Source organism: Pelmatolapia mariae, linkage group LG15 (assembly GCF_036321145.2).
Source record: "Pelmatolapia mariae isolate MD_Pm_ZW linkage group LG15, Pm_UMD_F_2, whole genome shotgun sequence".
In the NCBI taxonomy this organism is placed as follows: domain Eukaryota; kingdom Metazoa; phylum Chordata; class Actinopteri; order Cichliformes; family Cichlidae; genus Pelmatolapia; species Pelmatolapia mariae.
The window spans coordinates 28599990-28661935 of NC_086240.1; the positions used below are offsets into that span (position 1 = coordinate 28599990).

Below are 61946 nucleotides of genomic sequence, written 5' to 3' on the forward strand. Positions count from 1 at the left end.
CAGTAGTGTACGTACATGCAGGATTTTCTATAGATTTATACTCTTCATATGAAACTCTCAAATCTAAATGCCTAATCCTCTGCAGAGATCTACGACGATCCGTTACTGTATAGTTTCTAAAAATATGCATTGGCAGTTATGAAACAAAGAAACTTCTCACAAATTGAGCATTGTGTTTTCAATTGTTTTGCTGTAGTGTGTAATGATGTGTATAGTGTTTACATTTTTGAAAGCTTCGAGCTGCTCTTTTGGTGTGAAAGTTTGAGTTTTGCAGTGGGAAGGTGTGGTTGTGTTTATGTAGCTTTAGAAAAGGGTGTTGTGTTTAGACATTGGGGAACATGGTGGAAACATTTGTGAAATGTGTTTTAGCATTTGAGAAAAACTGTAATATTGCTCACTCAGAAACATCGAGTTATTCGTAGTACTGTGTACTTGTAATACTTGTGAATAAGCTGTCCTAACGTGGTTATCTTAAGTTGGCTTGACTTAGTTTCTTTTGAGGCAACGAGTTTGCATAACTTTTCTAATTTATGGGAACTAATTAGATTTTACAGATGATGCTAGTTTCAGATTCCTTCAGACTTTGAAAGCAAAATTCTTCCTTTTAATCAAAAATCTCGTAGAAGCCAGGAGATCAATCTGTTTTTAGTTTTTCTGTTCGCTATTAATGCCTGTATGGTACCAGCCTCTTTCAGCTCCTCTCAACCATGACGTGACGTCATGTATCTGGAGCGTTTCCGGTGCAGGAAGGCGGGGCCTCGGTGTTCCTCAGGGAGCGAAGAGCAGGTGAGTCGCGCCTGCATACAGCAGCACGTTCTAACTTCCGAGAGCAGGACTCCGTCCTTCAGAATAAAATCCCAGCTAACAGCCGCTTTAAAGTTTTACAGTTTTCATATTTGTGATTTTTTTTTCCTGTTTTAATTATTTACATTTTTTAAATGTTTTATTAAAAAAAGAAGAAGACGGAAAGCGCGTCCAGCTGCCGGGGGTTGATTTCTGCTGTCAGAGGGCCAGCAGAGACTTTTTACTAGACATAAAAGAAACTAAATCCTGTTTAATTTATTTATTTTAACCAGTGGAGCTTATCTTTAGTTATAAATATCTTTATTTAACATTTAAGTGTTTTCCAATATTTTTCTGATTTTTGCTTTTTTCATATTTTAGAGAAATTACATCTTTTATTGAAAAACACATTTAAATAATTCTGAAGAATTATAACAAAAATCATTTTTGATAATGATAATTAAACAATCAACTGATTATTGATTGATTGTTTGGGATTTCAGAAGATTTAAATGATCATCATATCTCTCAGATCAGCTATAAAATAAAACTATTTTTCATTGTTTTTGTGAACATTCATAAAATAATATATACAAAAATATAAACTGACATGATGATATTTAATCGAGTGATCAATTTATTCAACCTTAAATTAGATGAAATTCTCCAAACTGAAGACGCAAAGGTAGTGAAGATGTATGAGTTTAAATACGTGGTGTCAACCATCCAGAGGAAAGTGAAGAGAGTGCAGGCAGGGTGGAGTGGGTGGAAACGAGTGTGACGGAAAAAGACAGGGGTCAAAGGGAAGGTTAAAAGATGGAGGGGAGACCTGCTGTGATGGAGACGGTGGAGCTGCAGATGTTCATATGTTCAGTAAGCAGGAAGGAGATGAGTCTGTCGGGGAGGCTTGGGTTTTCTGAGCATGTGCAGAGGGCTGGAGGGACAGGAAACCCCAAATTGCTCTCCGATGCATCCATCGGAGTATGAATGTGTGTGAATGTTAGTTAGAAAGAACTTAGAAAATATGCTTGTGTGAATGGGTGAATGCACAAGTTGTGTAAAGCGCTTCTGTTCTTGCGGTTTGTTGATGCTCGTCACTGACTCTTGGTTTTCTGGGCTCGGATATTTTATTGTGAAGCTCCCCGGCACCGGAAGCGGGACACAACTCCTCCGCTTGCTCGGGATCTTCCGTCCTGGATTCAGCCATATTCCCAGCGCTCCGCCACACCGGCAGCCGCCTCGAACTCTCCTCAAACCGGCCGTTATCCCGTGACGCTCTCCCCCACTCCCACGGAGAACTCGGACATTCTGACCCCCGCGCAGTCGCCCCCGGAGCTCCCGGAGCCAGCCCCGGTCCGACAAACCGAGCGGCGGACATGGAGCAGCGGCGGCCGACCTGAGAGTCGACGGTCCGCCCGACGTCCTGATCCTGAGAGGAAAGAGCAGATTTACCGGATTAGAGCCGGAAGAGGGCGGACAGAGGCAGGCCCGCAGGCTGCTGACCGGCGGTGACCCACGGTGACCGGAGGACTCTCGGCGACGCTCCGAACCCCGCGGCTCAAAATGTCGGGAAGCTTCTCCTGGAGCTAACGGCTAACGGCTAGCAGCTAGGCAGGAAGCGGAGCCTCGGCGGCGGATACACCCGGACTGAGCGACGCGGGCCCGGCGGAGCATCCTGGAGAGTCCGGCGGGGACCGACAGCAGGATGTCGGCGCAGGAGCGGTTGAAGCGACTGGAGGAGTTGCTGCTGGAGCAGCGGGCGGCCGGTTGCCTGAGCGTGGAGGCGCTGCTAGACCTGCTGCTCTGCTTCTACACCGAGTGCTCCCAGTCCCCGCTCAAGAGGGAGAAGCACGTCACCGACTTCCTGGAGTGGGGTAAGACCCGGGGGGGGGGGGGGGGGTGGAGGTCAGGTTCAGCAGTCTGGAGCTGTCCTACTGAAGGTCAAAGGTCAACCAAGGAGATCCAGGTGTAGCATGCTTCAGGGAGTTTCAGGTGTACGTGAGGTAGATCCAGGGTGCTTGAGGGGTCAGAGGCAGATTCACCTCACAGGTGTCTGAAGGCTCTCTCCCCTGAGCTCAGCTCCAGGTTTGTGGAGCTCCTTGAAAGAGGATTCTGAAGGCTTAAACGGCGTCTCCGGGTCTCTCGTGGTCTGACGTGGTCACATGACATACAATCAATAATCGAGGTGATCAGGTTTAAAGTTCAGTCAGGATGAACACTAGGATAATCCTCGCTTTTTCAGGCTCCGCCTTCCTGCCCTGGTTGTGGGTCCCATGTAGACTGTTAGTGTTTCCATGGTGACTGCATGTCGCTAATATCATTCAGTGATAGTGTAATCGATCAGCTGGTCTTGAATCAGCTTCCAGCTTCTGTGCAGCTGAAACACTCTGGCCCAGTTTGGCCTGGTTCAGCCTGTTCCTGTCCTGGTTTCTGTGACCTGGTTTCAATTTGCGATTCTGCTCTGAGTTGGAGCCGCTGTGAAGGCCAACTGCATGCACCGATGATGTCAGTGATCAGTAAGACCGATCAGGTCATGGGTGATCAATGACAGACGGTGTTTGGAGCTCAGGTGATGTTTAACAAGAAGGTTTGATACAAATATGCAGGAAGCTGATCAGGACAGTCGGTGATGAAGATGATGAAGGCATTGATCACCTAAACATGATGTCATAACCTAGACTGAGGTGTGTTATTGATCTGATACCGTCTCCTTTAGATCAGGGGTGGGGAACTCTAGGCCTCGAGGGCCAGTGTGCTGCAGGTTTTAGATGTGTCCTTGATCCAACACAGCTGTTTTAAATGGTTAAATTACCTCCTCAACATGTCTTGAAGTTCTTCAGAGGCCTGGTAATAAACTAATCATGTGATTCAGGTGTGTTGACCCAGGGTGATATCTAAAACCTGCAGGACACCGGCCCTCAAGGCCTGGAGTTCCCCACCCATGCTTTAAAGTAATCCATAATTGCTTCAGACAGCATCGCTCACACCTGTCAGTGTCTCTGAGCAATCACAAGGTCTTAGACTCAGGCCCTCACCTAAGAGGGCGGGGAGAGGATGCACTCACTTTATTTGTCTTCCATTAATAATGTATGACAAACCACTTTATCGCTAATCAATAACTGGCCTCCATCCGTTATTGATCAGTGATAAAGTTCTCCACCTGCTGCAGAACTAAAACAGGACCAGCAGTCGCGGTCACTCTGCAGACATGTCTCCATCAGTCGGACGGCAGCAGACTCGTAGACATGGAAACCGTAATGCCGCCATGACGTGGTGAATGTTTCTGTGCTCTGTTTCTCAGCCCTCAGCCTGTGATGTCACAGCAGTGACATCAGTCAGGCCGAAAGTGTTTGCAAGCGTTAAGTCAGGGCTCTGAGGAAGAATTGAAACCAGCTCAGCTCCTCTGCTGTGTTTCTATTCTGGTTTCTATGAGAGTAAATGTGAGTGACCCAGATAAATCTGATCTCAGATCAGATGAATAAATGATGAGGAGCTGACAGCATGCAGGATACTAATGCCTCTAACTCACTGCCAGACTCGGGTCGTTCTGTTATCCGGATACGTTTAACCAATGTTCCCTCTAAGCTGCGCGCATGCGCAATTGCGCACTGCTGGCACGGTCTCCGCGCACAGAAAATCTGTGTTGCGCACAAAAAAAAATCTAACCTGAATTGAAATTAAAATAAATACTTTAACAATTCTGTTTTGCAGTGTTAGTCAGTAAGTGACTGGCTGCTCCGGTATGAGATTAGAGCGATGCCACCTTATCCCATAGTCCAGCCAATGATGCGATTCACATTCGTATATACGCAGCTAATCAACGTCGTTGGCAGGCTATGACAGCGTCCTTATGTGCCGACACCGGTGTTTTAGCTAGCAAAGCGGCGTGGCTGATGTGGAGTGAAGCCACGTTAATGACAACGTGTACAACCATTGGCGATGTGAGCAGGACAGACAAAACAATTGACGGAAAAAATGTGGACTTTATACCAGTTTTTAAATTGTGTTGATAGGCCTCGTAAAACCAGAGTTATGATAAAAATATATGCAATGTTTGTTTTTTTCCTGAATACTATCGTTGTTTATATTTACTGCGGGAAGAAACGGTAAAAACGGCGTTTTATAGGGAAAACGCTCGAAAGTACTCTCTGCCTGTGAGCAAATATACTATGTGGACCAATCAAAAAATGATATGGCAACATGGCATTTAGTTGTTTAGGAAGAGGGAAGTTTTAGGAGTTGCGGCAGTGTTTTGAGATGTGAGAGATTTGCGACGTTTAGCGCAAATCTTGTGTAGTTAGTGTGTAGTATAGTCAATAGTTTTGTTGTGTGTGTCAGAACAATGAGGCGACTGCTGAATGTTACAGGTGTTACAGGAGTGATACATCCAGTAGCGGTTTTAGATACGGGCGACCCGGGCGGTTGCCCGGGGCGGCATCGTGGTGGGGGGCGGCATCACGGGCATCGGCAAAAAAAAAATTGCTCTTACTCATGCTGCCCCGACATCAGCCAGCGCATATTGGGAATTGCGTAGGCACCGGTTGGTTTTCTATCGCCCATTTGCTGGGAGTAAGGGCACCCTCCGTTTGCGAGGTGCGCCTGCTGCTTGCGGCACAGGGAGGAGAGGGCGGGGCGGCGGGGATTCTCTGGCTGGCTGGAGCAGCATCTAATAACCAACTCGCAAAATAAAACAAAATAAAAACAAACCAACAACACGAAAACAGCAGACATTATGATACAGACTTATAATTTGCACTGATGTTTTTTTCGAAATTCTATACGCGTAAAGTGAGCGCGAGAGCCCTCGGTGCGCCTGCTCGCTGCTGAAGTCAAAGTAAACTTTATTGTCATCTCCGCTACATACAGTCCAGTATACAGAGAGACGAGACGACGAGGCTGCAGTTACAGCAGTGCAAGTAAACAAACAATAAATATAAGAAGAGTAAGAAAATAAATATACACTTTAGGACCAGGGGTAAAGGGATCAATAACAATTTAAAATGTATATTTTATATTTTGTTTATTTAAAGTCTCACACACAACCCGTTTTTAAAGTTTAAAAAAAAGAGAAAAGAAGAGGAGGAGTGTAGCGACTTCCACAGTCGCTAGATGCTGGGGATGGAGCCTGCCTATTTGCCTGACGCGCTGTCAACTTCACGCAATAATGCGAGAGGTGGAATTGCTTGCTTGTTTATTAAAGTGCTTGAAAAGTTTACAGAGCAATGTGATCGGCTCGCGATTCAAACTCTTAAAACATCACAGCTCTAATGCAACAAGGGGAAACTCGTTGTGCTGCGGTCAACAAAAACTACGGCTACCCAGCCCTCCTCTCTGTCAAAATCAAACCAGTGAAAGACAGACTGACAACGCCCTCTTAATGTCACCGCTAGCACCCACGTGACTCCCGTTACACATCACCATAGCAACCAAACAAATGAAAACCCAGTGATCATTAAAATTCAATACATTTAATTATGGCTCCTACAAGGAGAAACGAGCAAAAGATACAGGTAAGCAGATGTGTCATTGGATAATGGCAGGTCATGTATCCTAAAACATTAAGAATCAGAATACTTTCTTAATCCCTAAGGAAATTATGTGGGTTACAGTTGCTCCAAGAAGAAATGGTAAAAATAGTAACAGTAACAGACTAAACTCCAAACAATATATACAATAATATAATATTAATTAGTCAGTGTCAATTGTTGATTTGTCCTGTTCCCATTGTATGACGAATTATGATGTCTGTTTGGTAGCTGTTTGCATACTATGCATACTCTCTCTCTCTTCATATATAGGGTCATATATATGTGTGTGTGTGTGTGTGTGTGTGTGTGTGTGTGTGTGTGTGGTGGGGGGGGCGCCAGAGGGCGTGTTCACCCGGGGCGCCAAACAGGCTAGGACCGCCACTGGATACATCTCCTGTTGTCAGGCCTGCAGGTATCAGGCTGTTGTTCTTCTTTATCTCATAGTGGACAGAAATTATTTTTTGGAGCGGCACAAATAATTTTTGTGTCATCAAATTTGATGCAGAACACTTGATTGTTCTGTAAATAGTTTGAAATGTTTATTTAAAACATCGCCTTGGCTGCATTTTTAGGTAAACAGCTGCAAAAACTTTGTTTGCAAAACTCAGTTACTTTTTTGAAGAAGTAACTATATAATTAATTGCCCAACATTGGTCATTATATACTGTATTTTGCAGACAGAGAGTTACAGGACTCTCTCCCAGACCACAGACTCATAATACAAGTCAGAGCAAAAAAAAAAAAAAGTTGTGTTTTCAAAATTGGAGTTCAAGTTATTTTTACTTCCAACAGTGTTAACATACTACACAGGTCATGAACAAGATTTTTTTTACATTTTCATTGTAAGTGGGCTAAAGCAGTTAATTAAAAGTAGTCTAACATAAATGTAAATGCTGTAATTTGATTCTTTTAATAAACCATGTAACTTGGATGGATTCGATGCTGGCGTGACCACAGTGCACACGTCTGATGTTGCTCACAGTGGTCCAAGGGACCGCTCAGGGAGTTTGTGTGTTCGCTCAGACACATGAAAAATTAGAGGGAACATTGCGTTTAACCTAACGTCAGCGATCAGGGTCAGAGGTCACACAAAGCTGGTTATCATCTCGCTGAGTTAACTCAGGGTTTAACCTGCAAGTTCACGTGAAAGGGGCAGAGCTGATAGCAGCTGACCAATTTAAAGGGACATTTCACCTTTCATGTGACTCCTCTTTTACAGAGATGCTGTCAAGTAAAAATCTGTAAAGAACCTAAAAATCTAAGTGAATAATGTGAGAGGTGAAACTGGTTAATCTGGTAATTTGTGGCACAGAGCGGGAAAACACAAGTTGAATTGCAGTTAATGATTTTGTCTTTGTTTTTAAAGCAACGACTGCACATTCGTGTCTGAAACACAGAAACGGTAACATTTCCTGTGACACAGACTGATGACGGAGATCAGAGTGGATGAATGTGATTGGTTGAACATTCCTGGTGTCCTGTGTTTGTAGCAGATCAGAGTCAAGTAGAACAAGATTTAGACATTTGCTGCATCAGCACATGAACGTTCAGTCTGAGCTGCTCTAGGTTCATGCACTGCTCTCAGGAACAAGCTGCACACTGATGCACATAAAAGAATCAGAGGACCGCTTCTGCTTTAAACTCCGAATATAACCTTCTCTTGACCAGGTCAGGGCTTCAGCCTCTGTTACCATTGTGATTTGATCTGGTAAGAAGTCAACAACAGAAGATTACCTGTATGAGATTGGGTTAGTGTAGACCTCTGCGTGCGTGTGAGATGACATTACCCCAGCTCTTCTGTGTGTTGCAGTGAAGCCATTCACAACCACGGTGAAGGACATGCGGCTGCACAAAGACGACTTCGAGATCCTGAAGGTGATTGGACGAGGAGCTTTTGGAGAGGTAAGACTTCCTGATGACCTGTGACTTGTCAGGCAACTAAAGGTGACGAAAAGGAGACGCGGCGTATTCATGTGTAGACAGAATAAATACAGACTCTTACTTTGTAAAGCACCTGAGCCCTGGGATTTCCTGTCCTGATTGTGTGTTTGAGACGCCACACTGTGTCGCAGTGGCTCGGAGGAGGCTCCGCCCATCCTCCTCTGCAGTCTGAGGGAAAACGGGAAGGGCTCAGATTCCAGGCAAACACAGGAAGTGAACGGGAAGCTGTTAGGAACACAAACTTGGAGGAGGAGGCGGCGCGATGACCAATCCCTGAAACAAAGCTTAATTTCAGTTAATGTCGCAGGCATTAACTCCACCACCTGTGACATCATCAGAGGCAGGGTAACCGAACAAATCCAAGTCATGTCATGTGTTTGTTGTTGGTGGCAAAAAAATCTATCAATAAACAAGTCAGCAGAGAGAAACTGTGACCCTGTTTCTGTAACCTGATTGGTCGGAAGGCTCCTCGCACTGTAGGCTTGGGGGTCGTCTCCGTCCTAAAACTGGATACAGCCCCGCCCTCCTCGCCTCACCTGAGCCTGTGGCCCAGAAATAATCCAGGGTGGAGATGGTAATCCAGGATAATATGAAGATCACTGTGGACGCTGATGGAGATCTCATATTAAACGTGCTGCAGCACACCACGATGTGATTGGCTGAAATATTGAAGTTCTGTTTAATGTGAACAGAGACGGGTTGGTGGGGTCTTATTTGTTATGAAGACAAGAAGTTTGACGTGATCGTGGTACGAGGGGACAGAGCAATTCAGTTCTTTACAGCATGGACGCAGCTTCCTGTGAGACATGGAGTGAAGACGTGCACACACATCAGAACCCACACGGTACTGTGGTATTTGTAGTCCTTTGGTGTTTGAGATCTGCACTAAGCGTCCTCTGTAGCATCTCTTGGGCTTTTGGGTAATGTGTAAAGCAGAGCGAGTGTCCTCGGCAGCCGCTGTCAGTGTGTGTCTGTTTCTGTGTGTGCGTTCTTCTCATACCAGAGGACAGGTGTGACACTACCACACCTGCCTGCTGCCTCGGGACATAAACACACACCTGTCCTCAGGTATGTCCCGAAGCACCGGGCAGGCATGGTTGTGACACACCTGTCCTCAGGTAAGTCCAGGTGAGCTGTGTGGGTGGGGTTCTGTCATGTGCTCAAACCAGCTCAGCAAGTGATGTTAAAGATGCACACCCGGTCACCATGGAGACCATAGCAGCAGCACTGCACAGGTGATACACCTGTGGGAGGCACACAAATTTGAAACACACACTGACATGGCATCATTCTGGACCCTTGGCACATAGTGCTGCAGGTGTTTGTGTTTACCTGTGTGTTCATGTTTCTTGCCCCCCTCTCTCTCTGTCAGGTTGCCGTGGTGAAGATGAAGCACACCGAGCAAGTTTATGCTATGAAGATCCTCAATAAGTGGGAAATGCTAAAGCGAGCAGAGGTGGGCTCCTCTTCATGATCATGTAATGTGCTGTTGTGACCTTAGCGTGCTGTGGGCATGTTATTGACGTGTCGGTATGCTGTGAGTGCAGACGGCATGTTTCCGTGAAGAGCGTGACGTCCTGGTGAAAGGAGACAGTCAGTGGATCACCAACCTGCACTACGCCTTCCAGGACGACAACTATTTGGTGAGTACTAGCTGCTGTCCCCTGTGGGACTGGGACTGGTACTGGTACTGGTACTATCTTTAACTTCTCTGTGTGTACCTGTACTGCAGTACTTGGTGATGGATTACTACGTGGGTGGCGACCTGCTGACGCTGCTCAGTAAGTTTGAGGATCGACTTCCTGAGGATATGGCCAAGTTCTACGTGGCTGAGATGGTACTCGCCATCCACTCCATCCATCAGCAGCACTACATCCACAGGTACTCGGAGTACTTCCAACTGTACTGCCTGTACTTCACACTGTACTCTAAGTTGTACTGGCCCCACCAAAGGTATGTGCCTCTGTGTGTCCAGGAAGTGTGCTTTTCCTGCTGCAGTGTCCTCTGGGAAATGTAGTTCCTTCCTGCTCAGCTGGCCTTTTCCTTCCTGAGATGGCTGAACTTTAACCTGCTGCTGTTCAGTCTCACACATCTTTATTCACACACAGTTTACACACAGTGAAACGATGGCGCTTTAAGGTGCATCACGTGACCGGAGTCAGATAAAACAGGGACGCACATCCCGCTTGGTACGCCTGGTCATATGTTTTAGAAATGACCATGTGGAGGTTGTCACAGTGAGTGTGTGATTTCAGAGACAGCCCCTCGTCACCGCCAGCTTCAAAACTCAAAACGGTGACAGCAAAAACACTCATCTGAAAAGGACCAATGGGTTCACAGCACAGTAGCGCCACCCATCTTTATACTGTGTGTGGTTAATCAGATCCTGCTGCGGCATCAGCTGACCATGTGACCTGTCTGCGATGAAGGTGACAATGACTAGCTGAATATGTTTTTCGTCTTTCAGAGACATCAAACCCGACAACGTCCTGCTCGACGTCAACGGCCATATTCGCCTCGCAGACTTCGGATCCTGTCTCCGCATGATGGAGGACGGCACGGTAACTGTCACGCTCCCATCGCCTCTTTGAAGCTAACAGTGCTCTCGTTAGTCTAGTTTAAGGTTAACCCTGGTAATCTTAGTGCTGGTCTTAATTCAGGAACTTCAATAGCTTAATTAAGTTAAGCTTGTTTAGTTCTGTTACTTGAGCTTAAGTTCACCTTTGACCTTTTCTGGATGACCTTTTGTAACCTCGGCCCATCCCAATGTGTCACTACAGGTTCAGTCCTCGGTGGCAGTTGGCACGCCAGACTACATCTCCCCAGAGATCCTGCAGGCGATGGAGGACGGGATGGGCCGCTACGGCCCAGAGTGTGACTGGTGGTCGCTGGGTGTGTGCATGTATGAGATGCTGTACGGCGAGACACCGTTCTACGCTGAGTCGCTGGTTGAAACCTATGGCAAGATCATGAATCATGAGGTCAGAACCATGGACTGTTCTGTCTGCCAGAGTAATTGGACTGTCTTTCAGAATAAATAAAGACACTAGCTGTTACAGTAATCAGATTACACTCTGTCAGGGTAATGATACTGTGCTCTGTAATTGGATTACTCTTGTCCTCCTGCCCGTGCTGTGCTGCTGTTTCCAGGTTACAAGTCTGTCTCCAGGCTCTTGTCCCACTTCCTGTTTTGAATCAGAGCTCGTCCCTCAGCGCACGCTCGCCTTTTTGTACAGTTTCCCGACTCTTCCTCTGAACGTATCCTTGTCTTTTCTTTTGCTGTTTCCAGGAGCGTTTCCAGTTCCCTTCCCATGTGACCGATGTGTCTGAAGATGCCAAGGATCTGATCCAGGGCTTGCTCTGTTCCAGGGATCGTCGCCTCGGACTTAATGGGATCTCTGATTTTAAAAGCCACCCTTTCTTCAACGGCATCGACTGGGACAACATCCGGTCCACCGGGGCCCCCTACATCCCCGAGGTGTCCTCACCCACCGACACCTCAAACTTTGACGTAGATGATGATGTCCTGAAGAACCCGGTGAGGACCGTCTTTATATCCTCAAGACCGTTTTACATAGGAAGCAGCATGCAGTGGGATCACCACTAGCTGGAGCAAGTCACGTAAATTTTATTCAACCCAGTTGAACTTTGACCGTGGCATGTGGGATTTCTCCCCGCCAGAGTGCTTTCACTGTGCTTTGCAGAGGGCAGTACAGTATGTGCTGCTCCCTGTGTGAAATGGCCTTCCATCAGTCTGACTGCTCTGAGACTCCATCAGTCTCAGAGTCACCTGGAGTCACAGGGCAGTCAGACTGAGTCTGGGGCCTAGGAGTCTCTGAGAGTCCCCGAGACTCCAGGTGACTCTGAGACCACAGGTTTTCCAGTGGCCCTTCTTGTCCGCACAGTCCTTCATGCTGACAGGTCTTCTCTCTACAGGACATTGGACCTCCAGTGTCTCACACTGGTTTTACAGGGCAGCACCTCCCCTTCGTTGGCTTCACCTACACCACCGACAGCTGCTTCTCCGACCGCAGCTCTGTCAGCAGGGCGGGGTTGCGTGTCCAGATCGAAACAGACGGTGGAACAGGAGGGGAGGAGGTGGAGGTTTTTGAGAAGAGGATTCGTCGACTGGAGCAGGAGAAACAGGAACTGAACCGCAAACTGCAGGGTAAGGAGGAGGCGGACTCCAGCAGTATTCCCACAGTACGCTGTAGGACTCCAGCAGTACTCTGTAGGACTCGATCAGTATTCCTGCAGTACTCTGCAGTACTCGCTGTGACCTCACTGTGTCTGTCCTCCCACAGAGTCGACTCAGGCCCTGCAGGCTCCAGCTCGAGGAGGAACTCTGAGTCGAGACAAAGAGATCAAGAAGCTCAACGAGGAGATTGAACGACTCAAGAAGAAGCTGGCAGGTCAGAGGATGTTTCCGTGGTAACAGACACAGTTGGTGTGGTAGCACCTGATATGGTCAGAGCAAACAGCAGCTCCAGCTTCCCTGTATGTTAGTGATACTGATCAGTAACCTGTGGTCACATCATCAGCCTTCAGCTCTGTGAATCACAGCAGTCTGCAGGCATGGAGTTCATCAATAAAAGAACTGAATAACGACATCGGTGCATCATCGCTGCCGCAAGCACATCCAGATACTTTTAGATGGATGGTTGTAACTGAGACCTCGGGTTTAGAGGACACTCTCCATCCAGATGTTTCAATCTGACTATGCTTGGAGCATAGTCAGCTGAAACCCTGAAACTTTATTTCCTGTTAGGTTTGTTTAACAGCGCCACTCGCAGGAAACCTTAAATATTTCGAGTTTCTGTGCTCCGCCCGAGCTCGTGTTTAATGTTATACAGACACGTGTTTATTAATACGTTGGAGCCGATGAGACAGTACTGCAGAAAAATCAGTTTAAATAAAGTTATTAAAGTAATGTCACACTTTTTATTTATTAAAATAAACCCTGCCCCTGTAATCTCAGACTCTGACAGGCTGGAGCACCAGCTGGAGGAGGCAGTCTCTCTCAGACAGGACTATGAAAGCTCCGCCTCCAAACTGAGGAGCGTGGAGAAGCAGGTGAAAAGCCTGCGACAGGAGAAGGATGAGGTTCACAAGGTACGCGCACCTGGCCGCAGGTGGAGCTGTTTTTCAGAATAAAGCCCCTTTTCCATTAGTACCTACTCTGATCAACTCGCTTTCCATTACAACCCAGCACTAACTGATGTGAGTGGTTGTTGTCATAGCAACATGTTTGAGCGTTCCGCGACTTAATTACTATGCAGAACGCTACAACAAAGGTGGACATCGAAGCGACGACATACCTGTGGCTTTTCGTCAAACTCGTCGGACTGTTTTTTGTAGCCATTTCCCTCGTTGCCATGGTTTCAAAAATGGCAGTTTTGATTTTTGTGAACAAGATGCTCTCATGATTCATGGAGTGACGCTACCGACCAGCCAATCAGTGGCATGCAGTGTGACGACGTCACATTTTAGTACCTGCTCAGATGGCTTGGAACCCTGGGTGAGCAGGTACTAAAACGGTACCTTACAGAAAACCCTTTAAACTGTGGCGAGTCAATCCGAGTAGTTACTAATGAAAAGGGGCTTAATAGTCATGTATTCCCAAGCTAATAAACCCCACACCCTCTGAGCAGCAGTTGGCTGACGCCCTGGAACGCCTGAGGAGTCAGACGAAGGAGTTGAAGGAGGCGCACTCGCAGAGGAAGCTGGCGCTGCAGGAGTTTTCTGAGCTGTCGGAGAGGATGGCTGAGCTGCGTTCCTCAAAGCAGCGCCTGACCCGCCAGCTCCGTGACAAGGAGGAGGAGATGGAGGCGCTGCTGCAGAAGATGGACGGCACGAGGCAGGAGATCCGCAAGATGGAGAAGAGCCGCAAGGAGGTGAGCGAGGAGGAGTGCAGAGCATCAGCAGTGACCATTTGTGATTAAAACCTTAGAGACGTTATGGAGGATTAGGGAGCGTCTGTTGGGTTTTCAGTTTGGTCGCTTTAAGTAATTTGTAAGTGATGATGATTGTGCACATGTCCTGATGACAGGAAGTCAGGAACAGAAGTGTAAGAGGTCTGAAGATGAGCCTGAGAGAGACAGACAAAGCAGGAAAAAGAGGATTTGTTTGTGGTTCACAAGTGAGGTAGAGCCGTCTGGGTATCGCCAACAGTGCAGCGTGATACTGTTCTCTTGTGTGGTTAGCAGTACAGCTCTACAGATTAAGAGTTTGTTTTCTGACTTTCTAAGTTGAGTTCCAGAGTCAAACTGAAAAGAACGGGAGGTGCACCATCAGTCCTGAGGTGCACCTCCTCGTGCTCACCAGCAGAGGGAGACAGACTGCTGTAATAAGCAGGAAGCCGTTGGTCACTCAAAGAACACTTTGATGTGAAACGAGAAGGAACCAAGCGTTTAAAGCGCAGTGAGCACATGTCAGAGACACGACAGGTCTAAAAGGTTTGGTCAGATCATAAGATGAATTACGATGGCTCCTTCATAAAGTGTTCGGGTTCTGGGTTAATGGAGGGACGCTCTCGCTGTCTGAAGGTGTGTTCTGACCACACCTTCTGTTCGCGCTGACTGTTGGAGGCTGTTCCTCTTTGTTCTCTTGAGCAGCAGGAAGTGGAAGCTTTGGGGTTTTCAGAAATGTTTTCAGGTCATATTAATGTCAGATTGCATACATACACAGTTCAGATCAACCCTGAGTGACGGTGCTGTGCTCTGATTGGCCGAACATGTCATTTAAAGTGCAGACTTCAGTAAAATGGCAGGAAAGATTCAGTGACGTGGAAAACACCCGAGTGAGCTCAAAGGAATTAATCTGCAGAGAGTGAATCAGGGTTACAGGAAAGGAGGCGAATGAATCACTAACCACTGCTAATGACATCACTTCTTGTTAGCAGGGTGTAAAAGTCATATAAACCTAAAAGCTGTGTGACTTCCCTATTCACCAACCGTCTGCTGACACTGAGTGGAGGGGGAGGTGATGGTGGGTCGACAGCTGGTTCCACAGCGTGCACACCTGTGTTGCAGGTGTGGTTATGAAGAACCTCATGAGGATGATAAGAATTTAATGCAAAAGCAGGAAAATGAGACTCATTTTGAGCAGCACTAGTCCGACATCATCACCCATCAGCTCAGCCTGAGCAGTGATTGATGTCTCTGATATTCAATGTTTATGATGGGACTGTGAGGTGTGGCGTCTTCGTCACTGCAGACACATGTTCATGTTTATGTGCTGTAATGCAGCTCTGCTGTGCACTCCACCAGCACACCAAGGCGCCTCATGTTAGGTCCCCTGCAGAGCTTCCCTCTCAGTAGGTCTGAGTCTCAGTAAGCTCCACCGACCCGCTGACACGCCTGCAGGTGAAGGGACTTCACTGCGGCTCTGCTACAAGCGTTCACTTGCTCTGTGCTCACCTTCAGTTTACAGATTTAAAGGATCCAGCCCTTCAAGATAAAAGCCTTTTGTTTGTGTGTTAGCTGGAGGCTCAGCTGGATGAGGCGCAGACAGAGGCATCAAAGGAGAGGAAGCTGAGGGAGCACAGTGAGGTTTACTCCAAACAGCTGGAGGCGGAGCTGCAGAGTCTAAAGGTCAGAGGTCACACACCTTTACACCCATCATGACCACACGATCCCGATTTGAGCCTGGGTTAAGCCAAACCCTGGCTGAACCGGTCCTCACAGTCGTGCAGAAGGGCTTCTTAGTTGTTCTGGTTCTGGTCCTAGTCTCAGCAGGGCCGTGGAGTAGCAGCGGGAGGGGCGGAGTTTCAGCAGGAACTATCCCGTCTAAAGGCAGAGCTGGACAAGAAGGTGCTGTTCTACGAGGAGGAGCTCCTGAGGAGGGACTCGGCCCACTCCTCTGAGATAAAAAACCTTCGCAAAGACTTGCAGGAGTCTGAGGGGGCGCAGCTCACCGCCAACAAGGAGCTGCTGCAGCTCCGAGACAAGCTAGACAAGGCCAAGAGGGACAGGTGAGTCCTGAACCAGGTTTACTGGCAGGTACAGATGAGTCATGGCCAGATCCATGCTGACCCAGTGTGTGTGTGCCCTCTCAGGCAAGTTGAGATGGAAGACGCTCTCGCTGCTCTCAAGAAGAAACATGAGCGAGAGAAGAACCTGCTGACAGAAGAAAACCGAAAACTGACGGCAGAGACCGACAAGGTGATACTCCTGTAGTACTGTTACTGCACACTTTGTAGTACTAGGAGCACCGCTGTGTAATACTGCTCTCGTTGTGGTTGTGTCCAGCTGTGCTCGTTCGTGGATAACCTGACGGCTCAGAATCGGCAACTAGAAGACGAGCTGCAGGACCTGGCGTCCAAGAAGGAGAGCGTGGCTCACTGGGAGGCTCAGATCGCAGAGATCATCCAGTGGTGAGTCACGTGAGCTGCTTGGACACCACCGCGGGTTCAGCGACACATTTTTAAGGACATGTGGTACACTGTGTTCAGGGTCAGCGACGAGAAGGACGCTCGAGGTTATCTGCAGGCTCTAGCCACCAAGATGACGGAGGAGCTGGAAACTCTACGCAGCTCCAGCTTGGGAACCAGACCTCTGGTAACACACACACACACACACACACACACACACACACACACACACACACACACACGTTTAATCCGAGAGTAATATGTGAGCATGGGACTTCACCTGAAGCGACCTGTTGAAGCCTCCGCCTGTCACAGGTGTGTTCAGACATCACTCAGTCAGAGCAGAACATTTTTTTCAATTTATGTTACAAATACTCAGAAATGTTTTATCCCTTCAGTTATGTTTTAACTTGAAGGCTTTTATTGTGAAAGAAATCCAGGAATGTCCTCCACCTTCTTCAGACTGTAGTACTGTCTGTATCTGTGTGTTGATTTTGTTTGTTTTGTTTTTTTTATTTTGGTTTTTTTTTTCTTTCAAACCTGCTGTCTTAGCCCGAATCAGGAGTGGCCACTCCCCCTAAGAAGCCCTGGCCTCCCATTGGTGGAGACAGGAGGGTGAGTGAGCTGGTCGCGATTTCCAGCCAGTCAAAAATCACTTTCTGGGCGAGCTTAAAGATGCTTGCATGGCTATTGGCTTGCATGTGTACCATTGATATTAGAACGCAGCCAGGCTTTACCAGTGCGGGTTCCTGACAGCTGTGACGAAGTCATAGAGTGGATCACACAGAAGCCTGGAGAGGTCAGAGGTCAAGCAGAGGCAGAGATGAGGAGGTTACAAAGAGAGTTAGTGTCTACAGTGACCTCTCGAGATGAATCCAGGGTCAGGACAGGGTGAGGGTTCAAGCTCTGGTGGGGACAGAGTGGAGACGAAGCTTTAGTCTAAGGTGGTGTCACAGTCTGTACTTCAGGGAGTAGTTTACTCTGTACTTGAGTCAGTACTCGGTCTACACATTAGTTTTTACTCACTGAATACCTCCAGTAGGCACCTGGGGGGGTCAGGTACTTCACTTCAGGTACTCTTCGGTTATCTTTGAAGGTTTTGAGTCATCTAGAATTTAAGCAGTGCGTCCTTTAGGGCTTTAAGTGGTCAAATCTTGATGTCATATGATAATGTCACATTTTCCAGCAGCTACATCGATGGCATCACATGTCCGGACATCACCTCACCTGATTGAACACTCATTGGCTGCTCTGATCGTCCGACTGCACCATTTCTTGCTTTCTGAGCTTTGATGTACAGTGACAATAAACAGGTGCCTATCCCTCTGACTCCACCCCCTCCAGGACCCCCTGTGGAAGGTGCGCCGCAGTCAGAAGTTGGACATGTCTGCTCGCCTCGAGCTGCAGTCGGCTCTGGACGCTGAAATCAGAGCCAAACAGCTGGTCCAGGAGGAGCTGCGCAAAGTCAAAGCCTCAAACATCAACCTGGAGAGGTCAGAGGTCATACCAAGGCAGACTGTTATCTTATCTGTGTACTGTGTTCACCTATCTGACCCATGTCTTTCTGCCTACAGTAAGCTTAAGGAGACGGAGGAAAGGAGCAAGGAAATGGTCGAGCAGATGGAGACCCTAAAAAAAGAGATGGAGGAGACCCGTTCACGTTCCGACAAAGGTTAGACAAAACTACTCAGACCATGTGTGTATGATTTTTAGGGTCTGAGAGGACAGGTAGGTTCCAGTGCTGTCTGTGGGCGTGTCTTCACCATCTATGTCTGTGCAGGTCTGAAGCTCCCGGACTTCCAGGACCCTATCTTTGAATACTTCAACACGTCTCCTCTAGCTCCAGACCTCACCTTCAGAGTGAGTTACCTGTCTGACTTTCCTACCATTCATAGTAACAAGCCCACAGACAGCAGCTCACAGGACAGTGATGCCATTCAGGTGTAGTGCTGATTTACTCAACTTCATCTTGCTTCTTTCTCTTTGTAACTTTGAGGCGTCAGTTTGCTCTGCCTCCTCGCTGTATGCTCTCTGGGAAGAAGTAAGTTTACCCTCCCCTCTTCAGACAGTGACCTGCCACCTTCAACCTCGAGTATAGCTGCTAGCTTTGTACTAATGACATCAAAAACCACTCGGGTCAAATTAATGCCCCGCACACCTGATCCGACTGACTATAAAAACCTCCATCCACAGAAAAAACTCCGCCCACACACAAAAAAAGCATCGCTTAGCTTCAGTCCTCTTAACCTCATATTATTGCAGTACTACAGGGTGGGCCATTTATATGGATACACCGTAATAACATGGGAATGGTTGGTGATATTAAAGTCCTGTTTGTGGCACATTAGTATATGTGAGGGGGCAAACTCCTCAAGATGGGTGGTGACCATGGTGGCCATTTAGAAGTCGGCCATCTTGGATACAACTTTTGTTTTTTCAATAGGAAGAGGGCCATGTGACACATCAAACTTATTGGTAATGTCACAAGAAAAACAATGGTGTGCTTGGTTTCAACGTAACTTTATTCTTTCATGAGTTATTTACAAGTTTCTCTTTGTTCACAGCCATTGACATGTCGAAGAGGTTAACACGTGAGGAGCGGATCGAAATTGTGTTGATAGCTGGTGAACGCAGTAACCGGGTCATTGCAGCAGATTTCAATGCAAGACACCCTACGACACCACCCATCTCCCATGCTACAGTTAGCAAACTGCTTGCTAAGTTTCGTGAAACTGGTTCATTGTTGGATTTGCCAAAATGTGGACGCAAGAAAACTGTCACTGATGAAGAAACATCAGTGGCTGTCCTAGCTTCATTCAGCAAGAGCCCACAGCGTAGCACTCGCCGCATGTCACTGGAGAGTGGCATTAGTCAAACATCCCTTCGGCGGATATTAGCTACTCACAAATGGCACCCTTACAAACTCCAGCTACTGCAGCATCTCAACGAGGATGACCCAGATCGGCGCACAGAATTTGCAGAATGGGCAAAACAAAAATTGGAACAGGACCCTCAGTTCACGCAGAAGATCTTGTTCAGTGATGAGGCAAACTTTTATGTGAATGGTGAAGTTAAAAAACAAAACCACCGCTATTGGTCTGACACTAACCCACATTGGATGGATCCCTCCAAGACTGTTGGAACAACAAAAGTGATGGTTTGGTGTGGTATATGGGGTACAACGATAGTGGGTCCATTCTTCATCAATGGAAACCTCAAGGCCACTGGATATTTGAAATTGCTACATGATGATGTGTTTCCCTCTTTATGCACTGAAGCTGGCACGTTCCCTGAGTTTTTCCAGCAAGATGGTGCACCACCACATTATGGGTGCCAGGTCCGAGCATTCCTAGATGAACAGTTTCCTGGAAAGTGGATTGGTCGTCGTGGGCCAGTTGAATGGCCCCCAAGGTCTCCCGATCTGACCCCCTTAGACTTTTATCTTTGGGGTCATCTGAAGGCAATTGTCTATGGTGTGAAGATACGAGATGTGCAGCACCTGAAACTATGGATACTGGATGCCTGTGCTGGCATTTCTCCTGCGGTGTTGATATCAGTGTGTGAAGAGTGGGAGAAGAGGGTTGCATTGACAATCCAACACAATGGGCAGCACATTGAACACATTTTATAAGTGGTCAGAAACTTGTAAATAACTCATGAAAGAATAAAGTTACGTTGAAACCAAGCACACCATTGTTTTTCTTGTGAGATTACCAATAAGTTTGATGTGTCACATGGCCCTCTTCCTATTGAACAAACAAAAGTTGTATCCAAGATGGCCGACTTCTAAATGGCCACCATGGTCACCACCCATCTTGAGGAGTTTGCCCCCTCACATATACTAATGTGCCACAAACAGGACTTTAATATCACCAACCATTCCCATTTTATTACGGTGTATCCATATAAATGGCCCACCCTGTACTTCATGTGTCCGCTGTATGAATACTGCAGTAGTGCATTTGTAGTTGTCACAGTTCATCTGATCAGGTGTTGATAATCTTTGTGTCACGGTTTTTACCTGCAGCCCTCAGACATAGATGCCACCCCTGCAAAATCAGACACTACGCCCCCATCACCCTCCACAGGCTCCGAACACGAGGTTGGTCACAGATGAGTCTTTGCACAGGTGTCCTGTATGTTATGGTTTGTTTAACTGATTGACCCGTTTGTGTCCACAGGAAATTAAAGCAGTCCCTTCGAGCCCCTCTCCTATCTATCAGAGCACAGCGCTGACCACACCAAAGGTAATTTCTGTACTTTTAGGTGACAGAAGGAGACATGTGGCCTGGTCAAAACACAGAGAGCTGCACTCTAAAAGATCTTTAAATGTAGTAAACATACCTTGTGTGCCACAGACTGCTCCCAAACACGAGGGGGCAAATAATACCTCTAAAACACTTAAGTTGGCTTTATTAAACGTTAGATCTTTAGCTGGGAAAACATTTTTAATTAATGATTTAATCACTGAGCACAGCCTTGATTTTATGTTTTTAACTGAAACTTGGTTGGACCAAAGTAACAGTGGAGCTGTTCTCATCGAGACGACCCCTCCTAACTACAGTTTTATCAGTGAGGCCAGGGTGAGCAGGAGAGGAGGAGGGGTTGCCGTCTTATTTAATGAATCATTTCAATGTAAGCAGCTATCTCCTGGAAGTTTTCAGTCTTTTGAATATGTGGCGTTACAGCTGAAGGCCCCATCCAAAGTTGTGTTTCTTAATGTTTACAGGCCTCCCAAATACTGCACAGACTTTTTTAATGACCTCAGTGAACTGCTGTCTGTGATCTGTGTTGATTTCGACTGTGTAATTATTGTTGGGGATTTTAACATCCATGTGGACAACCCTCAGGACAAAGGGACTAAAGACCTGAGTAACACTCTGGGCAACTTTGGGCTGACTCAGCATGTAACAGAGGCCACACATAATAGAGGACACACTCTTGACCTACTGATCTCCAAGGGCCTGAGCATTTCAAAGGTTACTGTGTCTGATGTGGGCCTGTCTGATCATTACTGTGTTTTCTTTGAAAGTAAAATCTCAGCCCACACAACTATATCAACAGCAGTGATCACAAAACGGTGTATAACTGAACACAGTAGTGAGATCTTTAACCAGGTCTTCCCATTAACACCTGACCTGTCCAGAGGTTCAGTCAATGAGCTCGTCACTAGCTTCAATGCTAAAATGTTAAATGTAATGGACACTATTGCTCCCATTAAGGTGAAGGTTATCTCTGGAAGGAAGAAGTCTCCATGGAGAAACTCCACACTGGTGAAATATGAAAAAAGAGAGTGTAGGAAAGCTGAGCGCAGATGGAGAAAAACAAACCTCCAGGTTCATTATGACATCTATAAAGAGAAACTTCACAATTATAATTTACAACTGAGGAGTGCAAGGAGGTCCTACTTCTCTGACATCATCACCAAAAACAGTCATAACGCTCGGGTCCTATTTTCTACAGTTGACAGGCTAACAAACCCTCCTGTGTCAGTGGCAGCTGAACTTCATTCGACCATGGCCTGCAATGACTTTGCCAAATTCTTCACAGAAAAAATCCAAAAGATTAGACAAGCAATTGGTACATCAACAGCAGATCCAGGACATGTACTGTGTCCACCAAAAAACTGTTTAAACACCATCAAACAGTTTCACCCTATTAACAACAAAGACCTGGAGGACATCTTAGGTCAACTGAACTCCTCCTCTTGCTGTTTAGATGTCCTGCCAACGAGTTTTTTCAAAAAGGTCTCAAAGACTTTGGAGTCAGACCTGTTACAGATCATAAACTTTTCTTTAACGTCAGGTGTGTTTCCAGAATCACTAAAAACTGCTGTAATTAAACCTATACTGAAAAAGGACAATCTTGACAAGACACAAATGAATAACTACAGGCCGATCTCAAACCTCCCATTTTTAAGTAAGATCATTGAAAAAGCAGTTTCTCAACAGCTCAATTACTTCTTAACACAGAATAACTGCTATGATGCCTTCCAGTCAGGTTTTAGACAGAACCACAGCACTGAAACCGCTCTGACCAAAGTGTTTAATGACATATGTCTGAATACAGACAGTGGAAAAATGTCAGTCTTAGTTTTACTGGATCTCAGTGCAGCATTTGATACAGTTGACCACAACATATTACTCAAACGACTGGAGAACTGGGCAGGTCTTTCAGGAACTGTACTAAACTGGTTCAAAACATACTTAGAAAACAGGAAATACTTTGTATCAATAGGTAACTTCACATCTGAGCAGACAAGTATCACATGTGGAGTTCCCCAAGGTTCCATCTTGGGACCCCTTCTGTTTAACATCTACATGCTCCCACTGGCACAGATTATAAAGAACAACAAAATAAACTATCATAGCTATGCAGATGACACACAAATATATATCACAATGTCACCAGGAGACCAAGGCCCTGTACAGGCTCTTGGTAAATGCATTGAGGAAACTAATGACTGGTTGTGCCACAATTTTCTCCAGCTAAACAAAAACAAAACTGAAGTAATAGTCTTTGGTGCCAAAGAAAAACGATTACAGGTCACCAGAGAACTTCAATCTATACACCTAAAAACCACCAACCAGGCGAGAAATTTGGGTGTAGTGATGGATGCAGACCTAAACTTAGAAAAACACATTAAGACAATAACAAAATCGGCTTACTATCACCTCAAGAATATTTCAAGGATAAAAGATCTGATGTCTCAACACGACCTGGAAAAACTAGTCCATGCATTCATCTTTAGCAGGCTTGATTACTGTAACAGCATCTTTACAGGTCTACCTAAAAAATCAGTCAGACAACTACAGCTCATTCAGAACTCTGCTGCTAGAGTCCTCACTAAGACCAAAAAAGTGGACCACATCAGTCCAGCTCTGAGGTCTTTACACTGGCTGCCTGTCCGTCAGAGGATAGACTTTAAAGTTCTGATGCTGGTTTATAAAGCTCTGAATGGTTTAGGACCAAAATACATCAGTGACCTCCTGACCCAGTATGAACCTTCCAGATCCCTCAGGTCATCTGGATCCGGTTTTTTATCAGTTCCCAGAGTCAGAACCAGACACGGAGAAGCTGCATTCAGCTTTTATGCTCCATATATCTGGAACAAACTCCCAGAAAGCCTCAGATCAGCTGAAACACTCAGTTTATTTAAATCCAGGTTGAAGACTCACCTATTCTCAGCTGCTTTTGAATAAAGCACCAAATCCACACTTTTAAGCTTAAATTTCAAAACTTACATTTTAACTACTGACTTTATCTACTGTTCTGATTTTATCTACTGTTTTGATTTTATCTACTGTTCTGATTTTATCTACTGTTCTGATTTTATCTACTGTTCTGATTTTATCTACTGTTTTGATTTTTGATTTTAAATACTGTTTTGTTTGTTTGTTTGTTTGTTTGTTTGTTTGCTTGTCTTAATCAATTTTAAATCGTGCTTTTTATTTGTTTTTGTTTTTAATGTCTCTGTAAAGCACTTTGAATCACCTTGTTGTTGAATTGTGCTATATAAATAAACTTGCCTTGCCTTGCCTTGCCTTACCCTGAGGTTCTCGCAGGTGTCCTATGACTCCACAGGGCCACTCAGATCGTAGTAATTGTAATAGATTTTTAGATTTTTTTTTTTTTGTGTGTGTGTGTGTGTGTGTTTCAGCCCAAAGCTCACCAGCTGAGCATCAAGACGTTCTCCAGCCCGCCTCAGTGCACACACTGCACCTCCCTGATGGTGGGACTAATCCGGCAGGGATACGCCTGCGAAGGTACGCAGCGCTAACAGCACCTTTGCTTCTGGTTCAGTCACAGGTGTCTGACTGACTCTCTGTCTCTGCAGTGTGCTCCTTCATCTGTCACGTTTCCTGTAAAGACCACGCCCCTCTTGTCTGCCCGATCCCAGCAGAGCAGGCCAAGAGGCCACAGGGCATTGACGTCCAGAGGGGAATCGGCACTGCATATAAGGGCTACGTCAGGGTGAGTCCATTGACACGGTACTGACCATGTAACTGTGTAGCAGCTCCACATACTCAAGTTAGTTTGTTTCCGTCAGATTCCGAAGCCCAGTGGGGTGAAAAAGGGCTGGCAGCGAGCATTCGCCGTGGTCTCTGACTGTAAACTCTTTCTCTACGACATCCCAGAGGGAAAGTCCACGCAGCCTGGGGTGGCAGCCGGTCTGGTCCTCGACCTCAGGTATTCTGTTTGCTCACCTTCTGTCAGGACTATAACTTTAGCAAAAAAGGAAAATTTGAAGCCTAATCTTAAAAGTAGAGATAGTATCTGTCTTCCGAATGCAAACTGGAAGCTGGTTCCACGGAAAAGAGGCCTGAAAACTGAAGGCTCTGGCTCCCATTCTACTTTTAAATTCTCTAGGAACAGCGAGTATCCTAGAAATAATAAATGCATGAACTAGTTTTTTTGCATCACTCTTGAGACAGGATATTTCTAATTTTAGAGATATTGCGCAAATGGAAGAAAGCAGTCCTACATATTTGTTTAATATGTGCATTGAAGGACATATCCTGGTCAGAAATGACTCCAAGGTTCCTCACAGTGTTACTGGAGGCCAAGGTAATGCCATCCAGAGTAAGAATCTGGTTAGATACTATCTTTCTAAGATTTTCACGGCCAAGTACAATAACCTCAATTTTTTCTGAATTTAGAAGCAGAAAATTAGAGGTCATCCAGGTCTTTGTCTTTAAGACATTCCTGCAGTTTAACTAATCTGGCTTCATGGATAGATAAAGCTGTGTGTCATCTGCATAGCAGTGAAAATGTATGCTATGCCTGCTTATTATACTGCCTAAGGGAAGCATGTATAATGTAAACAGAATTGGTCCTAGCACTGTGACTATAAATTACTGAGCATATACACAGAGCGTGTGCTTTGGATGAAGGGCATGAAGCTTACACTGTGAAACAAGAAGTTATCTATATGTTTTTAATTAAATTGGCTACACAAAAACATCACTGTGTTGGAACAGGAAGTGACACCGCAGAGAGCGAACACTTCTGAGAAGGTTCGTGTGGGCATGTTAATCCAGGTCCTGAGACGAAGTCTGAAGAAAGTTTGTGTAGCCCTAAGTGTTAGGACAGTTTGAGTCCTGGTAAGGTTCATGTAGTTCAGAGACGACTCTGATACCTTTGTGAAGACTGTAATAGTCCCAAGAATGAAAAGATTTAGCTGGTTTAGAGAAGATTTAGGCAGTCGCGTGAAGCTGGCGTTTTTGTTTGTGTGGAGTTTGTGACAAGTATTATTTTTGTATATGCGATTATCTCTGGCATCTCACTTTTTCAGGGATGAGGATTTGTCCGTTAGTTCAGTCTTGGCTTCCGATGTGATCCACGCAACCAGGAAGGACATCCCCTGCATCTTCAGAGTAGGAGACCCCATCACCGTTATACCATTTGGTGTCTGAGCACCAGTGCGTGTCCTGTTCTGATTGTTTTTGTTGTCGTGGTCAGGTGACATCATCGCAGCTGATCTCGCAGCTGTCTTCAGTGTCTCTGCTTGTCCTGGCTGAGAGCGAGGTAGAGAAGAGAAAATGGGTCCGGATCCTGGAAGGTATGCAGAGCATCCTGACCAAGAACCTGCTGAAGAGCCAGCAGGTCCACGTCCTGCACGAGGCCTACGATGCCTCGCTGCCCATCATCAAGACCACGCTGTCCGCCGCTGTGCTCGGTCAGTAACAAGTGCTCTGCTGAAAAAGTGTAGGACGGTTGACCGTGGTAGGCTGAAATTGTTTCAGGGTCTACTGATGGATTGTGCTGAGTTTCCTGTCGATCTTCAGTCTTATTGATTACTTGACTTGTATCAGTTTAATCTCGCTTATTATTTTGTTAATAAGAACATTTCCCATCTGTGCAGATCGTGAGAGGATCGCCCTGGGAACAGAAGACGGACTGTTTGTGGTTGAAATCACGAGAGACGGTGAGCCCAGTGAACAGACTTTGTCCACGTGACTGATTGTGCTAACCTCCTTTAACTCCTCCCTTTCTTTCTACAGTGATTGTGAGAGCCACAGACAGTAAGAAGATCTCTCAGATTGAATTGATCCCAAAGGAGAAGATCATTGCGCTCCTCTGCGGTCGCAACCGTCAAGTTCACCTTCACCCCTGGGGGGTGTTGGAGGGAGCGGAGTCCAGCTTCGATGCCAAGCTGGCAGACACCAAAGGCTGCCAGGCTATGGCCGCCGGCGTTCTCCGCCCAGGAGGCCCCCCCTGCCTGCTGGCTGCCGTCAAACGTCAGGTCAGTGGTATGGGCTCACCTGGAGGCGACCTGCGGTTCTGCTCTGGTGCCCATCCTAATGCTGCAGTTTCTATGTCCCGCTTCCAGGTTCAGTGCTACGAGATCACTCCGGCAAAGCCCCACCACAAGAAGCTGTGGGAGGTGCAGGCCCCAGGTGTGGTTCAGTGGTTGGGGATGCTCAGGGACCGGCTGTGCATCGGTTACCCGTCAGGCTTCGCTCTGCTGGCCTTGCAGGGGGAGTCGTCCCCCATAAGCCTGGTGAGCCCGGCAGACCCATCGCTGGCCTTCCTGGCGCAACAGCCACTGGACGCTCTGCATGCACTGGAAGTCGGATCCAGCGAGCTGCTGCTCTGCTTCAGCCAGCTCGGTGTCTATGTGGATGGACAGGGACGTCGGTCCCGGACCCAGGAGCTCATGTGGCCCGCCACACCGTTCGCTTTCTGTACGTTGCACGATTCTTGTAATTGTAGAAACGGGTGCAGTGGATGGTCTCTCACCTGTGTCTCTCACCTGTCTCTCTGTGTGACAGGCTCTAACTCATCTCACCTGACGGTCTACAGCGAGTATGGGGTCGATGTCTTTGATATTCACACCACTGAGTGGGTCCAAACCATCTCCCTGCGCAAGGTAACCAATCACAGTTCAGTGAAGGTCAGACCACCCATTCAGAATGCAGTGATGGCTGAAAGACTATGTGTGCGCACCTATCTACAGATTCGACCTCTGAATGCTGAAGGAACGTTAAACCTGCTGAGCTCAGAACCTCCTCGTCTGATTTACTTTAGCAACACCTCCTCAGGTAGGAGCACACCTGAATCACGTGGACGCTAACGCTCCCACAGCCGAAGCTAACCTGTGCATACCTTTCTCTGTACCCATGTCCGTTCAGAGGGCGATCTCACCATCCCGGAGACGTCCGATCACAGCAGGAAGTTGATGGTTCGAACTCGCAGCAAGAGAAAGTTCCTCTTCAAGGTTCCCGAGGAGGAGCGACTCCAGCAGAGGAGGTGATTTTAGTCACTTCTGGTGTTTTCCCATGTTATGTTTACCTGCGTGCTCACCTGTGTGCTGGTGTCGTTGTCTCCTCAGGGAGATGCTGAGGGATCCGGAGCTTCGCTCTAAGATGATTTCTAACCCCACCAACTTTAACCACGTGGCTCACATGGGACCAGGAGACGGCATGCAGGTCCTCATGGACCTTCCTCTGGTAACTCCTCCTGCTCCTCCTTCTGCTGCCGGCATGTTCTCCTCCGTCTCCTCCCCCCACTCCTCTGACTCCTGCCTTCATCACACTGACTCCTCTCTTCTCTCTTCCCCCTGTTTCAACTTCATCCTGCTCCTTCTCATCTTTGTCTGCGTCTTGGTGTTCAGGTTGGTGATGTTGCCTCCCTCTCCTCCTCCCCGTCTCCCTCCCCTTCCTCCTCTTCTTCCCGTCACACCCTCATCTCTCCCCCCTCCAACTTTGAGCACGTGTATCACATGACGTCGGCATCGGCTGGCGCCTTCTTGCAGAAAGACGCCTCCTCTTCCTCCTCCCAGCAGAGCCTCCTGCAGCCTTCCTCCTCCTCCTCCTCTCCCTCCACCTCCTCTGTGGGAAGGGTAGGCCAGCTTCTGTCTCCCCCCCTCCACTCAGGCTGCGCCCAGGTCACATGACCTGAATGCAGCAATCACTTGATTGATTTGATGACCTCACACTTGCTCATCAGCTGATTGGTCAGCGATGATGTCATCAGGTCACGCTGTGTACCTCTGCCAGCTGATCGATCAGTCTGAGGATGCCAGAAGGATCAATAAACTCTATTAATCTCTGTGTGTGTGTGTGTGTGTGTGCCCGCAGAGTGTGCTGCCCTCCTCTCAGGACGACTCCATTAAAGATAAGCCCCGCCCCCTCTCCAGTATCTCACGGCAACAGAGGAGCAAGACGCACATCACACGCACAGCTTCAGGTAAACACATGAGTGTTCATGTCGCTGGTCTCGACACGAACTGTCACTAACTCACCTGTCTCTGTGATTTCACTGGCTCAGATTTTGGGGGAGGAGCTTCGTCCCGCAGCATCTGTGACCCGGAGGAGGTGGACCGAGAGGTACCACACACACACACATTCACACTTACTCACACACACACACACGTCTGGTTTGCTATCCACGTGGGGACATCTCATTGAAATAATGCTTTCCCTAGCTCCTTACCCTAACCCCAACCATTAAAAATGAATGCCTAACCCTAACCCTTCCCCTAACCTTCTCCTAAACCTAACCATAACTCAACTGTAACCCTGACATTAAAACCACATTTTGAGTGTGAAAAATGCCTTCAACCCTGTGGAGACCTGGATTTTGGTCCACACCAGTATAGTAAATTTCAGATTTTGGTCCCCAACAAGATAGTAAGAACCCGTATATACTCACTCACTCACTCTCTCTCTCTCTCTCTCTCTCTCTCTCTCTCTCTCTCTCTCTCTCTCTCTCTCTCACTCACTCACTCACTCACTCACTCACTCACTCACTCACACACACACACACACACACACACACACACACACACACACACACACACACACTCTATATTGACCAGCAGTCTTGATCAGTAATCATGCTTGTGTATTGATCCCTCAGCCTGACTCTGACTCCACCAAACACTCGACGCCCTCCAACAGCTCCAACCCCAGCAGCCCCCCCAGCCCCAACTCCCCCCACCGCAGCCAGCTCACCCTCGACGGCCTGGACTCCGAAGCCTGAAGCCCCGCCCCCACCTGAACGAGTCGGGCTGCGGACTGAGAGCTTAGCTTTTACTTTCAGGATTTTATTGTGGCGGGGTGTGTTTGCGCTTCCTGCTGCTTTTATTTTGTTGGATTTTACCTGCTGGAAGCCCCACCCCTTGGTTTTAACCCCTCCCTGCTGAGAGCTGCTGTGTGACCTTTGACCTTTACTCTGATTGGCTCTATGGGACCAGCGCCTGCTGTTGTCGTGCATGTGTAATGACTTCCTGTTGGCGTGCAAGCTGACACGGGGAGCGGGCGGAGGTCTCGCTCTGACGAAAACACTGAATTAATTTTGTTGAAGTTGCACATCGTCATCACCTTCATCTTTGTTGTCGTTTAGGGTAAAATAATCTTTGATTTGTGTCAGTTATGATCTTTCCTCTGGCCCCGCCCTCTGCTCAGTTGGAGACAGGAGAGGGGGCAGGGTCACACCTGAACACTACTGCTTTGTTTCTTCCAAAATCACATTTAAAGGATCTTTGTAACGATAAACTGTTAGTGGCCAAAAACAATAAACGAACCTGAATTCAGTCTCTGAGTCTGAGTCACACCTGCACAGGTGAGCCCGGCAGGCAGCCAATCAGGACAAGCAGAGTCCCTGTCATCCTGATAATAACAAATTACAGTAGTCCAGCCTAGAAGTATTAAATGCATGAACTAGTTTTTCAGCATCACTCTGAGACAGGATATTTCTAATTGTAGAGATATTTCACAAATGAAGCAAAGCAGTCCGATATATTTGTTTAATATGTGCACTGAAGGACATATCCTGGTCAACAATTACTCCAAGGTTCCTGACGGTGTTACTGGAGCCCAACGTAATGCCATCCAGAGTAAGAATCTGGTTAGATATCCCAAAAGGTTGATTCTGTTCATCTGGATGTTTTCAGTCATCATCAGGTGACTTCTTTCCATTCTGGAAATCTCTGTGAATGGTACTCATGATCATTGATTGAAGACCATAAACTGACCTCACAGCCCATTGTTCATTCAGTGGTGCTAGTTTCAGTCACTGTGCAAATGTACTCTTTATAAAGTTGGAAACCTACAGTCAGCTGAGACTTGAAGAAGTCACCTGATACATCATGAGGACACCCACTGAAGCCTTTAAGCTTGAAGTTCACTGAAATAAGCTGAGTGCAATCGAGCTGCATGTTTAATCCGTCCACGTGTGCTTCCTCCACGTACAAACCTATAAACCTGTCAGCTCGAGAAATGTGCACAGAATGAGCTGTGCAGGAAGTGTCTGTGACTTCATAGGAAGTTTTTTTTTTTTTTCTTTCTTTCTTACAGTAAAACCCTGAAATTTCTGCAGTAGATGGTGGAAAATTGTAATTTTTTCCGACCGTAGGAAAAACTGAACCAAAGCTCCAGGTAAATTGTTGTTATTGAGCACTGTATACTACATATCTCATTCACACGGATGCATACAAACTAGTGTGTCAATAGATTTTTAAAAACTTTACTAATTAATCTCACAATTTTATGTAATTAATCGCAATTATTTGATCAATAGCCTGGCTGCAATTACACTTTTTCAACTTTATATTTAAGCTTATAACAGACATTTATGCAATATAATGAAGTAACTGGAGAATAAACACAAAGAATGTATGCTTAAATTCAAAGAGAATTTGAATAGTTTTCTTGTAACACGTGAAACAACTTTTTAAAAAACCTATATAATAATAATAGTAGGTAAGTATACACTAATATTTGAGATAGATAGATATAATATTATTAGTGCTGTAAAACAAAATGTTTAATCAGATTCATCACAGGGTTACTGTGGATTATGTTTGATTAGTCACGATTAAATATCATTCATTTTTATTCTATATTAATCGCATTTCATTTTGCATGAGCAAACAGACGCCGGGGGGGAATATACGTACTTAACATGTTTATTGAACATTTATGTTAACAAAAAACTCTGTAAACATTTATCCACTCTCTCTCTGTCATTCTTGAGATGAGGAACCAAAGCTATGTAAAGCACATGTTCGCAACGATATTAATAGGTCTGCAGTTTGTTGCAATCCACTTGGCAATTGTGTCAGTCATTATTTCCGAGGTAGACTTACTGAGCCCCCTGATGCTCCGTGAGTGATTTGTCGCAAGCTGGGTGACGCATTAGCCAAAGTCCTAGCAGCATGCCCGGCTAATGTATGCTTCGCATCAATGTGATATTTTAGCTCGGTGAAAAGAAAATTCCTTCTTGCACAATGTGCATAATACTTTGTCGGTCAACTCTTGTTTTTGTTTTAATACTCAAATTTCCCATCAAGAGGGCCAATGTGCATTTATCATCTTCCAAATTGAGTTGATTGGTTCAGCTGCCTGTCACTACTAGATCTACTGCCCATTTGCGCATGTGTGAAGGTAACTCCACTTGGACAAACTGCCCGAAATGCATTGACAGAAACATTTCAGGGATTTTGAGTCCTTCTGCACTCCAGATCCGTTAATAGCGTTAATTTTTTTTTAATCACGTTAATCGTGATGACTGCTTAATCTGCGTTAACGCATTCATTTTGACAGCACTAATTCAAACACCTTCTGTATGCTTCAGTGCTTTGGAACGCTCATGCTCCGATGGATGTGTCAGAGTGCAACTCAGTATTAGTATCTCGTCATGGGATCGAGCCACCAACTGTCCAATCAGCTCTAGACAGTGGGCCAACTCTGGCCCCCGGGCCTCATGTTTGACACCTCTGATACAAAATAAAACCAAAGTCATTAAAGGCGAACCTGCACACGTGTGTATGCAGTTCTTTCTTAGAGGGATCAACAGGCAACATAATGAGTTACCATGGAAACGGAGCTCTCAGGTATGTGTTTACAGCCAGGTGATTGGCCTGATTCCGGGGTTTGGACATAACCTGTGATCTGAGCGGAAGCAGGTTCGGGCCAAACTGACTACATTTAAAGAGTAGCTCTCAGGTATGTGTTTACAGACAGGTGATTGGCCTGATCAACAGGAGCATCAGCCGAAAAGTTATTCTGTTCCTGTTATTCCTTCCTGTTATTTCTGACTCTGGTTAATTGCTCCATGGGTCCTGCTGTTCTTATTCAGGTCGGCTTCAATGATTCATTTCCCCTGGGTGCTGTCTGACAGGCTGCTTAAACATTAATAAGGCTGAGCATTTGCCCTCCAGGAGCTCGGCCAATCAGAGCGTCTCAGAGGCAGAAGCGCAACAACAGACCCAATCACAGCAGAGCAGGAATCAGGTCAGACTTCCTGCTGCTCTGATTCATGCTGCTCCCTCTACAATGGCGTGATGAACCTGGAGCTCGAGCCCGCCTCTGGCATCACATCTGTTTATTCACGTCACAAAGTTTGAGTTTACTGGACGTTTACAAATAAAAAGCTGAATCACCTGCAGACGGCACGTAGGTGCGTCTCAGGTGAGCCTCACTCTATGGTTTAAATAGTCCTTTTTTTCCTCTCAACTCTGTCTGGCAGGAGCAGCTGCTCACACACCTGCTGAGGAATCTGAATTTCCTTGGGACTTCTTCTCTTCTGCAGTCTCACACTCTCTGCGGCTTCCTGTTTCCACTCAAACGCCTCCATGCACATGCACAGTGTTAACCACAGACGCACGCTGCTCTGAAACAGTCGACTTCCTGTGTGTTCACCTCTTGATGAACCCTCTCTCGTGCTTTTTGTTGAGTTCTTCATAGAATTATCTTTGTGATCACTGATGTAAGGCACGTCCACCTTGCCATCCACTCTCACCTTATCTGTGACCCTGAAAAGTCTCAATGTGACAGAAAATAAAGTACCTGAATATTAAAACTACAAAATAAACTCACTGTCACCAGCCATCAGATTAAACAGGAAGTGATTCCATTTTATTTTTAGTTAGTTTGTGGGTGATCGCAGTGGAGAGGTGATGATGAGACGATTCCATCCCATAATTCATAGTAGCACTCGATCAGATTAAAAAAGAAAAAGCTATCAGCAACTCAGATTTGTTGATAAACGTCTGACGCACCTGAAGCTTCCGTGATCACAATTCTGTTTATCTGAGCTTCTTTTTGGACACAATACTGTTCACTCTCTTAGTTGTCAGAGGTCAGGGTGGGCGGAGCCTTCAGTGGGGCTCACAGCTTTCTGTTTTTATTATCTTTATTCATTTCTAATGTGGTTCTGTTAATGTTAATGTGTTTTAATGTTGCGCTCTGTAAACCTTTCCTAGCGTGGACGCTGACATGTGTTCTGTATAAATAAGGTTGTTCTTTAAAAAAAACACCTCTGTAATGTCAGCATTTTGTAGTCCGTCTTCTGGGTGTTGTAGTTTTATGCTTCCAGCATTGGGTTATTATTCTCCAGGTTTTCTGATACTCTCGTTATCTGATTGAGGAAATGGAGGTGGTTTAGGTCACGTGATCATACGATGGTCATATGGGGCGGGGGGGCAACTAAGCTGTAGTGTTTGCACAATAGTCGAAATGTGCAATAGACAATTGGCTGCTACATCTCATTAATGAGTATATTTCACTGCCTATTTATATATTCTGTATTTATATATGTGTATATATGCTATATTTATCCTTATGCTTCTATTCGCATTCTCTTTCCCCCCTTTTTTATATTCTAATTTCTTTACTATGCAAATTTCTGTCTGTGTCCTGCTACTGGAAACTGAATTTCCCAGAGGAACCTACCCGAGGGATTAATAAAGTTATATCTATCTCTCTCTATCTCTGATGGTCACATGACGATCACGGTTACATTTAATTCAAATTGCTTTAAAAAAGTCCACATGAGTGAACATGAATAATTTACATTTTTTTAATGATGACAGAAGACATTAGCCAGTTACTGAATACAGTTTAAAAACTGTGAGACCAGGTGTGTGATGTATCTACGGTTCAGAGAAAACAATAATCTGAGGTCACCTGTCTGTCCGGTTGAAGTGCTACAGTAAAAAGTGTCCCCTCAACAGCAGAAAGGACATGAACAGCTCCTCAGTGCACACAAAAGCTGTTTCTGATGGAACCCGGCAGGTGAACCATGAACCTTCTGAACACCTGATCAGGTGAAATGGGAATAAAAATTAGTTTATTTGGACACAGATTTGTGATCAATAATCAGATATTAGTGACAGCTGAGTCACATCGTCTCTGTGAGCTCTGATTGGCCTGCTAGTTCCCTGCAGGTGTGAATGTTTGAGATGCAGTTACATGTTTCTGTGTCTGCGGGAGTGGCCACGCACTAGGTGTTCGGCCATCAGGTACGATGCTGCTGTTTCAGTCTAACACATGGCAGCAGGGAGGCTGACAGTGTGCAACACAGCAGTGCACACAGAGCACTGCAACATCACAGATCAACATCTCTCAGGCCTCATTCAAATCCTCGTGTTTGTGTCACCTTCGTTACTCTAGCTTCTGTCTCTAAAGTTCTCGTTCCAAACATTTCTGTTTTTTTTTTTCTGTGCATGCGTAGCACTTAAAGTCCCCCGGTTCTTGGTCCTGGCCCTCTGCGGTCACTGCAGGACGCTGCAGGACACTGCAGTGTTGTGGAACCACTACCTCAGGTCCCGGGTGGTTTTCCTGCTGCCAGCCTCTCGCTGCCCGTGTTGAGCTCTAAAGAGTTGTTGATCGGCTGGATTTTGTTCTGGCTGGTGTTGGACGGAGTTCTCACCAGCACCCTGCCACAGACCTGTGCAAGTCCTCGCCGTAGATCCTTTCGAATGTTGTTGCTTGACAAGACGTACAGGATTGGGTTGACAGCGCTGTTGATGGTGGACAGGCCCAGCGATATGGTGTAGGGTGTGTACATGGCCTTCTGAAACGAGCAGTTGTCAAGCCACGGGAAGTGGAAGATGACGCCTCGGACCAGTAGGATCACGTGGTATGGGGCAAAGCACACCAGGAACAGAACCACCACGCCCACGGCCAACTGCCGGACACGGCGTTTTTGTGCCGACTGCAGCCCTGTGCTGCGCTGCACATTAGCCAGGATGCCGCGGTTGGTGACGACCAGCAACAGCAGTGGGAGCAGGAAGCCGATGACGAAGCGAGCGTAGTAGAAGCCTGTCACCATCGCGCTGCTCTGACTTGGCTCGAAGCAGTGATGCGAACCCTCTGTGGCGCCCTCCTTCATTGTGAAGACAGGGGCGTGCCCGACGGCCACCACCAGGATGATGGCAAGAACGACAAAGGCGGCGTGGCGTTGCCGTCGCAGGCCGCGGGACTCCAGGCTGTAGACGACGGCAACGCAGCGGTCGAAGGAGACACAGCAGAGCAGGAAGATGCTGATGTACATGTTGTTGAAGAAGATGTAGCCCGTCAGCTTGCAGAACGCTGACGACCATGGCCACCTGTGACCGCTGTTCACGTAGATCGCCCACAGCGGCAGCGTCCCCAGGTAGGTGAGGTCACAGACCGACAGGCTGCACAGGTACACGCCCAGCACATTCTTCCTGCGCACCTGCAACCCCGTGAGGAGGACTGTCAACAGGTTGGCGGGCAGACCGACCAGCAGCACGGCGCTGTACAGCAGCACCAGCGGTAGGCGGCCCTCATCATGCGGCAGCGTGCAGTTCAGGTCACTTCGATTGGTCGTCTGGGTCACCGCCTCGGTGACTGCCAGCATGATGTCTGCGGGGAGAGACAACCAATCAGAGCCCAGGGCTAATCATCTGCAGAGAGATACAGCCAATCAGAGTCTTTATACTGATATCAGCATCAATAAAAACGTAACTTAAAGCACAGTGAACAGGATCACACAAGAAGGTCAGACAGGATCCATGGAGACGGCAGCAGAATCCGACCCAGCTGAGCATGCTCAGCAGCGAGAGCTGCTCTGATCAGCGTCACGCTGAAAAAGCAACTGAAGGTGTCAAACGGCGGTCTGAGGGGAGGTTTTCACCTGCTGTAGGTGGGCTGCACTATTCATATAACACCTGGCACAGCCCTGAATAATGACCTTCAATGGAGAGAGTGGGGATAAAGAACACAGGACTTTTGGTTTCTGCACGATTTTAACACCAAATGAGGCCAAAAACAGCTCGATCATTAAAAAAAGGTCTGAGCTCTCATGTCTCACCCACACTCTTATTCTGAAACTTGATTTATTCATCGCTACATACTTGAATGAAAAGAACTTTCCCCTCACAGACGAGCGCAGGCTGAGTGGCTGATCTGTGACAAAGAGTTAAAGCCATCCTGGTGAGCACTGCAAAGCAGGGATAAACCAGGTGATCAGAAATCTGTTAAATGAGATTAAAATAAACTAAACCCTGAAAGAATTTGAGACTGTAAAGTAAATTTCACTTCCCCTTCCTTCTAAAGTCAAAAACCTTCAGTGTCGTAAATGAGCTTTTAACCATCTAAATTCTGAAAGCTGGATCACCAGCTGCCTGCAGGTAAATTTGGGATTTCTGGACTCGTATCAGGACTGAGCTGTTATCAGGAGGTAATGAATTCACTTTAAGGTGAGCCGACCTGTTCCAGATCCAGGTCTGGGACTATTTATTTATGCTCTTCAGCCTCAAGTATGCAGATTTTCATGATTCGCTCATGTTCATTAAAAAAAGGAAAAGTTCCTCCGAGGTCATGAAATAAAGTCATGTCAATTCATACAAGACATCGTCAGAGGTTGAATCTGTTTCTAGGTGTTCACACGTTGTTTTTTAAATCTTAAAGGGTTCTTAAAGGGTCTTAAAGGTTTTTTTTGTGCTCGCCGTTTATAAACTCATCAGCGAGTTCATCAGCGACCTGAATCTTTCCTGTGGGCGCAGTGAGACACTGTTAGCTTCCTCTGACCTTTATACCACCTGATCAATTGGTCATCAGGCTGACCGATCACGATTATGAGATGACTTCCTGTCTGAAGTGAGCCTGAACAGGAAACTGCTGCAGGAAACCCCGCCACAATAATGGTTCTCACGTCTGTCATGCTGAAACCTCACCTCATCGGCGCATGGAAACCACGTATCTCTGTGTGTCTGGCTCGGGTAAGCTTTCTTTTTCTGTGGTTTCAATCTGAGCACGCCACAGAGTGCAATGTACTCGGAGAAGACAGTTTACCTGAAATGATCCTCCTCTTCCTCCTCCGGGAATGTAATGAGTCTGAAATGTGCAATCAGAATCAATCAATCAGAGGTCTCAGCTGACTCCTCCCCTTTACACACCTGACACAGGAATACGTACTTGAAATGGCGATCGATAACTCCACCTCCATACTGATCCCTCATCAGTTCACACATAAAGTCATTGTAACAGTACTTCAAAGGAGTACTGCAGAAGTACTGTGTACAATGCACTATTAGTACTCTAAGTGCGCGACAAGTTTAAAATGTACATTAAAGTACTCATTTGTTACTGCAGTAAAAATACACAAGTACTCAGTACTACAGTTATCGTTACTTTATTAACCAATCAACTATCTTCTGTTATTACTCTTACATATACTACAAGGAGAGCTGTTTCTTTAAGCAGTACTGCAGTAAATTTAGCTGTGTACTTTGTTGTACAATAACAAATAAAAGAATGTAAACCGGTTGCAGATCAATGAAGTAAAAAAAAAAAAAAACTAAACTCATTTTAGGCCTCAGACCTCTTCTTCTGCTGACAGCTCTATGTCACACTGCGTTATCTTTGGCGTGTTTCAGAGTCACTAGAGAAACAGGAACAAAGAGCCCACGGACAAGGCTGCACTTGAGGTTCAGTGTGAATATTTGATGCTCTTTGTTCTCCTCCTCCTCTTCATCACCGACTGACTCACTTTAAACGAATATTTTCTGATCGGTTGATCGATCAGCTGTGTGTCCCGCTGATCGATCGACTGGATTAATAACTCGATCAATAATACTGGTTCTTCATCAGTAACCTCTCTGTACAGTACTATGTATACTGCAGTACTATGCGAACTGAAAGTACACTCAGAATATTTGAAGTACACCACGTGACTTTAATGCTATTACAGCAGAATGAAGTACTCTGTCTAATAAACCTGGCAGCACTACAGTGTATTTGCAGTAAGTGTAGTCTCTGTACCTGCACGCGCTGCCTGCTGTCCTCAGGTGAAGCTCGCGTCTGTCCTCGTGCTGCTCCTTAACGAAGTGATGCTCAGTGACGTCCCGCAGAGTCACGTGACTCCTAACCGTCTCATCGACACAGGTTTTCGTCTTTTATCAGAGACCATCGATAAACGCCAGCCTGCACGCATTCAGTCTCCTCAATGCCGTGAAACCGCGACCGCGCGCCGCCTGCTGGCAGCACGAGGAGTCTCATAAAATGCACGGGGCTGTAAACACAAACCTGTACAACACGTGTAAAATAAGAAGGAAGCGCCAACATTCAGAGCCAGCGGAGTGAAAAATATCGATGTTTGGCCTGAAAACTCGATAAATATCTGAATGTTTGCTCTTCAAAGCTGCTGTTTATTTCCCTTTGATCTCTCATGTGGTGATGAAAAAAATCGTCATTAATTATACAAATGAGGAGAGTCAATAATTTATATATAAATGTTTATTGGCTGTTTATAACAGAGAGATGGGCCTGAGAAGGGTTTCGGGGATGTTTGTTTATTTTGCACTTTATGTTTGTGAACAAATAAAAGGTTAAAAAAATCCATTAAGCAAAAATCAGCTGTTTCTGATGTCTTTTAATTAAAAGTTATGATTTATTTTCTCACACAGTACAGGAATATTTAATACATCAGTCCGCTCTTCATGTTAACAGAAACATGGGATTGATCACAGCTTTTGGATTTTTGTTTTACTTGGGAAACTTTTAGACAAACTTCAAACCTGTTCACTTTAGGACAGATCTGTCTATGAGAGGTGGCAACCTGAGCATTTGAGAGCACACATACATAGTCGGACAAATATGGCAGCAGCATCCGTATCCCAGCATGCACTGTCCTGAAGCATCAATCTGTGTTTTTATTTTATTTGGCGTGATGATGTCAGAATTAATGTCAGAGGTGTGTCCAATTATCTGATGAAACATGAAGAAATAACTCCGCCCCCTCTTTCTCACATCAATACAGTCACTTCCTGTTTTCAAAGGAACATCAGAGTCATGACTCTCCCCCTTTCTGGCTATGTAGGCAGAGCTACATCGATTCAGACAGCCACAGATGGGCTAGAAGGACATTCCTGTTGCCATGGTGACAGCCATGTTAGTTTTTCCAGCGAATTTGCTGAAAGAAAAGAAGAAATAGTTTAGTCACATGTCAAGTCACATGATATAGTTCACAAAGAAGGCTCCTCACCGGGTTGCTGAGCAGGTCATCAATCTTCCTCTCCTCCGCTGAGCCCCTCACCACCTTCCCACGGTATCCCAGCAGCAGCTGCCGGTCCTTCATGTCCCGGTATGTCTGATTTGCCCAGAGATACAACATCATCATGACATCATACAAAGTATTGTTCTCTGATTGGTCATTTTTAAAGCAGCAGTGTGGTGGGGCGTGGTCTGTGGTGCCGTGCGGACGCACCTGCACGGCATCTGCAGATCGCGCCCGCGGTGTTAAAACACGGGGACTCAAGGGTTGGTTGTTGTGGTGAGAAGTGCTCAATAAAATGGCTCAAAACTATGATCCTTGGACCCGTCGTGCCTTAATTCCACCACAAGCAGCTAAATCAAATTCGGCAGACTCACACTGATGACGATGTCGTGACATTTATGTTTCTGAGCCAAAGTGAGCCTCAACTCTCCGTCGTCCACGAGTGCCACGTAGTCCTGCAGCACCTGACATGTAATCAATAACCAATGATCAAAAATCAATAACAAGCTGATGGCTACGTCTCTCACTTCCTCTGCACCAGGTGTGTTACAGTAGCTCACGTGTGTGGGGGCGGAGTTCTTCTGTAGGATGTCAACGACTCGCTGGAAGCTCAGTGGTGATTTCTTCCTGGTGAACCCGAGCCAATTCCTGCTGGCAAACAGAGCGTCCACGTCCAGCCATGCCTTCAGCTTCGCCCTTGCAGCCAAAGCAGTCACAAAGTACTGCTTTTCTGAGATCTGAGTTCAGAGGTCACAGGTCAGTGAGTCAAACAGATCAAAAGAGGTCAAAAGTCAAAGCAAACCAGTCAGCTCTCACCTTAAAGGTCTGACGGATATTTAACGGACTGCTGAAGGTCCCCTGAAATATAAACACTGTTGCAGGTTACTGCTAACTCAGGCTAACTCAGGCTAACAGCGGCTAACACTAACTCAGGCTAAGAGGGAAAAACACTAATGCAGGCTACTAGAGGCTAACACTAATTCAGGTTAACAGGAATTAACACTAACGCAGGCTATGAAGGGCTAAAACTAACACAGGCTAACAGACTGACCTCTGGCTCAGCGTAGTGGTAGAAGCAGCAGTAGTACAGCGTGGTGATCAGCGGCATGTTGAGGATCAAAGCTTTTCTGGGAAACTTCTGGAAAATTTCCACCTTCCCTCCACGCTCAGCCTGCCGGTCTGTCACCTAGCAACAACAGTGATTAAACTGGATCTAGTCAATCAGAAACCTTCAACCTCGTCATGAACTTAATTAACTGGTTACTGACCTCGATGATGATCTGCCTTTCCAATAGAGTGTAGTGATCCTGAACATGGGCCAGGTCCTCAGCAGAAAACGGGAGGCTGAAAAACAACGAACAAACAACTGTAAACAACAAACACTAACAGTTACCTGAGTGTAATCAGATTACTGACCTAAGGCAGTTCTTCAGGAAGTCCCGTCTTTTGTTTTCATCTGTGATGCTCAAGTGTTCCTTATACTGAAGCAGCTGTTGCCATGAAAACAGAAAATGGCATCATCATCATCCCAATGAACGCCAGAAGAATTAATGTTGATGTGTTTATAGCTACAGAGTACTACATACTGCCGCATCCTCAGCTCTGCCCAGTGCTCTGAGGAACGGGAAGAAAGCAAACACATCAAAAGAGTTCTATCTGTACAGGTGTACACCAGATACCTGTGACACACCTGAATGTCTACCTGCTGACCTGAACCTCATCACTCAGTCACAAGAACACCTGCAGCATGTTCAGCATCACGCTTCATACAGACGAGGGCAGTAATCAGCAGGTACAGGTGTACTTGTAGGTGTGAGCAAACCTGTGCAGCTCCAGCAGCAGCCTCTGGTTTTGGGTCTCACTCAGGTAGTGGATGAAGTGTCTGAGAGCCGTCTGCCTGGACTCCAGCTCTCGAAACAAAACCTCTGAGAACAAAAACAGAGTCAGTGGGAGAACCAATCAACCAGCAGGACCGGGATCAAGACCACACTCACCTTTACAGAGCGTCCTCTTTAGATAGATTAAAACCTGAAACATAAACAGAGCATGCTCAGTTGTGTCTGATGGGATGGTTAATAAAGTTTAAATGATGCCGTTATGAATCAGATCAAGTTACAGCCGTGATGACGTTTCCATCATGAGCGGCGATGGCGAGATCGAGCAGCAGCAGTTTGTCCTGCAGTGTGCGGAACCTCTCGAGAGACACAGCCTACAATGCAGTATAAATAATCACAGTACTACTACTACAGAGTACTGACGCTCAGAGTACCACACTGAATTTTTCCAGAGACATGGCCTGCCACACAGTACAAATACTTACAATATTAATACAGAGCAGAAATACTCAGACTTGGGTGAACAGGTGTGTTACCTTTCCTTGCTGGAGTCTCTGAACCGTCTCTTCAGGTGACCAATCACTGACATAATCCTGACATCACAATAACATCACCATTAGAAATGACAGCACAGAACTACACAACTGTAATCACATTACCCCAGAGTAATTAAATTAGCAATGGTGACTAATTTCTTAGACGACTAAATGAGGGAAAAATATTAGAGTAAGCCACTGGTCTAAAACTAAGAAATACGGATATGGAGTTAAATTTGAGAACCGTTTAATGTCAACATAGGCCAGAGGTCACTAATAGGCGGACTGGGGTCCTGAGCTGCACCCACAAGCTGTCCCATACGGAACCGGACTTCCAGTACGAAAAAGAAGGTAAAAATTTCAAAGCTGATGGGGTGCTTCTGTTTTAACTGGTCCAGCTTTTTCTGGTCTTTACGGTAGTGGTTCAGTGGCTGAAGAAATGCACAGACCAGTTGGATGCAACTTAAGCCACCCCATGTGATACCACTCAGCCAATGAACTCTGTATACTCCAGGCGGTAAATCTGACAGCTGAGACTTAGTTACACATGAAAAGACAGTAAAAAGAAGAAAGACAGCGATGGAGAAAAAAGAAAAGGAGAAACACAGACAACTGTGTCTGAAAACTCTGAATAAAGAGAGACTGGTGGCACGAAACAATAACGAACACGCTGTGCAAAAACAAAAAGTGTACAGTGAAAATAGAGCAACAGATGAATGCTGGGCCTCTGCAGATGCAATCTCCCAGCAAATGTGGACCCAAAAGAGCCATTTGCATGAGCCAACCTTCCACAGGTGTGAGGAAAGTCACCATGTTTGGCTCCACACACAAAAGCCAGGCAGTTTTCTCCATTGTGAACATAATCAACACTAAATATTGTTTCCGACTCATCAGTGAGCTCCTCCTCATGCGTATCAGGATGGCCCTGATTCAAGCCTGGTTTAAAAATTCACTCACTGACCAGAAAAGAGGGGGGTGATTAAATACGGAGAGGAATTTTCCACAAAAGGGTTGCAAATGCGTACGACATGACCCAAAAGCATAAACTATGATTTACAGATGTGTGCAGTGATTTGTGTGTAACGTACGTCAATCCACACAAAAATCGGAAGCAATCTGAGCAAGAGTATAACTATTTTACAAACGCATACATCCAAACCTGAATCAATACTAATCATTTATGCATGATTTAAGTTCAGCTTCATGAATCCGATAATTGTTTTTTCAAAAAACGGTCTGTGCAAACAGTTACACGTCACACCTCTCATCACTCAGAAAACCTTACAGAGTATAAAAGCGCTATATAAGAATCCGTCCATCTACCATTTACCATGACCTAAAAACCCAATGGAGATGGTTTGGAATGAGATGGACCACAGATCAAAGGCAAAAGGGCCAACAAGTGCTCAGCATCTCTGGGAACTCCTTTAAGACTGTTGGAAAGCCATTTCAGGTGACGACCTCATGAAGCTCCTCGAAAGAATGCCAAGAGTGTGCAAAGCAGTAATCAAAGCAAAGGGTGGCTGTTTTGAAGAATCCAAATTATTTAAAACATGTTTTGAGTTCACAAAACATGACCCATGTCTCAGGTGTACACGGCGGCCTCCTCCTGGCAGGATATCCCTGGTCGGAACACCTTACCCAGTTGGTGTCTACCTCGACTGGCTCCTTTAAATGTGGACGAGCATCGACTCTACTCTAAACCCTTCCCAAACAACTGAACTCCTCGCCTTATCGCTAAGGATTGTCTGTGATCTCATTCTTTTGCCTTTAAAAGAACTAGAAATAACAGTGGTGACTAAAATATGAGGCCGATTTTTGGCATTTCTCACCTGGTGGCAGATGGTTCCATAAGATTAGGACACAACTATTTACCAGCAGTGGGGATTAATTCAAATGTAAAACAACTAGATTACATGACTCATATGTCTGGTACCGACTAGTGACAACAATGAAGATTAGTTGTCCAGTCGACTAGTCGTGCACATCAACTTACATCAGGTTAATGATATTATAATTGAATTACTCACGGGTAATCAGAATACCCAAGAGTAACTGGATTTTGAAGCATAACAGTAATGAGATTAACAGTTATCACAATATTTGAACATCCATATTACACACCCATAGTAATTAGATTACTAAATATAACACCCTATTTAACCAGGGTAATCTTACCTTGTACTCAGACTTTGGTTTTCGGAGCTCAGGAGCGTAGAGCCTGACAGATGAGTCAGTAAGTGCTAAAAACCCCCAAAAAACAAAGGTCAGTCTGAGCGAGACATCCAACCGCCATACATCCTCTATCATCTGACCATCATTAATGACCATGCAACCACCAAACAACATCCAACCACCATCAAACAGTCAACCAGTATTCACCCAGCCATTATCCAAGCGCCATCAAATCAGCATTCATTATTAATCGAACCATCAACCAATCACGATCCAAACATCATCTATCACCATCCAACAATTATCCCTCACCATCTAATCATCACCCACTATTTATACAACCATTATTTGACCTTTAAACACCATCCAATATTCATCCAACCACCAACCAACATCATTGCATATTCATCCAATCACCATTCAACATCATCCCATATTCATCCAACCACCATTCATTTATATACCCTGATATACATGACCCTGACTAGGTGAAATATCGTAAAGGTATAAGAACACCACCTGAGTCATCTGAGGACTCACCGTCACTGAAGGTCTGGAAGTTCCCTACCTTAGGTTTTCCTGCGCAGAATCACATGACAACTGCAGTGAATCACATGATCAGGCTTCGGTCAATCTGAGTCATGTGACCGTCCTCACCTTTGAATAGAGAGCTCAGCGAGTATCCTGATTGGCTCCTACTGATCAATGGCGTGTCAGTGCTGATTTTGGGGAAGGCGGGCTCTCTATCTGCCCTCTGACTGGAGGCTGCCGTCTCTTTAACGGACCAGGAAATACCTGTGGACACAAGTATGACAGGTAACCACCCTACAACCAATCAAATCTCAGCATTCTCCAAAGGAGTGACCAATGAGGAGAATGCAGGGGTCTTACTGCCGACTGGCTCGCCGCTCCAGCTGACCCTCTCGACATCATCGTCGTCATCGTCTTCCTCCACCAGCCGCCGTATATTGTTTACTGCCTGCCGAGACTCCTTCAACTGTTAGACAACAACACCTAAAAATCACACCTGAGAGCCACATCAAGTCAATGACACACATGCAGGGCTAGAACAGTTCACTCTGGCTTCTGGTTCTGGAGGTCTTACCCTGCTTAACTCATCATCTTCATCATCGAAGGTGAACGCTTTAAACTTGGAGCTGTGCCAGTAGTCTTCCTCGTCAACTTTACTCTTAATCATCTGGACATAAAGAGTTAGTGACTCTTTATTTAAATTGTCAACACAGACAGGAAGGAAGCTATTAGCTGGTAAGACACAGCCTGCATCACATGATGTCATTCTGTTTCTGCTTATTGATCATGTGATGAGATCCCAGGTCAGGAAGTGCCGCACAGTGAGAAACACCGTCTCAGCATATGATAAGCTTTTCATATTTTTTATTTTCAGTGTGTATTATTAGCACTATTATGTCATTGCTCAAAAAAAAAAATCTGTTACACATTACTCATTACTTTTCATAAAGTACGTTACTTAATTACTTGCTAAAGAAAGTAATTTATTACACTACTTGTTACATTACTTTCTCATTATTCCAGAAATGACCTGAAACAACTGTCACACATTTGCTTTTAACAGTATAAACCTGACACAGATCTCTATCCTAATGAGGACACGCATACAATTTTTACATATAAACACAAAGTAAAACCAAAAATCAGCCAAAGCACACTGCAGAGTGGTTGCCAGGGTGATTCTACAGTACACACATGGACAGGTAGAAACAGACGCTGCAGCCTGACTGCTCATTACGGTCTTTGTTACATGATGAAGTTCAGGCTCTGGCTGCTGGGTTCGGGTCTGCATAGAACTCAGCTTTAACATCACTCTGCGCTCTTGGCTAGCTTTGTGTTAGCATGCTCTCAGTGCAGATGTTATTAGATGTTGTGTTAACAGAATAATGCAGTTGTTTCTTTCCTGAATGTAGTTTACTCTTTACCATCGCGCTCTTGTTCTTTTGTGCATTCAAATCTAAAGGTCTGTCCATATCCCCACCCCTCAGCAGCTGTAGACCATGCCACCATTTTTCTCTTCCCACTCACAAACTGAAATCAGCTTTGACTGTAGCACGAGTGCACAAAGAAAAGCATTTGTCTGATGTTCCTTTCACCTACATATCCTTTAAAGTCTGCTCCAATCACCACGCTAACCGTGTGGGAACACTCTCTACCACTTCACACCTTTTGACTTTTAGCTTCAAAATCATGATCCTTTTTCAGACTCTCCTTACTGCCACAACCCTATTTGCATATTCTACCTCCAACATTACCCCTACTTTCTTTCTCTTTCTATCTACACCAAGGTACAGCAGAATCCACCTCCACTGCTCCTGGCCTTTGCTGGTCTCTCATAGTATATCTACCCTCTTTCCCTTTCCCATCACAGTCCCAACACTTAGAGTCCTACTCTCACCTACACACTCCTGCCTTTCCTTCTGTCTCGCTGCCTCCTAGTCCTAACATGCCCTCTCAGAAGGACCTGGACTTTAGGAGGATGAGGAAACCTGTGACCCCTGTTTCAATCCAGGGAGTCGATGTGGACTTTGTGGAGGACTATAAATACTTTGGAGTACACATAGACAATAAACTGGACTGGGTTAAAAACACCACTGCACTCTACAGGAAGGGCCAGATGTGTCTCTGAGGTCTTTCAACATCTGTCGGACAATGCTTAGGATTTTCTATGAGTTTGTTGCCGCCAGTGCCATCCTCTATGCTGTTGCATGCTGGTGCAGCAGGTTGAGGGTCACAGATGCCAACAGACTAAATAAACTGATCCCCAAGTCCAGTAATATTGTGAGGATGGAGCTGGACTCCCTTAGGGTGGTATCTGAGAGGTGGATGTTGTCCAAGATAAGGACAATGCTGGACAATACCTCCCACCCACTCCATGATGTGCTGGCCAGTCCCAGGACCACGCTCAGTGAGAGACTGCGATTACCCGTAAGGCACCACTGAACGACACAGGAAATCATTCCTGCCTGTGGATATCTCCGTACAGCTCCTCCATCTAATGCACAATGCAGAAGTTACACCCTTCTGCACATCCTGTACAGTAAAATAACAACGTTTCACAGGTTAGAGTAAAATGTCAATCATGTATATGTCATGTCTCTAATATTCTTGATATTTATAAATATATTTGTATACATTAGAGCTATTTCTTATATTTTGTAAACATCCATCCATTCGCTTCCGCTTATCCTTTTCAGGGTCGCGGGGGGCGCTGGAGCCTATCCCAGCTGACATAGGGCGAGAGGCGGGGTACACCCTGGACAGGTCGCCAGTCTGTCGCAGGGCTAACACACAGAGACAGACAACCATTCGCGCTCACATTCACTCCCACATTCACACCTATGGGCAATTTGGATTAATCAATTAACCTATCCCCACAAAGTGCATGTCTTTGGACGGTGGGAGGAAGCCGGAGTACCCGGAGGGAACCCACGCAAACACAGGGAGAACATGCAAACATGCAAACTCCACACAGAAAGACCCTTGCCTGATGGTGGAACCGAACTCAGGACCTTCTTGCTGTGCGGCAACAGTGCTAACCACCGTGCCACCGTGCTGCCCGTTATTATTTTGTAAACATTGTAATACATTGTATTATTTAATTTAGTTTAGTCTGTTACTGTTATTGTCTTGGAGCAACTGTAACAACATAATTTCCTTAGGGATTATTAAAGTATCCTGATTCTCCCTCTCCTCTTCCTTCATCTTCAATAGTAGTCAGTAGTAGTAGCCAATAGTAGCCCAGTTTGCACCTGTTGGCCAGCAGCACTGAGTCAGTCATTGTTAACCCGGGCCTGACCGATCCGGTATGGAAATCTGATTCTTTATGACCTGCAAGCCTGATCCGGATGTCCTTCCTGAACCCTCCACATTTACCTAGTCTGGGACCAGAGGTGGGAAGTAACGAATTACAAATACTTCAGCAGAATCTTCAGGTATCTGTACTTTACTTGAGTATTATTATTATTTATTTTTATTTACAACTTTTTACTTTTATCCCTACATTTCACACAAATATCTGAACTTTCTACTCCTTACATTTTCAAAACGGCCCCTTACTTTAGTTTTAACACATCTGAGGGGAGTAATTATTTTATATCACTGCGAACCTTCATAGTCATAGCCAGGGGTGTCCATGAATTGTGTTTGCGGTACTTCAGCATCTAGCTAGCCCCACTGAAGAGGAGCGAGCATAAAGGGAGTAACATTTTTTAAGTGTCAGGCAGTTTGAAATGCAGCGTTTCTATTAGCTCAACAAACATCAGCAAACATAAAAACTGTTTGTGTGCAGTTTATCTCACAGTGTGTTACAGCTAAAGGTCCAGCTGCATTTCACAGGGAGAGAAAAGGATAAACAGGTTAGTTTTCTGCACTGTGATGCATTTACAGTAAAGGTGCACAGATGCTGTGGTGTCATTTCAGTTAGCTTACATCAAGTGTAGCAGAGATTCATATGAATTTCAGTTGATGATGGTTGTATAGTGTCTAATATAAAGACAGCATAAACAGTGTACTGTCAGTGTAGAGGATGAAATCAGCTAGGACAACTCAGGAAACATCGGCTCACATCTTGTTGAATTCAGGTGTATACATCCATAAAGAGCAGCAGATCAGCTGATCACAGCCTGTACATTAAGAAAATCTACTGAAGCTCTCAATAGAGATTATTGTGAGTTATGATTCGTTCCCACACCGAACCACTACAACTTCGCGGGGTTGCTGGGAGTTGTAGTGCGCTGCAGTCTGCCGTAGCCCGTGTTGGTTAGCCTGGATTCAGAGCCTGGAGCGGTTCTGGACGGGCTAAACCTGATTTCTTGTCAGTCCAAACACACTCTGATCCCGGACTCACATCTGCTATGCATGTGTGCGTTTTCTGGTAACGAGCTTGGAAAGAAAAGCGTCTGGACTTCTTTAAGTTGCTTGAAGACATTTCACCTCTTATCCGAGAAGCTTCTTCGGTTCTAGGGTCAAACAAGCTTATCGGATGAGAGGTGAAACGTCTTCAAGCAACTTAAAGAAGTCCAGACGCTTTTCTTTCCAAGCTCCTTAGACTACAATGACCTGGATGACTGAGAACCTTTACAGACACGTTTTCTGGTAACAGCTGCAGGTTTGTTCTGTTAGCATTAGCTAGCTAAATGAAAAATCCGTATATTAGTGTTTTTAGTGACAAACGGTGGGAATGTGACGTCACTCCGCTGGTGTCTAACCTGTAGACATCAAGCACAAACCGCTGGTTGTAAACCTGATAATCGATGAGAATCAATCAGCTGTTTGTTTGTTTTTTTTACCTTCACCTGCTTCTTCTTCTCCTTCTCTTTGACGGAGGATGCTTCCGGCTGCGCGAAGTTTGCTGGGAGCTGTAGTACGCTGCACCAGGAAGTCCATTTTTTATCTAATCAATAATTCGATTAAAGGAGCAGGAAACCAGACGGATGTTCTTTTTAATTTGATTTTCTTAAAAGTCTGAAAATAAAACATCACATAAACCAGAGGAGTCGTTCTTCTAAAAGTGGATCTGATTGGTCTGTTATATTCAGCATCAGTGATGTGACTGTCAACAGATTGGTTGCAGACGTCAGCTGATTTATTTCCACCTGGGAGGCTTTAGGTTATTATCACCTGAGAGCAGCGTGCAGGTATAGCTCTGCTGGTTCCCAATCTGGGAGCAAAGACCCACCAGTGTTGGGGAGTAACGGAATACATGTACCGCCGTTACGTATTTAAAATACAAATTATGAGTAACTGTATTCCGTTACAGTTACCGTTTAAAAAGGTGGTATTTAGAATACAGTTACTTTGTTGAAATAAATGGATTACACGGCGGTATTTTCCTGTTTCATATTGTGGCGGGTCAGGACTATTTGGGTTTTGTTTGACAGCTATGTTCTGTTTTTCCAGGCGGCAGCGTTACGGTTGCCATTAGTGATGGGCAGATGAAGCTTCATGAAGCACTGAAGCTTTTCATCCAATTGGTTCACCCCAGCGCAAAGCGTCTTGAAGCTTCATTTGCTCTAGTAGGACATCTACTGGATGTAAAAATATTAGTTGGCATGAATTTGAACAAAATTATAGTAGAAGTGCTGCCATGTGTCTGGCCAGGTAGAGAGTATTGATGTGTTTATTTGGTCGTTCAATGAAAGGCTTCAATTAAGAGTGAGAAAAAAACGTTTTGTCTTGTTATACAATATCTGAAATTTAAAAATACAACACTACATTTTAGGAAATATTTGTGGGTGTTTTCTTATTTGTTTGTTTTGTATTACTTGAACACTGAAGTGGCCCTCCAATAAGATGACAGTGCCAGCAGTGGCCCATAGCTCATTTAGGTTTGAGACCCATGCGGTAAACCCTTCAGCCAAAGTTCTTCTAGAAGCACATCTCACAACTTGGCAGCTATCATGATGATAACTCTGGGAGCATGTTCGAGCAGTTATTTTGAAATATTATCAGCGTTAACCCTAACTTCAGTGGTCACTGGGGAAAAACTGTAAAGAATCTTCATTGTGAGTGTTGAATAGTCAGATGTTCCAGCTTTACAGTGGCCTTTTTATTGAGCAACAAATTATTTTTCCTGGCTAAATGAAGATCTTCTAAATCAGCAAGACACCATTTCCTCTTTAGCTCACAGGTTATCTGGTTGAAAATGCACATTATTCAGTTATACCAGGGAGTCAAGTGCTTTTGATTTCAGTCTTTCTTTTTCAGAGTCAGGTAACACTTTAAACAAGATAATCAATCTCCATGGGAGTAGAGTTCAAGCAGCGGCTCTGCATTGTGTTGGCACATGGTATTGAAAAAAGATAATACTGGAGAGTTCTTCCCCACTGCTGTGTAAGCCATTATTGTAAACCAGGAGTCTTTGCTGATGATATTAATTATAACTACTAAATCTACTCTTATCCTTATATGAAAGGTTTCATTTTGACTCAGTGTCACCCGCTCTGGCCCTTGGAATACATTTGACTATGACTGCCAGAATCTCTAGCCACATGTTTCTGAGTATAGAGTTGCCAATAGAGGAAATTGGTGTACAGCGGGGATTTTAACATAGGGTTGCTCTTTTTCTGTAGTGCCAACTGTTTTCTGTGTGCAGGGATGTCCTGCAGGGGAGTGAAGTTCAGAGGAACTATTGATGTGTCCAACCTGTCTGACGAGAATGACGAGGATGACCTGGATGTGAGTTTGACTTCTGATTCTGATCACATACCCTGCAACCCAGTGATGACTGCACTGATGAGTGTATTGATAATTATGTTGCTATCCAGATCTGCGTGGCTCTCTGTAAAGACCAGCCCAACACACCTCTCCTGGAACTCATGAAGACCTCCGGCGTCCAGGAGGTTCGCAGGGTTCTGGGCGAGTATGTCCGGCGGCTCAAATCAGGTGTGTTACCCAGAAGACATCAGGCAGTTTCTGACCATAAGGAGTTTTTAGAACTGTTTGTGGGTGTCCTCTGTGTCTCTTAAGTAGATCAGTCAGTAACTATCAAAGTCTTTTAGGGGTGGGTCTAAACAGGAAAAAGCTAGAAGTAATGTGGAAACTTGAAAGCATTAAAGTTCTGTGAAATTCAGCAGTGAGAGGTGGGTGGGTCCAGGCTTGAGATAATAGTTGGAAGTGAATACCAAAGTGTTAAGAATACTGCTGATATGAGGGGGTGAGTTACTGAGACAACCAGAGTCTACAATTACCCCTAGCACCCAGCCATCCTGTCACAGTCTGGCTGAGGCAGACTGTATGTATTGCGAAAAAGGACTCAAATGCAGACCAAAACAGAATGTGAAACGTGACATGGAATAACCAAACCGAGCCGTTTATTAAGGCTGGCAAAGAAGTACAAAACAAAAGACAAAAGTGAAACTAAACAATAAACTAAACTGGGTGAACTAAGATTAAAGCATGAAAAAACCTTCAACATGAAACCTGGCATGGAGACATGGAAAAAACCTGGATGCATGACTTGAACACAGCAGACAACCTGACAAGGAATGACTGAAAACTAGTGATGGCCCGCTTGAAGCTGACGCTCCGGAGCGTGTGTCGAAAAAAACAACACACTGGTTCAGAAGCACTGTGTCGAAGCTTGATTCGTTTGGCCACGTGACCAGTGACGTCCGAAGCTTCATTACGCACGTAACTGCTTCGGTACCTGATTCAAATGGATATAAGGAAGTGAATCATTCACGGGATTTGTGGATTGTTTTGATAGTGAGAGATTGCAAACCACTGATCGTTCTATTGAGAGAAACAGAGCCAGGGAGGAAAATGGGAGGTTTTGTGGTGTGTGGGAGTATTTTGAGTTGATTTTGGTCAATTTATTTTATCTGAAAAAGTACAGTATATGACTTAAGAAACGCTTCCATTTGACTTAAAGCTAATAAAAACAAAAAAATGTATTTTAAAGTATATGTAAATTAAATTGCTGCACATTTTAGAAAATCATTTTGTTTATTCTTTTTAGGTGATAGTCTGTACTCCAACTCACAGTGCAGTTTCTGCACTCCAGCCTCTTCTGTTCCATGCAAGAGGATTTTCTCTCAGGCAGGAGAAATTAAAATCCTGAATTGATTTTGAAATATAAATTTATTTTGCCTGAAACGCCAGAATCTCAGGTTAAACCTCACAAAATTTCGTCAAACACCAAACAGCTAAAACAGTAAATGAGAGCAGGTTTACGGATTCTGCATAAAAACGTAAACACAGAGCGCGGACCCGACGCATCAGAATCAGATTTTGATGCGTCGGCGAGTCCGCGCTCTGTGTTTAACTCTTTTTTTTCCGCTAGATTCTGCAGCTGCAGGTTTCATCACTCTCCAAAAAGAGTTGACTGAACCTCCAGCAAAAGAAGATCCAAACCACACTTCACATTTCGCTTCATATAAACATCATCATGAATTCTTTTCTGTTTTGCTTCCACCCCGCTAAAATCACGCTTCATGCACAGCTCTCTCTCTCTCTCTCTCTCTCTCTCTCTCTCTCTCAGTGTACTTCAAGAACAGTTTCCCATCTACAAATCTCTGTTTTCTGCATTTTTCGCATACTTATTACCCACCGGCCTACCGTTATGTACCAACTTCCGACGAGGAAGTCTCATTTCTGCTGTTCAATACTGAAGAAATTTAAGCATTTTACAATCATGCGAAATTGCAAAAAAAACAATTACATGTTCAAAGCAACGCAACGGTGGCCCTATACCAAACAGAACTCCATTCTGTAGAGTGAGCAGTGATAATGAAGCAGTCCATTTTATTTTGTAGATTCAAGCTGCTCTTCATAATTTTCGCCACCAGATGTCACCAGAGAGGACTGTGTTGAAAAGCTTCGAGTAACGAACCGTTTTTCAATACAAGCTTCAGTGCTTCAGAAAGCTTCATTTGGCCATCACTACTGAAAACACACAGACTAAATACACACAGGAGGATAATGAGGGAAGTGGAAACACATGGGGAAACAGCTGTAACAAGTGAGGATAACAACATCACAGGGGAAACGTAAAGCTAAACACATAGAACACAGGAACACAGAACCTCTTCAAAATAAAATGGGAAACATAATGAAACGCAGATGTGACAACATGAACTTGACAACAAAAGACATGAAGACATGAAACACATAAAGGACAAGGGATACTTAACACAGGTGTTGAAAACTTAAGGGGAAACTAATAAACAAATTACCTTATAAAACCCAATGAACTTAAACATAAACCATAAACATCAAAATAAACAAAAACTCAAAACGCTGGGTAAAAAGACCCAGGATTGTGACACATCCACTACAAATGCATGTGAGCAAAACACGTTAAATCTAAGTGGAGCTTTAGTACTCTGTTTTGAGCTTCTCCTGGTGGTTGGAACGTTTGTAGTTTCAGCCCTCAGCAAGCCATTACTCTGAGACAGTCCCTAAAACGCTTCATTATGAAATTTACACCTGTAAAGATCAGCCAGGGAGATGACCCCTGGGGTAACTGTGACCTCTGATCCCAGATGGTGGACAGTTGCTGTGGGGGGAAATTCCAGTTGCTGGACGGGAGCATCAGTGGACAGTTCACACAGCTGGTGAGGTCACAGCTGCCCAATCACTCACACATCAGCACAGCTGTACCATGACGGAATGGTAAACCAGACTGTGCCCCTCCCCACAGGTGCCAGACAAGAGGATTGACATGAAGTGGCGGTTCAGGACATGGCCCAGCAGTGAGTCTTCCTGTTAGGATGTGATGCACTCATGTTTTTCTGCTGCTGCTTTCAGGGACACTCTAACCTCTCTGGACTTTCTCTAGACCACTATGCCTCCGTGAGCCTAGAGCTGGATGATCGAGGAGACGACACAGAACTGAGGTTGGAGTGCCGAGGAGTCCCTTTAGGAGAAGAGGACTCCACCAGAGAGGGCTGGACCCGCTTCTACTTCCGGGCCATCAAGCAGACATTTGGATACTGAGAGACTCCAAACCCTGGAACTCATCTGACAGACTGAGAGGAGGTGGTGGTTAGAATGAACTGTTAAAGGAACAGCAACACAATTCCTGTATCAAGGAGGCACCATGTGACTCCCAGACTAAAAGGAACAATGTACCCAAGAGGTTCCAATCAAAGAGTTTAAAATCTTCTTTTAAGCTTTGACTTGGGATGTTAATAAACAACTTCTCTCCACTCTGTGTTTGTCTTGCTGCTGTCAACATGGTGCAACATTTTAACTTCAAACTTTATTTATACAGTCCCACTTCACAGCAACAGTCACTCCCTACTGCAAGGTAAAAACCTGCCTCATTAAAGAAGACATAAATGAATATTTAGTGTGCATGCGTCAACCATGCATGCAGTACAGTTCCTTCTGTTTTTTCTCTTTAGTTTAACTTTTTCTTACTTATTTCTTTGTCCTTTACTTTGTACTTAGAGTGTTCGTCTGTTTTAATAGCTTTCCTTTCAATCATGTGAATTGCGAGAGTTTTGGTTCTGCTTGTGACCGCGCAAGTGTTACTTTTATTGAGGAATGGGACCGCGGCACAGCTCCTACACACCGCATGGATGGTTTACTCCAGAGATCAGCTGATCGCCCTGATGCCGGCCAGGTTATCAGTCCTCAGACCCACGAAAGTACCAGCTGAAATCTGGAGGAAAACACACTGAGGATGCAGAGGTGGAGGACAGAAGAGGAGAAAGAAGGAGAGGGCAAGACAGCAGAGGCTCAAAGAGAGAAGAAGATGCAAACCGTGTCTGCCACCTATTATAATCAAGAATGTTCGGTCACTAGCAAACAAGATGGATGACCTGATAGCGCTAGCACAGAGTCAGAGGGAGTACTGGGAGTGTAGCTTGATGTGTTTCATTGAATCAGGGAAGCACCAGGATATTCCCGATGACAACGCATCCATGAATGGCTTCCACACTGTTTGGGCTGACCGGGACAGTGCAGCGAGCGGGTAACCCTGCTCACATAACAATCAAAGAACGGATTTGTTGTCCGGACATTGAACTGTGCGCTGTTGGACTCAAGTCGTATTATTTGCACAGGGAATTTACCCTTCTGAACTTGGAGCCTGTTTACATTCCTCCCTCTGCCAACCCCACAGCTGCGTGTGACACTATCCACTCTGCCATAGCCCAGTTACAGACTCAGCACCTGAGTGCCTTCATTGCACTTGGACCCGCTAATCTTTATGCAGACATTCCAGGCCACAGCACTTGCCTGCCAGTGGCCTGAGGAGGAGTGGGCTTCCAGGCTGCTGCCGCTGCTGTCGGGGGAGGCACAGATGGCGGCCCTCAGCCTGTCCCCGGCGTCCCGGGGTGTCTTTGAGGATGTCTGCAGGGCAGTATTGGATCGGCTCGGGTTCACCCCGGAGGACTACCGGAGGCGATTTTGGGCTAGTCGGATGTCAGCGGGGGAGCGGCCGTTCACTTGGGCTCGACAGCTGGAGGACACGGCGGCTAGCTGGTTGCGTCCGGGGCCAACGCTGGCGGAGGACCAACCTGCCGGCAGGACCGCCGCCGGTACCGCGGGCGGGGGGGCGCTCGGAGCGTCAGCTGCCGTTGTCTGCAGCTCAGGGGAGGGGAGGCGAGATCGTCAGGATGGAGAGGGCTTCGGCATGTCGCATCCCATTTTGGGCACAGTTCCACAGCTTGCTGGGGCAATAAGCTGGGTGCGATCGCGACCAGTAAATTTGTGTAACGTTTGCCCGGCACTTAGCAGTGACACTGGGTCGACTCACACTGACTCTGGGGGAGAGGAGGTGGCGGGAACCTCTACAGAGGCCCCACTGCCTCCGGTTATGCACCCCACAGAAGATTTTCCACTAGAGCAGTCTCGGGATGACACCCTACGCTCAGCCTATGACCAGGTGATAGATATTGATGGTCTGTTGGTGCACCCTGAAGCCGCGCGGACTTACACCCATTTCCAGTTACGGAACGATCGGCTTTATCGAGTGAGTCTTGACACTCGCACGAATGAGATCTGCACCCAGTTGTTGGTGCCACAAAGCCGCCGGGGAACATTTTCCAGGCGGCTTATTCGAACCCCATGGCAGGGCATTTAGGATGCAAGAAAACTCTGGAGCGCATAATGGCCCAATTCTATTGGCCGGGTATTTGGGCCGTTATGCGCCGCTGGTGGTGCCCAGAATGCCAGCTGGTTAACCAGCCAGCCATTCCAAAGGAGCCATTGCGCCCATTACCGCTGATGGAGATGCCGTTTGAGAGCATTGGTATGGATATCTTCCGGCCATTCCACCTGAGTGCACGCGGCTATCGCTTTGTGTTGGTGCTGGTGGTTTATGCAACGTGATACCCGTAAGCAGTACCGCTGCACACCATTTCAGCGAAGAGTGTGGCTCAGGCATTGTTTCAGGTCATCTCCCGAGTTGGTATTCCGAAAGAAATGCTGAATGACCAGGCCACGTTGTTCATGTCTTGCACACTGAGGGAGCTATACAAATTACTGGACATTAAATCTATTCGGACCAGTGTCTACCACCCTCAGACTGATGGGCTGGTGGAGCAGCTGAATAAGACTTTAAAGTCCATGATTCTTAAGTTTATTAACGAGGATGAACGAAATTGGGATCGGTGGCTAGACCCCAGGCCTCCATGGGATTTTCTCCCTTTGAGTTACTGTATGGCAGGTAGCCGCAAGGGGTGCTCGACTTAATTAAAGACAACTGGGAGGAAGGGTCGAGCCCCGCAAAGAATAAAATTCAATACGTGCTGGGCCTGAAAGCAAAGCTGCACAGGTTGGGGCGGTTATCACGGGAGAATTTGCTCCAGGCCCAGCAACACCAGCAAAGCTTGTACAACAGAGGGGCTAGGCTCAGGCAATTTATACCAGTGTTTAAATTGTGTTGATAGGCCACGTAAAACCAGAGTTATGATAAAAAATATATGCAATGTTTGTTTTTTTTTCCTGAATACTATCGTTGTTTATATTTACTGCAGGAAGAAACGGTAAAAACGTCGTTTTATAAGGAAAGCGCTCGAAAGCACTCTCCACCTGTGAGCACAAACAAAACCAAAAAAAACGCCTCCCTTTCCTATTGGTGGAAAAATGTACCATGTTGACCAATCAAAAAATTATATGGCAACTTGGCATTTAGTTGTTTAGGAAGGGGGGAAGTTTTAGGAGTGACGGCGGTGTTTTGAGATGTGAGAGATTTGCGACATTTAGCGTGTTTGGAGTCTAAAGTGAGTGTGCTGTCTTGTGTAGTTAGTGTGTAGTGTAGTTAATAGTTTTGTTGTGTGTGTCAGAACAATGAGGCGACTGCTGAATGTTACAGGTGTTACAGAAGTGATAAATCTCCTGTTGTCAGGCCTGCAGGTATCAGGCTGTTGTTCTCCTTTATCTCATATTGGACAGAAATAATTTTTTGGAGAGGCACAAATAATTTGTGTGGCATCAAATTTGATGCAGAACACCTGATTGTTCTGGAAATAGTCTGAAGTGTTTATTTAAAAAAACGCCTTGGCTGCATTTTTAGGTAAATAGCAGCCAAAAACTTTGTCGTTTGCAAAACTCAGTTACTTTTTTGAAGAAGTAACTATATAATTAATTGCCCAACATTGGTCATTTTATACTGTATTTTGCAGACAGAGAGTTACAGAACTCTCTCCCAGACCACAGACTCATAATACAAGTCAGAGCTTTATATAAAAAAAAGAAAGTTGTGTTTTCAAAATTGGAGTTCAAGTTATTTTTACTTCCAATAGTGTTAACATACTACACAGGTCATGAACAAGATTTTTTTTTTAATTTTCATTGTAAGTGGGCTAAAGCACTTAATTAAAACTAGTCTAACATTAATGTAAATGCTGTAATTTGATTATTTTAATAAACCATGTAACTTGGATGGATGTGATGCTGGCATGACCACAGTGCACATGTCTGATGTTGCTCACAGTAAGGAAGTTTGTGTGTTTGCTCAGACACATGAAAAATTAGAGGGAACATTGCTGTGGAGTCTAAGGAAAAAATGGCCTTCTCCACTCCGTACGGTTTGTACCAATTTGTTACATCTTACTTAAGATTTATAAGGAAATTCCTCTACTACATGCTGGACGCTCCCGTAACGCATTCACTTTTTTGCTTTATACCAGTTTTTTGTGTTTGACCTGTGTCATAGAAAACAGACTATGTTGATCAGGACTGCGAGAGATGCTTAAAACATTCAGAGGAGAGAGAATGCTGCTGGATGCAGCGATGGAGCTCCTACATATGGTAGGATTTTTTCTCCAATATTGTGAGAATAGACACTACAGATTGACAGGGCAATGTAAAGCCCTAGGAGTGGAATTTAGGGTAACATATGTTCAGTTTCTGTGGTTATTTTGTTCTTATAGTTCTAACTATGTTCAGAGCGTCGATATAAGTGGTTGGGAATACTGGTATGAGTAACTGTGACTTTAGAGCAGCTTCATGGAATATAAATGGACTTAACAACCCTGTTAAGAGGAATAGAGTCATGTCTAAGATAAAGCAGGAAAAAATACTGATTATATTTCTCCAAGAAACTAATTTATCTCAAGCAGAGCATGAGAAATTAAAGAAATTTGGATTCACAAATACATTTTACAGCTCTTTTAAAACAGGTAATAAAAGAGGACTTGCAGTATTGATACACAACTCCCTACACTTTGAACCTACCAACAAGTAAAGAATAATGAAGGCAAATATGTGTTAATTCAAGGCAAAACTCTTCTCTCAGTGTACTTACCACCAAATTATGATTTGAAATTTCTTAAAACAATCCTTGAATTAATCTCCTTGGACTCTCAGGGTGTATTAATATGTTCAGGGGACTTTAATACAATCATGCATAAGGATGTTACATCTAATAATAACAGAATAGAATAGAATAGAATAGAGTTCACAGAGTAAACTGCTAAGAAAGGGCCTGGATGACTTGGGTTTATGGGATATTTGGCGAGAAATGCATCCAAAGCGTAGAGATGTTACTTACTTTTCATCCCCCATGGAGTATATTCAAGAATAGACCTTTTCTTTGCCTTTAAAAATGATAGACATAGGGTAAAAGTAGGGCTGGGCGACATATCAAGTTTTTTTTAAAAATATCGATATATTTTCATACGAGATATAAGATGTGACAATATCGTTTATATCGATATAGTCTATGTTACGTTATAATTATACTTGTGGAGCCGCAAGTTTGCCTCTCTTTCGTCCACTTTTTGTCTCTACGCAACGTTACTCGGCCTCGCCTCTCCTTCACTGAACACAACTCCCCCTCCCCCATAGCTTCACCTGCAGGCAACGACAAGATAAACACGGCAAATCTCCGTTAACGAGTTACCGCGGATCGCCCCGTGCGTGGGGCTGAACAGCGTCAACGTGTTAGCGAGCTAACCGCACTAACGAGCTAACCGCACTAACGACATGCAGCCCACAGGGGCTGCATGACCTAAAATCCTTTCATTTTCTCAAAAATCGACAGTGCGCCTTATGTATGAATTCTGGTTGTGCTTACTGACCGCGAACCGATTTTATGTGGTACACGGTGCTCAGCAATCTGTCAAAAAATGTTTTAGTACGACTTTGGTAAGCTACGGAGCCACACCGCTTGATGGATTGTCGGAGCATTACGGCTACCGTAGTCCGGAGCCTCGCGGAGTAATACGTACTGTGCTTCAACGTAATATTACCGTATTGTGTGTGTATAAGGCACCTGTTATCGTCTTTTAGTTTACATTTTGACTGCACAATTGTGAGCTTTTTGTTATGCACAAAAACAACATTGTTTTCTTTTATTTATGGAGCATTATTATTTAATAAATGCTGATAATTTATTTTTGAGTAATTTCTTCATGTACATCTATGCTGTATGTTAATAAAAGTGCCTGTGTGACATCTGGGACACAGCTTTGACTAAGAACTCTCTTTTTTTTTTTGGTTGGTTTCCGGTGACGTCATCCCAACACATGGCAGCTTAACGAGTAGCTCTCTCTCATAACTAATTCGTTCACCCCGTGAAGTGTCACAATTACTACCAATTTTTTGACAGATAGTAGAGGTATAAGCGGGGTGAACATGGGGAAAAGAGACAAGCAGAAAGGCTCGGCAGAAGAACGTGCAAATGAAGGGTTTTCAGCAGCGGCATCGCCACCTCGACACGAAGCCAATGCTAGGGCTAACACGGACGAAGGCTCGGCTTTGACCACGATATTGGAAGAACTACGGGACTTTCGAAGAGAGTTCCAAGAATTTAAATCCGACTTGGTCAGAGCCAACAATAGGATAACCGAAGCAGAGACCCGTATTGCGAAGATGGAAGACCAGGTCCAAAACGTGGAACAGGTGATGCTAAAGATGCTAAAAATCATTGGCGAGCAAGAAAATAAAATCGCGGATCAGGAAGGCCGGGCTCGGCGAAAGAACCTGACTCTGTATAATGTCCCTGAAGGAGCGGAGGGGTCCTCGATGCCAGTTTTTGTGGAAAAAGTACTGACGGAATGCCTCGACCTCCCCCAGGGAACAGAGCTTGGTATCGAGAGTTCACACCGGGCTCTGGGAGCTGTGAGGAACTGAGAGGAAACCCCACGTTCGATATTGATCCGTTTTGCCCGCTTTACCACAAAGGAAGAAGTTCTGCACAAAGCGTGGGCCAAGAGGACTGTTCTGCTGAACGGTCAGAGAATATACTTCGATCAGGACTACGCGCCAGCCATCCTGCGAAAACGTAAGGACTACGCTGAAGCTAAAAGGGCTTTGAAACAACAGAACATAAGATTCCATACTCCCTATCCTGCCAAATTGAGGGTCTTCTATCAAGAGGGAACTGTGCTCTACTCGACTGCGGAGGAGGCGACGGCGGATATGCGGACCAGGGGATTCCAGATCGCTAAAGTCGTCTCGAAGCAGACCCTAACGGAGCAGCTGTCAAGTCTGGCGTGGGAGAAGACGGGAATGTCGCAGCGGCGTGACTCGGAGGGGCACATAGAAAGACCCTTTCGTGAGCAGCTTCAGCTTTTTAGAAGGCGCTCCCCCTCCA

General features: G+C 45.4%; 4 protein-coding genes across 6 annotated transcripts; 2 read left to right on the plus strand and 2 right to left on the minus strand.

Annotated features, from left to right (window-relative positions):
* The first annotated feature begins 1828 nt into the window (after window positions 1-1828).
* cdc42bpb (CDC42 binding protein kinase beta (DMPK-like)) lies at window positions 1829-30163 on the plus strand. 2 transcript variants are annotated; one of them, XM_063496001.2, is made up of 39 exons: window positions 1838-2657; window positions 8122-8213; window positions 9625-9708; window positions 9800-9895; window positions 9985-10133; window positions 10720-10813; window positions 11033-11233; window positions 11542-11790; window positions 12189-12420; window positions 12557-12664; window positions 13231-13364; window positions 13904-14146; window positions 15734-15844; window positions 15980-16224; window positions 16309-16414; window positions 16502-16626; window positions 16705-16810; window positions 17176-17238; window positions 17968-18116; window positions 18198-18295; window positions 18404-18483; window positions 18620-18664; window positions 20651-20725; window positions 20805-20870; window positions 24284-24389; window positions 24461-24597; window positions 24674-24813; window positions 25919-26000; window positions 26086-26302; window positions 26489-26551; window positions 26628-26869; window positions 26957-27311; window positions 27399-27496; window positions 27584-27668; window positions 27759-27876; window positions 27959-28076; window positions 28707-28815; window positions 28897-28955; window positions 29488-30163. In XM_063496001.2, the coding sequence occupies exons 1-39, from the start codon at window positions 2489-2491 to the stop codon at window positions 29608-29610; spliced, it is 5172 nt and encodes a 1723-aa protein (XP_063352071.1). In that variant the 5' UTR covers window positions 1838-2488; the 3' UTR covers window positions 29611-30163. The 2 variants fall into 2 exon arrangements, with proteins under 2 accessions (XP_063352072.1, XP_063352071.1); XM_063496002.2 differs by lacking the exons at window positions 17176-17238; window positions 18620-18664 and adding an exon at window positions 28241-28468 and having other exon boundaries at window positions 1829-2657.
* A 4285-nt stretch (window positions 30164-34448) lies between these two features.
* On the minus strand, window positions 34449-38777 carry gpr132b (G protein-coupled receptor 132b). Of its 2 annotated transcripts, none has more exons than XM_063496003.1 (3): window positions 38643-38777; window positions 37674-37715; window positions 34449-36242 (listed from the first exon to the last, which is right to left on the minus strand). In XM_063496003.1, exon 3 carries the CDS (start codon window positions 36235-36237, stop codon window positions 35173-35175), a length of 1065 nt encoding a protein of 354 aa, XP_063352073.1. In that variant the 5' UTR covers window positions 36238-36242; window positions 37674-37715; window positions 38643-38777; the 3' UTR covers window positions 34449-35172. The 2 variants fall into 2 exon arrangements, with proteins under 2 accessions (XP_063352073.1, XP_063352074.1); XM_063496004.1 differs by having other exon boundaries at window positions 34449-36283.
* A 342-nt stretch (window positions 38778-39119) lies between these two features.
* On the minus strand, window positions 39120-49849 carry vipas39 (VPS33B interacting protein, apical-basolateral polarity regulator, spe-39 homolog). The gene is made up of 19 exons (XM_063496598.1): window positions 49744-49849; window positions 45528-45620; window positions 45314-45419; window positions 45080-45217; window positions 44963-45001; window positions 44426-44490; window positions 42248-42304; window positions 41993-42085; window positions 41871-41904; window positions 41699-41801; window positions 41463-41490; window positions 41293-41366; window positions 41145-41220; window positions 40928-41062; window positions 40693-40734; window positions 40437-40613; window positions 40251-40340; window positions 39865-39969; window positions 39120-39792 (listed from the first exon to the last, which is right to left on the minus strand). Exons 2-19 carry the CDS (start codon window positions 45618-45620, stop codon window positions 39772-39774), a joined length of 1476 nt encoding a protein of 491 aa, XP_063352668.1. The 5' UTR covers window positions 49744-49849; the 3' UTR covers window positions 39120-39771.
* LOC134642745 (activator of 90 kDa heat shock protein ATPase homolog 1-like) lies at window positions 49414-55104 on the plus strand. Its single transcript, XM_063494698.1, has 6 exons — window positions 49414-49562; window positions 51549-51631; window positions 51721-51838; window positions 54431-54510; window positions 54597-54648; window positions 54735-55104. Exons 2-6 carry the CDS (start codon window positions 51551-51553, stop codon window positions 54890-54892), a joined length of 489 nt encoding a protein of 162 aa, XP_063350768.1. The 5' UTR covers window positions 49414-49562; window positions 51549-51550; the 3' UTR covers window positions 54893-55104.
* The last annotated feature ends 6842 nt before the right edge of the window (window positions 55105-61946 follow it).

Bases quoted from the DNA above. Each gene is read 5' to 3' on its own strand.
- gpr132b (XM_063496003.1), bottom strand. From the start codon at position 36,237: ATGCTGGCAGTCACCGAGGCGGTGACCCAGACGACCAATCGAAGTGAC.
- vipas39 (XM_063496598.1), bottom strand. From the start codon at position 45,620: ATGATTAAGAGTAAAGTTGACGAGGAAGACTACTGGCACAGCTCCAAG. The intron at 41,905-41,992 runs GTAACTTGATCT...TTTATGTTTCAG, and splicing joins ATGGAAACGTCATCACGGCT to GTTTTAATCTATCTAAAGAG. The intron at 39,970-40,250 runs GTGAGTCTGCCG...TGGGCAAATCAG, and splicing joins GTCACGACATCGTCATCAGT to ACATACCGGGACATGAAGGA.
- LOC134642745 (XM_063494698.1), top strand. From the start codon at position 51,551: ATGTCCTGCAGGGGAGTGAAGTTCAGAGGAACTATTGATGTGTCCAAC. The intron at 51,839-54,430 runs GTGTGTTACCCA...ACTGTGACCTCT, and splicing joins TGTCCGGCGGCTCAAATCAG to GATCCCAGATGGTGGACAGT. The intron at 54,649-54,734 runs GTGAGTCTTCCT...GACTTTCTCTAG, and splicing joins GTTCAGGACATGGCCCAGCA to ACCACTATGCCTCCGTGAGC.
- cdc42bpb (XM_063496002.2), top strand. From the start codon at position 2,489: ATGTCGGCGCAGGAGCGGTTGAAGCGACTGGAGGAGTTGCTGCTGGAG. The intron at 10,134-10,719 runs GTACTCGGAGTA...TTCGTCTTTCAG, and splicing joins CAGCAGCACTACATCCACAG to AGACATCAAACCCGACAACG. The intron at 16,811-17,967 runs GTAACACACACA...CACCCCCTCCAG, and splicing joins GCTTGGGAACCAGACCTCTG to GACCCCCTGTGGAAGGTGCG.